The sequence below is a fragment of the Castanea sativa genome, chromosome 3 (genome assembly GCF_040712315.1).
Source record: "Castanea sativa cultivar Marrone di Chiusa Pesio chromosome 3, ASM4071231v1".
NCBI lineage: Eukaryota > Viridiplantae > Streptophyta > Magnoliopsida > Fagales > Fagaceae > Castanea > Castanea sativa.
In genome coordinates this window covers 51,084,150-51,156,238 of record NC_134015.1, presented here as the reverse complement: position 1 = coordinate 51,156,238, position 72,089 = coordinate 51,084,150, and the positions used below count along the sequence as shown (strand labels likewise).

At 35.7% G+C, this 72,089-nt stretch overlaps 2 protein-coding genes and 1 long non-coding RNA gene across 3 annotated transcripts; all 3 read left to right on the top strand.

Annotated features, from left to right (window-relative positions):
• The first annotated feature begins 7,240 nt into the window (after nucleotides 1-7,240).
• On the top strand, nucleotides 7,241-9,905 carry LOC142630059 (glycerol-3-phosphate acyltransferase RAM2-like). Its single transcript, XM_075804133.1, has 2 exons — nucleotides 7,241-7,885; nucleotides 8,911-9,905. Exons 1-2 carry the CDS (start codon nucleotides 7,274-7,276, stop codon nucleotides 9,808-9,810), a joined length of 1,512 nt encoding a protein of 503 aa, XP_075660248.1. The 5' UTR covers nucleotides 7,241-7,273; the 3' UTR covers nucleotides 9,811-9,905.
• A 33,331-nt stretch (nucleotides 9,906-43,236) lies between these two features.
• LOC142627455 (uncharacterized) lies at nucleotides 43,237-46,435 on the top strand. The gene is made up of 5 exons (XR_012842852.1): nucleotides 43,237-43,456; nucleotides 44,857-45,001; nucleotides 45,082-45,187; nucleotides 45,306-45,371; nucleotides 46,160-46,435. It is a non-coding gene; the product is annotated as an uncharacterized LOC142627455 (long non-coding RNA).
• A 13,244-nt stretch (nucleotides 46,436-59,679) lies between these two features.
• LOC142627251 (glycerol-3-phosphate acyltransferase RAM2-like) lies at nucleotides 59,680-62,697 on the top strand. Its single transcript, XM_075801068.1, has 2 exons — nucleotides 59,680-60,518; nucleotides 61,585-62,697. Exons 1-2 carry the CDS (start codon nucleotides 59,907-59,909, stop codon nucleotides 62,482-62,484), a joined length of 1,512 nt encoding a protein of 503 aa, XP_075657183.1. The 5' UTR covers nucleotides 59,680-59,906; the 3' UTR covers nucleotides 62,485-62,697.
• The last annotated feature ends 9,392 nt before the right edge of the window (nucleotides 62,698-72,089 follow it).

The window sequence follows — 72,089 nt, the reverse complement described above, 5'->3', positions numbered from 1 at the left end:
CCAAATTCGTAAGGACTTGACTCTTTATAGAATTACGAGGCATATACTTGATATCGAAAGCTCCTAGGATTGTCCCCCATTTTGCAATCCTCCTTATGTAATCAGCTTTTCGAAGCAGTGGTTGAAGAGGGAGTTGGGTTATAACCATAACAGTGTGAGCCTGGAAGTAATGTGGAAGCTTCCGTGTGGCATGCACTACTGCCAAGATGGCCTTCTCCATGGATAAATAACGAACCTCTGCCTCATGCAGTGATTTGCTCACATAGTAAACTAGTTTCTGTACCCCATCGTTAACCCGTATCAGCACCAGACTCACCTCATGTGAGGCTACAATAATGTAGGCAAATAGAACCTCGTCCTTCTCGGGTTTGGGCATAATAGGTGGCCGAGAAAGATATTTCTTTTCAGTTGCTGGAAGGCCAAGGAAAATTCCTCTGTCCATTCGAATCCAATCCACTTATGTAACAACTAGAAGAAGGGTCCACACCTGTCTGCTGACCGAGAAATGAATCGGTTCAAGGCGGCAATCATTCTTGTCAACTTTTGGACCTCTTTGGGATTCCGAGGGGCTACAGGTTGTTAATCACTTTAATATGATTAGGGTCAACTTCAATTCCGCTGTGGGTGACCATATAACCTAGTGTTAAGGACATATTTTATGTAGTTGGCTAATCCTTTGACAAAACGTACTTTACTTGTATTTGGGTAGCTCTAGGATGTGTTTAATACTTTAAAGAACATGTTGTTCAATTCTAGTATTAAAGTCATGAAGATTGGACCAAGAAACAAGTGAAGAAAAAGTGTTCACTAAAGCTAGACAGATAGCTGGACACCTGTGGACAGCTGCTCAACAGCTGATCGACACCTCTATCTATCAAGGTTTAATGAAGCTTGACAGCTTCTCGATCGATCGAGGTATCTATCGAGGTTACGGAAATTCAGATTTTCAGATCTAATTTTCGGCCCATTGCTTATGTATTTGTGTAGGGTTTCTTTTCTCATAACCCTTGACATATATAAGGCTTATTTTAGAGGTTGTCACATAAGAGAATACAAGGTAACATATGCAAAAGGTGACCGAAGCCTTATTCTCTCTGAAAGAAGCTATTGCGTCTTTGTGCCTTAGGATTTTGTAACCAAGTGCTTCTTGATCTTCATTGTTGATGAAGTGAAGAACTTTGCAGCCAACATTCTTCTTTCTCAAGTTGGTGAGTGAGTCACGTACTGGGATTCGTGCAAAGGAATTAGTGACGTACAGGGATTCGTGCAAATGAATTAGTGATGTACTGGGATTCGTGCATCAAAGGGTGGCATTTATATATTGAAGAGTTCAGAGGTTCTGAAACGGTAGAATGTTTTTACTGTGAGTTCATCTACGGAGATTGTAGAGTCTAGGGACAAAGGTTTTGTACTAGATCTGAAACTTCTCTTTACTATAGTGAATTGTTTTTCGTGAAGGTTTCCCCCCAGGTTTTTTACTGTGAAACTGGTTGGTTTCATTGGTTTTTCTAGGTCATCATATCTTGTCTTATTTACTTTTCCGAGGCATATGATTTTGACATGATATTGATGTTTATTTATTTTACCTAGTTTTATTCATAATAAATCTAATTAACAAGTTGGGTTTAAAACTTGTTAATTCTATCAATCGGGGTCTAAATTTCCCAACACCTAGAAACTTGCCAAATCCCACGCCAAAAGAACACTTAGCAGCAATAAGACGCAATTTGTGTTTCCTTAGTATCTCAAAAATATTCTCGAGGTCATCTATATGCCTAGGCTCTACTTTATTCTTCACCACCATATCATCTATATACACCTCAATATTTTTGCCCAATTGAAACTCAAACATCCTGGTCATCATCCTCTTGTAGGTAGACCCTGCATTCTTCAATTCAAAGGGCATCACTTTGTAGTGATAATTCCCTGTGGGTGTAAGAAAAGCAGTATTTTCTTGATCATCTAAAGCTAACGATATCTGATGATAGCCTTGGAAGGCATCCAAAAAGCTCATCTGAGGATGGCCTACAGTTGCGTCCACCAATTGATCTATCCGAGGCAGGGGGAAAGGGTCCTTCGCGCAAGCTTTGTTTAAATCCATAAAGTTTACACATACTCGCCACTTCCCAGTTTTCTTTTTTACCACTACTGTGTTGGCCAGCCACTCGGGGTAAAACACCTCCTTATGTCCCCAGCCTGCTTAAGCTTGAGTACCTCCCCCTTAACAGCGTCAGAATGTTCCCTAAATGAGCGTCAAGGTGGTTGCTTCTTGGGAATGACAGAGGGATTGACATTTAAACAATGGCAAATGAAATCCGAATCCACCCCAAGGGCTTTATAGGCATTCCATGCAAACACGTCAATATTTTTTCTGAGGAAATCTATCAGATCTTGCCTTTCCCGATGAGGTAGCTGATCTCCGACCTGAAAGAACTTCTTCTCATCATAGCCAATGATAACTCTTTCCAACTATTCACATTTTGCTCCCTTTTCCTCTACCTCTATGGACAGCACTGGCACCTTTGATTGTTATAAGTCTCGCCTCGTAGAGGCTGGGGACTCACCCCTGCTCTGATGTCTAATTGCGGCCACCATGCATTGCCTGGCCATAGATTGGCTCCCCACCAACTCCTCAACCCAATCCCCAGATGGATACTTCACCTTCAAATGCAAGGTGGAGGGTACGGCTCCCATGGCATGAAGCCATGGCCTTACCACAATAGCAATGTAGGGGGACTAGGCATTTACCATGATGAAATTCACCTCCACGACTTTTGTCCCTGTCTGAACGAGTTGTCGAATTTGGCCCTTTGGAAAGACAATCTACCCGTTAAACCCTATGAGAGAGGAATCATAGCAGGTCAGGTCCTCGGACCTCAACTTTAGTCCCTTATACAGGTCGGGGTATATGATCTTAGCACCGCTACCCTGATCTACCAGCACCCTCTTAAGTTTGTACCCTCCAATCTTGAGGGTAACCACCAGGGCATCGTTGTGTAGCTATAAGGTTCCAATTTTATCCTCATCGAAAAAGCTCAAAGCTGGTCCACCCTCCGATCTAACCCTTTTCAAATTGGGGGGCAAGTCCCCTGTAGATGGTCGAGCTACAAACATCACCCTGGATGGCTGAGAACCAGTCCTCTCTGGGGCAGCCAGGATGGCACTGATTGTACCTAAAGGTGGTCTTGTAGGAGTGTTTCCTTGAGCCCCTGACCCTTCCTGGCCACCCTACCCGCTGGGTTGGTACAAGAATTGCTTCAACTTTCCGTTTTGGACCAGCTGCTCTAGGTGATTCCACAAAGTCCTACAATCTTCTGTGGTATGTCCTCTGTCTTGGTGGTATTGGCAATGAAGGCTTTGGTTGCGCTTCGCGGGATCTCCTCCCATCTTATTTGGCCAGTGAAAGTATGGCTCATTCTTAATTTTCTCCAGGATTTGATGTATTGCCTCTCAGAACACCGTGTTGACCACCTGGGCAGTTGTAGAGGCAAATTGCCCGGCAAAATCTCTCCGAGGACGGTTATTGTTGTATCAGTCCAACCTAAAATCCCTCATGTCCTGAGGGATCACCTTGGCTTTCCCTTTTCCTTATTGTTGATCTTCCTTGACCCACTTGTATTTGTCAATACGATCCATGAACTGATGCACACTCTTAATAGGTTTCCCAGTCAAAGATTTCCTTAAACCGTGCTCAGCTGGTAGGCCGACCTTGAACATCCTTATAGCCACGTCGTCGAAATTCCCATCTATTTCGTTGAACATCTCGCAGTATCTGTCGGAGTACATTTTCAGGGTTTTCCCTTCTCGCATAGCCATGGACAACAGGGAGTCCAAAGGCCGAGGAACCCTACTACAAGTGACGAACCGAGATCTAAAGGCCCTTTTAAGCTCCTTAAAGGAGTTAATGGAACCTTCCCTCAGGCCCTCGAACCATCTCATTGCTACGGGCCCTAGACTTGATGGGAATACCTTGCACATCAAGGTCTCATTTTTCGAGTGAACAACCATTCTCTGGTTGAAGTGGCTAACATGCTCCACAGGGTCTATCTTGCCATTGTACATAGTGAACATCGGTTGAGTGAATCGCCAAGGAAGCCTTCCTACCTTAAACCTATGGGTGAAGGGTGACTTGGAGATTTGATTCAGTGCTCTTCTCATAGCATCATTGCTCAGGCCCTCGCAAGAAGAACTCCTCCCTCTCCGCCCATTACGGCGCTCATCGTCATAGGAAAAAGACTCACTAAGAAGAGTCCTCGATCTAGGCTGGTAGCTATTATCGTCACTATCATCAGAAGAATGGCCGAAACTCAAGGGAGTTCCTCTGCGTCGCTCGTAGTGTAACTTCATATGCAGACGGTCTATCCCCAGATGCAGGCTCTTAGTATTTTCCTCATGAGAGACGTGATTCCCGCCTCGAGACTGGCTATTACTTGTGCGTGTGGTGTGCATGCTAACCACTCAATCCCTTCTCTACTCAAGATTGATAAAACGATCTTGACGTTGGGAGCCAACAAATTCCTCATGGTCTGGCCCCGAACCTACCATGGCTAAACGTTGATCTTACTAAAGCTCCAGCCTCCCAATAGACGACGCCAATTGTAAGGGCAAGTCTTGGATCCTAAGCCCAAAAACCAACAGGACTAGGGCCCAGAGAGCTCAACACAATGAATTTGTAGAGAGTGGACTTATAGGCCGGGCTTCAATGGAAGGACCAATGTGCACAGTGGATTAAGGATTGTAGAAAAGTAAAGAAAATTAAGCTGGATAGGAAATAACTCACTCCTTGAAAAAAGCTGAATAGGATTGACGTGGCCTTACCCCCCGAGGGTGTGACCTCCTCAACATGATGATGGCCCTTTGGACCGCAGGCATGACACGTGGCGCAATTACCATTTTTTTTTTAAATTTTTGTATCCCACAATGATATTGAATATTGATTGTTTTAATCTTATTTTAATGTAGCACAAATGGATGACAATTTTGTTGTAAGTGAGACTCATCAACTTGTTCCAATGAATTACTTTGACTTAAATGAACTACCTCAAGAAGGTAATATAATTTTTTATTTGATTTGTAATCCATATTTCATTTAACATATAATATGATATTGGTTTTTTTGTTTTTAATTCTTGTTTTGATATAGCACAAATTGATGATGATGTAATTGCAAGTGAGATTCATGGAAGTGTTTCAAGGAATTGTGTTGAGTTAAATGAGTTTCCAAATGATGGAAAAAATAATAACACAAGTGGAGGGGAAATAATTGATTGGAATGAATGTCCAATAGATGAAACAGGGGTTATTGAAGAATATGAGGATAAATTCAATAGAAAATGAATTTGAGCCTTTTGTTGGTCAATGTTTTCTTAGTAAAGAAGAAGTTTTCATTTTCTATAAAAATTATGCAAATTGAAATGGTTTTACAATTCGAAAAGGTCGTTTGGAGAAAAAAAAAAAGAGAAATAGGAAGACGTAATTTCTTTGGTCATCAGGAAAGTAGACAACCACTAAAAATGGTGGATCCATCTAAGGAGCAACGAAATAGGAAGTCTTTAAAATGTGGATGCAAAGCTCGTCTAACTATTGTATTGCGAAAGTCAATAGACATTTTTCAAAAAGAATGGCATGTCATTATTTTTTGTTGTAGGTCACAATCATAAATTGTTGTCTCCTTCGAGAGTATGATTTCTTCTGGCCAATCAAGTTATCACTGAAGATGATAAAAATTGCATTCTCTTATACAAAGAAGCTGGACTTTCAATTAGAGAAATAATATGTGTTATGGAACTTAAGAACAATGTGAAACATGGACACCTTCCATTTTTTCAACGGGATATTCGTAATCTTTATGTGAAAATGAAAAAGATGCATGCTGTGAATGATGCCATGGATCTCTTACAATTTTGTAAAGTTGCTAAAGAAAGGAATTCGAAATTTCAATATGCATTCACAACCAATGAAGAGAAAATGCTCAAATGGAGAAAGAGGCTTGTACTTCCTCAAATGGTGCAAAAAAAAGGGAAACATGTACTTCAAGTGAAATGAGATTGAATCCAATATTTTGTTTAATATGTTAGGTAGAAGCTCTTGAAATTGTATAACAAAAATTGTGACAATATTATTTTTGTTATTTTTGACAATCTTATGCCATTGCTTCTTCCCCCACTATGACAATATTATGACATTGTTAATTGGTGCTTCTTTTGTCTTTTTTTTTTTTTTGGTGTTATATTTTCATTTTGACAATATTATGTCATTATAATTAAATGTTTTGGTTAGCTAAGTACTCTTATTAATTTTGACCAGTTGTGATCATGATATTTTAAATTATACTAATTATGATTAAATATTCTTGAAAAATGAAAGAACAACAACAATGAAAGAAACAAGGAAATTTTAATAAATAAGAACGTGTGTATGATAAAGTCACTATCTTCAAGGAATATTTGCCCTTGCACAAAATTGTCAAGGGGTTATAAAAAAAACATATTATAGGAGATAATGAAATTTTCTAGCTCTTAGTGTTCGTGGCTCGTATTTGGTTTTTAAATAACAAATGCCATTCATTATGTGAAATGTAAAATTACTTTTTAAGCTTTGATTCCTAGCTATCATACGCTACAAAATTTAAATTACATTGAATAAGTATAAGTCTACTCTTGATGATTTGACTTTTCCTATCCAAACTGACACACACCTAATATATATCAAACTTTTTTCAACTCCCTAAAAAAAAAAATGAATGGTTTATTCTCATTTTTATAACATTAACGGGTGCTGTACACGTTAACAGCACCCTTAATAAATTATAAAAATAAGTTATGTCCTTTAGCATTGCTCCAAACAAATTGAAGTTTCAAACAAATATGGTAATATTGACAAGCTTGATCGCGTGTCCCATGGTAGAGACTCGAGAGACATTTTCAAACCCAACTAAGAGACAAGACGTCGAGAAGTGGCGGAGAAAACAATACTAATTGACACTATTCAAGTACGTCCACCACATTGATTCCTTTCAAACAATACACGATAAGCTGTGCATCAATTCCTGCATAGACCTAGGACCTCGATTCCATCATTATCATTGTTTTCATAAACCAAAACCCTTTGTCTCTTTACGCACACTCAACAGTTAATACACACTGGTCTTCCTCATTCTTATTCTAAATTCTATATATAGCCAAAAAAGCATAGACAAAGGAACTTCAATAGCTATAGCTCCTTCCAAAGTTAGATAGATAGACCTGATTTCCTTTAGCTTTTGAACCAAACCATGGCCAAAACAACCTTCCCAACTGTGGACAAATGCACATCAATAGGCAGAGAACAACACGCAGTGGTTGCTGACATGGATGGAACCCTGCTTAGAGGCCGTAGCTCTTTCCCTTACTTTGCACTTGTGGCCTTTGAGGTTGGTGGGATTTTGAGGCTCCTTTTCTTGCTCCTTGTAACCCCACTAGCTGGACTTCTCTATTACTTTGTCTCAGAATCTGCAGGTATCCAAGTTCTGGTCTTTGCAACATTTTCTGGTATGAGAGTCTCAGATATTGAGTCGGTGGCTCAAGCTGTATTGCCAAAGTTTTATTCGAGCGATCTTCACCCAGAGACTTGGCGTGTGTTCTCTGCATGTGGGAAAAGGTGTGTGCTGACTGCAAATCCAATAATTATGGTGGAAGCGTTTTTGAAAGATGTGTTGGGAGCTGATATGGTTTTGGGTACTAAGATAGCAACTTATAAGGGCAGAGCGACTGGGTTGGTTTGTAAGCCTGGGGTACTTGTTGGGAAGAACAAAGCTGACGCTCTAGAAAAGGCCTTTGGAGAAACTCAGCCAGATATTGGTCTTGGTGATAGAGATACTGATACTCCCTTTATGTCACTGTGCAAGGTTTGCAATTCTAATTTCATAATCAAACAATTGGTTTTTGCAATTATAGATTGAAATCAAACACTTTTTACCAACAAGAGGGAAAAAAAAAAGAAAAAAAAAGAAAGAAGAGAGTTTGAAGGCAATTTTTTTATCCACTCATGTTTTTTACGATCCAAATGGGTGTGATTTACTAAAAAATTATTTTAAAATCATTCCAACTGTTCTAGAATAAAAATATATTACATCATCTAATAATTTTGTATTAAATTAATATTTTAAAGTTCTCATTTTCTAATTACACATTTCTTTGTTTGTTTTTATCACACATATAAAAATTTTATATTAACAATGTACAACAGTATATCCGTAAACATAAATCAATAGAGAGTTAAGTTACACCAATCACCAAATATATTATTTTAATACACAATTGTACTGAACTAACTCATGTATATAGTTGTATAGTTAATTAGTTATTCTCAATTATACTTTTAATTATTTGTTTTAATAGTATAGTGTATTTGAAAATTTATATACATAAAACTATTTATACATTATATTTAACAAGAAAATCAAGTAATTTATAAATAAACAAAAAAAATGAAATTCTTCAAAAATAAAAAATCAATATAAAATATTCTTAATAGTTGTAATTCAATCCAAATATATTTATTATTAGGATGTTTTAGATAAACAGATATTATGGAGGACAGGAATTCTATATTATTTAAGGTAAAATTAATTAATATGTTGTATTTGTAGATAAGAGGAGAGAGATTTTTCTACCAAATAAAGTTTGGTTTGACCACCAAATAAAGTTTGTAGGACAATTTTACCCTTAAAATTGGATTCACCAAATCAAATTTGTAGTACAATTTTACCCCTCAAAATTGGATTCACCAAATCTAGGGCATAAGGTTAGGCTCAGATGTGAATCAATAATAATTTAACAACTTAATGATTGTAAAATTTGTTATGAAAAATATTTTGTATATATCATTGATTAATTGCATTATTTATTGGATGGTGTAAAACACATGTAGGAGGCTTTCATTGTGCTACCCCAACCAGAAGTAAAGCCTGTGACAATGGACAAACTTCCCAAGCCAATTATCTTCCACGATGGTCGCCTTGTTCAAAAGCCAACACCTCTCGTGGCACTCCTCACCATTCTCTGGATCCCTATAGGCTTCCTTTTAGCTTGTCTTCGAATCACTGCGGGCGCCCTCCTCCCCATGTCACTAGTCTATTACGCTTTCATGGCACTAGGTGTTCGTGTCACTATCAAAGGCACCCCTCCTCCTCTGGCCAAAAAATCCATAGGCCAATCTGGTGTCCTCTTTATCTGCTCCCACAGAACCTTACTTGACCCTATTTTCCTTTCCACTGCCCTCGGACGTGCCATCCCTGCTGTGACCTACTCTGTCTCCCGCCTCTCTGAGATCATCTCGCCCATCAAGACCGTTCGCCTTAATCGTGACCGGGCTAGGGATGCATCCATGATCAAGAAACTATTAGAAGAAGGTGACTTAGCAATATGCCCTGAGGGTACAACTTGTAGGGAACCATTTCTTTTGAGGTTTTCAGCTTTGTTTGCTGAATTAACAGACCAACTTGTACCTGTGGCAATGGTGAATCGGATGAGTATGTTTCATGGAACCACAACTAGAGGGTGGAAAGGAATGGACCCATTTTATTTCTTCATGAACCCTAGCCCAGCTTATGAAGTAACTTTTTTGAACAAGTTGCCACTTGAGCTAACCTGCAGTTCTGGGAAGTCTAGCCATGAGGTTGCGAATTATATACAAAGGGTTATTGCGGCAACTCTTTTTTATGAGTGCACAAGCTTCACTAGGAAAGATAAGTATCGGGCACTTGCTGGTAATGATGGAACTGTGGTTGAGAAACCTTTGCTCAAGGCCAACAAAGTAATGGGATGTTGAATTATATATGCATGGTAATATGTGTTTACTAAAGAATATGAAAATAAACTAGAAAAAAAATCTAGTTAAAAGTTGCAAAAGAGATGAATTAACTGATGAAAATAAGATTGTTATTTCTTGTATCAAACTTCAAATTATGGTGATAAACGTTTGATGAAAATAAATAGAATATATACGAAACTCGTCCTAAGAGAAAGTACATGTGTTATGTTATTGTTTGCGGGATCTATTGGGAAAAAGTACCGCAAATTGAAACTAAAATAACTCATCATCAATATTAATGTCAAATTTTTCTGTACATAAGTACAAGTTTTAACTTGGTTATATAAATAGTATATTAAAGATGAAGCAAAGAGAAATTTTAATTGAATCCAATTTAATTTGAATCTAATTTTCTGTTATGTATCCCAATTTATTTCCTTAATTTTGGTGTCAAAGGTGGGGACCATAATAATAACACTTACATAAGTAAGATTAACTCATTATCACGTCATCAATCGCAAAACATATGTATTACAATACATCATTGATTCATTGTAAAAATTAGAAATATTCGTAGAAGTCAAGGAAAGGTAGTGTCCAAGAAAAAATGCTAGAACTAAATCTTTATTGGTGTCAGGAAATTTTTTTTTCAGTCACGTCTCATATCTAACCCCCTTCTTTTGAAATCTTAACAATGGGGTTTTATTGAATTGCCAATTTGGATGGAGGGGATGGAAGGAAAGTACAAAGTGAAAAAAAAAATAATGATAAGCTTTATAAAATGGTCAATTATCATGTTGCCTTCTTTGAGAAGGAAAATCCTTGTATGATCTCTTATCTCATATCTAACCCTCTTATTTTAAAACCTTAAAAATGAGGTTTTATCAAATTTAATAAGCCAAAAACGTATTGACCCCTTGTGATGAATTAACCAATTAATTAGCCAAGTGAATTAATTAGGGTCAATTATATGCAACAAGCATGGCAGCACAAGCAAGTCACTAAATAACTAAATATGCAGCGGAAATTAAATGACACGGTGATTTGTTTACGAATAGGGAAAACCTACACCACAAAAACCTCACCGGGTGATTTTAAAGTCACCACTCCCGAAAATCCACTATTATTAAAATAAGTGGTTATAAGTAAAGGAATCCTAGTACCTTATACCAACTTACAGTTGAACCCTTACCCCAATACCCAATTGGACTTATTCTGTAGTGACAATATCTCATTTTATTGCACGGCTCCCAGTATGTGACTAACTAATAGATGCGCGGATCATAGTACTCGACTTAATCACCAACTTAAGAGGGATGTTGGCTGCAAAATTCTTCTGCTCATCAACTGATGAAGATCACAAAGTTGCTTGGTCACAAAATCCTATGGTATACAAACACAGCAACTTCTTCAAGAACTAGGGCAAACTAGGTTTCTGGTCACACTTGTAGAATTATGCTCTTGTGCAATTGTGCTCTTGGCTGTGCAACCTAATACAGTCCTTAAAATAATCCTTATATATGTTTAGGGTTGTGAGAAAAGAAAGCCAAACATACATTCACGGATTGAATGAAAATCAAAACTGAAAATCTGAATTTCATAAACCTCGACAGATACCCTAGCTGTCGAGCAGCTATCGAGTCTCGGGCTTAAACAGCTCTTTTAAACCTCGATAGATGCTAGCTGTCGAGTTTTAATGAACAACACTTCTTCACTTGTTTCTTGGACAGACTTGCATGGCTTTAACACTTGAACTTGCAACCTTATTTCTTGAAGTATTAAATACATCCTAGATCTACCCAATCACAAGTAAAGTGCATTTTGTCAAAGGATTAGCCAATACATAAAAAAGTTGACATATGTTCCTAACATCCAATCACATATGTCCTAACAGAATTGTCAGTTTGGATGGAGGGGGGATGGAAGGAAAGTACAAACTGAAAAAATAAAATAAAATGAATAATGATAAGCGTTATAAAAGGGTGGATTATCATGTTGCCTTCTTTGAGAAGGAAGATCCTTGTATGATCTCTTATCTCATATCTAACCCTCTTCTTTTAAAACCTTAACAATGAGGTTTTATCAAATTGCTAGTTTAGATGGAGGGGGATGAAAGGAGAGTACAAAGTGAAAAAAAAAAGCCTTATAAAAGGGTGGATTATCATGCTACCTTCTTTGAGAAGGAAAATCATCTTGTATGATCTCTTATCTCATATCTAACCCTCTTCTTTCAAAACCATAACAATGATGTTTTATCAAATTACTAGTTTAGATGGAGGGGGATAGAAGGAGAGTACACAGTGAAATAAAAATAAGCCTTATAAAAGGGTGGATTATCATGTTACCTTCTCTGAAAAGGAAAATCCTTGCATGATCTCTTATCCATATGTTTACTTTCTTCATTTTTTTTCATAAATAAATTATATTTTTCTCAAATATATATATTTTCTCCTTTTTTAGAGAGTAGGAAAGTATATAAGAAATAGGTATTAAGAAAAAGATAAATATTTTCTATTCAGATGTAGCATTTTTAATCTTCCAAAAATTGAAATTACAAATGATGAAAATATCTTACATAAATGATTTAAAAAAACTTAATATTTCTAATTTATTAAATAAGAGAAAATTAATTTAATACAATGATATTATAGAAATTTAAAATAGGTCTCCACTTTTCTATCATATTCTAACCAAATACTTATATAATGAAAAATATTAATATCTTATTTCTTCTTCTTTTTTCATTATTTTTTGTATGTTCATTTCTGCTGTTTTCTTTTATAATTTTTTTTATTATAGTGATACTTCCTACCATGTCAGTCATGTGCTGGGAAAGGAACCACGTTATCTCACTCTTCATAACATCTGGTGTAGCTATTTTTCAATAAGTCTAATCAATAATCGCCCAACAAATTTCACAATTATTGATGTGATATATTGTAAACAGTGTATAACAAAGGTGATGTAAAGGTGGTCTCGTGGGAAAATAATTTTTTATTGATCACAATATGTCACCTCAACAAATTGTAAAAAAAATTCTAAATTTATTGTGCTTGTTTCATTTTTAAATTGGTAGTTTTTTGGTGGAATATAAGTTATCTAGAACAGTTATCCAATGAGTTCTTGGGTTGTTGGACTTACAAAGAAAATTCTCTAATACTACTTGACTACCAATCAAATATAGAAAGGGACAGGCATGCAAGAGTGTATTTTTTTTTTTTTAAGTTTACTTGGTGTGTAACCAACACAAGCTTAAATTCAAACAATATATGTACGGAATAATAAATATAAGCTATACCCAAACAAGTAAACTACTCTAAGCCATAATTTAATCACAACACAGTAGTAATTAAAAGCAAAGAGTAAGGGTTAGAGAGATGCAAACACAAGATAACACTGGCACATGTTATAGGAAACCGAAGAACTCGGTGAAAAACATCTCCGCCGCCCTCCAAGTAGTAAAATGATCCACTAGAAAATCAGTTGGGATACATGAATACCAAAAGACCCTCCAAGCCTAATCTACCTGATGCATCTAAGCCCTCCAAGTTTCTTGCTCCAACAAGTTTAAGTCTAACTGTGTCTTCTCTAGCTTTCCGGGTCCTGCAATAAGCCCATTGCATCAACCAAATGAATTGGTTCTCTTTGAACTGCTTTCCAAGCTCCAAATAACCTTCTCATTGATATGGGTATGGTGAGATAAGGATTTGGTTAAAGGTCCTCTCAAGGGTATGTCAATGGAGAGAGTGAAAGTAGAGGAATTTGAGAATTAAAGATATAAGATTGTGGATGAATTAATCTTGTTGTTCTCTAGGGTTTCTCTCTCAAAATTCTCTCTGGAAGCCCTCTACATTTCGTGGGTATAAGGGTATTTATAGTAAGGTATGTGAAGGAATATGAAAGGTCATTTTTCTGCGTAATAGGGGTTTTAGCGACTCACTCGCGACTGGGACATGTCGCGAGTTCAGTCGCCAAATGACTAAATGGCCAGACTGTACTTTTTGTAGTACTCCAGCTGTCATGACCCTTCAACTTCCTGCATGCTTTTTCACACGCATGGCAGTTCTGGCGAATCACCAGTCATAAGTCACTCACGAGATCCAGTCGCGAGAATCCTCTTGATTGCACACACACTTGAATTCTTCATAATCTCTTACACACAACCCTTATATGATTCCCACCTAAATACAAGTTATCTAATTTGATAGGCCAAAAATGTATTGACCCCTTGTGATGAATTAATTGATTAATTATCCAAGTTTATTAATTAATCAAATTCACATACAATATACGTGGTAGCACAAAAAAATCACCAATTAAAGTATAATGCAGCGGAAAATAAAGTTGACACGGTGATTTGTTTACGAATGGGGAAAACCTCCGAGGCAAAAACCCCACCAGGTGATTTTAAGGTCACTACTCCTGAGAATCCACTATTATCACAACAAACAGCTACAAGTAAAGAAATCTCAGTACCTCATACCAACCTATAGTTTAATCCTTACCCCAATACACAATTGGACTTGTTCTGTAGTGACAATCTCTCCTTTTAATGCACGGCTCCTAGTACGTGACTAACCAATTGATGCACGGATCCCAGTACGCGTCTTACTTCTTTGCACGAATCTCAGTATGTAACTCACTCACCGACTTGAGGAAGAAGAATGTTGGCTGCAAAGTTCTTCACTTCATCAATAATGAAGATCAAGAAGCACTTGGTTACAAAACCCTACGGTGTACTGATAGGCCAAAAACTTATTGACCTATTGTGATAGATTAATTGAATAATTAGCCAAGTTTAATTAATTAATCAATTTAACATGCAAACGCGTGGTAGCACAAACAAATCACCAATAAACTAAAGTGCAGTGGAAAATAAATTGACACAGTGATTTGTTTATGAATGGGGAAAACCTCCAAGGAAAAAACCCCACCGGGTGATTTTAAGGTCACCACTCTCGAGAATCTATTATTATCATAACAAGCGGTTATAAGTAAAGGAATCTCAGTACCTTCTACCAACTTACAGTTGAACATTTACCCCAATACTCAATTGGACTTGTTCTGTAGTGACAATCTCTCCTTTTCAATGCACGGCTCCCAGTACGTGACTAACCAATTGTGCCGATCCTAGTACGCGACTTCAATCACCAACTTGAGAAAGATGTTGGCTGCAAAATTCTTCAGTTCATCCTCACAATGAAGAACAAGAAAATGCTTGGTTACAAAACCCTACGGTGCAAAGACACAGCAGCTTCTTCAAAGAGATGAACTAAGGCAAACTTTGTCTCCGGTCACAAATTGTTTAAACAGACTTTGCTCAATGCTTGTGCAGCTTGTGCTTACTTTGACGACCCCTAAAATTATCATTTTATATGTCTAGGGTTATGAGAAAATAAGGCCCAAAGACATATCCACAAATTAGAATAAAAACAGTACTGAAAAACTGTTTTTCTTAAATCTCGACAGCTAGAGGTGTCGAAGTGCTATCGAGCCACGAGGGTGGAACAGCTTTTTAAAACTCGATAGATGCAGCTGTCGAGTTTTAATGAAGAGCACTTCTCAGCTTGTTTCTTGGACAGAATTGTATGGCTTTAACACTTGATCTTGAAACCTTATTTCTTGAAGTATTAAAAACATCCTAGATCTACCCAATTACAAGTAAAGTGCGTTCTGTCAAAGGATTAGCCAATTCCATAAAAGAATGACATATGTTCTTATAAAGTGAACCACATATATCCTAACAATCTCCCCCTTTGGCAATCCCTGACAAAACCACAACATACAAATGAACATATAAGAGAAGTCATAAATCACTCAACTCATACTCACTTGTTGAATACAATAAAATCTATCCTAACATAAACTCTTGAAAAACTTTACAAGAAGAAATTTCATGACAAATAGACTTTGACAACCTGTATTTCTAAAACACTAAACAAAACTCATCAAGGCATCTTAGTGTGAAACAACAATAAAAGATTGCATACAAATATAAGAATCATGTGTATAAAGAGAGAAAAGAAACAACACATGTAGAGATAGGTGAGTAAAACATACATCATATATATATATATATATATATATATATATATATATATATATATATATATATATATATATATCACTTGATAAACATCATGCATGTAAAAATGGTCACAAGACCTAGGTACAAGAACATTGTACCTCTAACAAGAAAGAAAAGAAAAGATACATGTAATCCTTACTACATCCCTCAAAAAGAAACAAACTCTCCCCCTAAGAATGACTACTTTCATATCCAAAACTACTCCCCCTTTTTGTCACGAGTGACAAAGGGTAAGAGTGTCAAGTAGACATCTCGTCAGAACTGGAAGAGCTAGCATCTTCATCCTCATCATCACCATCGCCAAAACCATCATCAGGTGTCTCAGATGCCTCGGGAGGAGGAGAGGGAGACTCCATAAAGCCACCAAGGCGAGCCTGCCGTCTAGCAATACGGCCAACACGGGTGTTCACCTGATACAACTCCGTAGAAAGTGTATCAAGACGAGCATCCATGCGTTGAAGCTGCGCCATGATCGCATCCAAAGTCACACCTCCCGCTGAAGAAGAATGAGCGGAGGTAGAAGGAGCCAAATGAGTGGGAGGAGCTGTCAAACCGGACTGCCTCGAACGAAACTGAGCCTCGCTCCATTTAACAGTAGTGTAGTCAATGGCACACATAAAGGAGAAGTGGTCAAAAGAGGGAAAAGGAACAGAGAAGTGGCGTAAGATCCACGTGATAGCAGAAGGAAAGATGAGCTTATTACGGGTAGTCGTATCCCTATAAACATCTATGATAGAAATGATGAAGTGAGAGCGAAAAACTATAGAAAGATCCTCAAGAAGGGACAATAAAAATCGAGCACGAGGCTCTGTGATAGAGTTGTAATGAGAGAGAGGATACAACACAAACGTCATCACCAAGTTCAAGAATCTAGGACCTTTAGCAAAAGGTCGACATGATGTAGACTGATGCTCACCCAAATCAGTTGGGCGCTCACAGAAAGTAGAGATCATCTCGTCTTTGGACACAGTCCGTAGACGCTCACAATCTTGGATAATGAAGCACATCAGATACCAACTCCGGTGTGACTACTATGCACATACCTCGAACGCGAGTATGAAAGAGACGTACTGAAGTATCAGTTCCATGCATGTTGGAGTAGAACTCCTGAATGAGCACAGAAGGACATGTGACCGGGACATCACACAGTGACTCCCATTCCCGTTTGTGAATGACATCGGGAAGGTCAGTGTCGGTGAAATTCGACAAAACAACTTGGCATTCCGAATAAACACTTTGTTTAGAGAAGTTCTCCAAGAAGTCCTTTTGGGCTTTCTCATCACGGAACCTAACAGAGGAAGGAGTAGGATTAGAAGATGAAGAGGCCTTAGAACACAGAGGGTTCTGGACCGGAGCAGACTTACGTTTTGGTGCCATTGACGCACTAACGTAAACTAGAAAGAGAGAAGGGAGGGAAGAAAGAAACACTCAGAAAAGTTCCAACACAGTTCAAATATAGCAAGTATATTGAAAGGAAAGAACGTATGCATGAAAAATGCATGAACATGTGACATGCCAAAAAAAACATCATGGGCTTCGCCTAATCCAATCCTACCAGCACACAATCAAATTGCACACATCTAAATGCATGATAATATAGTTATTATGCTTATGAGATGCAATGTATGAGATTTGAGACTCATCTAGGCAAAAACCCATCCCAAATTTTCACAAAAACTCAACACTTTTGAAAAACCCCAAAATTTTCCAAAACTCAAAAACCTAGGTTTCAAAACATGAAAAATGCATGTAGAATGAAAGATAAGAGGCCTACCAAGAGAAGAAAATCTTGAAAAAGCTTGAAGAAACCTTGAGGAGAGTATTTGAGTGAGAGAAAGTGAAAAAGGGAGGTGAGAAGATGACACTATCGAGAGAGAGATCGAGAGAAATAAAGTCCGGATAGCATAGAACCTATTTATAGAACCTCAGTAAATCTCAATAGATAAAGGTGTCGAGAGGTATCGAGCTAGGTGTCGAGAGGTATCGAGCTAGGTGTCGAGATAAGTGTCAAGAGCAAAGGTGTCTACAGATGCAGCTGTCGAGAAGGTGTCGAAGAACACAATATCAGACACATAAAAGAAGCTTGATCGATCCATTAGGTGTCGATAAGCTATCGAGAGGTCAGGAGGTTTCTCGATCGATCCCGAAGCTATCGAAAGGTCAGGAGGTTTCTGGATCGATCTAGAAGCTATCGAGAAGCTATTGAGATTGCGATAAGATGCAACAGAAGAGCTCAACAGATAAGCCATCAAGAAGGTATCAAGAAGGCTTAAAAATAGTTTTTCAAGTAGGGAAAAACATATATATGAATGCAATCAAACATGCAACTCAGCCAATGATCTAACCAACATTCTAACCTCTCAAAAACATCTCTCAATCAACAAAGAGTTAAGAATATAGATCCCAAAACACACACACACAAAACAAGTCTAACCAATTTTATATTTCAAAAACAAGTTAAGACAGTTTACTGAGCATACATCAACACATGTTAACCTTGTGATGGTCAAATCACATTGTACCTGCACATGTATCAAGGATAGCAAAAAGAATATAGCGTGTTGTGTGTGAAACATTGCAAGATTACATAAGTGTCTCAATGTTATGACGATTTGAGATATGAGAAAATCACTTTAACTCACACACAATCATAACTGTTTGATGGGGACTATCACCTTTGAGGTACATCCTATAACTCCCACATCTCCTAGAAAACACGCTTGCAATCATATTTAAAGCATTTTGTTCTTTTTGTTCTTTTTGCTTTTATTTCTTTGCATATTTTCTTTTATTAAGCAAACCATGCATGGGTATACAAGAGAGAGAAAAGAAATACCCAATTATGTTTAGCTTTTTGACATTGCACTTTTGCTATGCCGAAGCATACAGATGTCATATTATGATTGGTGGGTAACAGTGGTGAGATGGTTATTAATGCCTTTCTCTTAGGATTTTCTAGTCATTCCTGTCAAAAAGAGTGATACGAGTGTTAAGTACAAGAGATCACTTAACCTTACTCATCACAAACAAAGAGTCACAAAGCTCACTTGCTTAGTTGTGCATAAGAATACTCATCTAAGCTACAAGAGATACAAAGTTTAGAAAACTTTGTTTCAATGACCATTTTAAGGTTCACAAGAACCGATGTATACAAACACATTGTTTTTGTATTTTTCTGAATTTTTCTTTTTTTTTATTTTTGAAATAAAACAAAATAACTAAAACTGAAAAACTAATATCCAAAAACATGTAAGACAAAACAAAGCAATGCATAAAACTAGACTGACTCAAAACAAAAATGCAAAACACACAAGTAATGCAAAAACAAAAAACAGATGGAAAGAGAGAAAAAGTGAGTAAATCACTTGGAACCCTTTTCCTTCCACACCTTGGAAGAACCTTTCTTTTGAGCAAACCCTTGAACCGGCGGTGAGGGGGAAGAACTGATACCGTTTAAGTTCGAAAGGAACATGAGGGCTTTAGAAGATCTCCAAGAGGAGCAAACAAAGATGGAAACTGATTCTGGTTTCCCGATGCCAACATGTTGTTTCTATTATAAGTAGCTAACTACTTATAGAAATTTGGTCGAGTATGACTGGCTGCTCCACAGTGATGACAAAGATGCTGCTTCTTTTGTTTAGGCCTTTGAGAGTTAGCTTTCTTAGCCCTAGGGTTTTTAACTTCCTTTTTATCCTGCTTAGGGGGTGCTCCTAAGATAGATTTACCCTTGTCTATATTCTCACTAGCTAAATCAATTTTAACATTAGTATTCTCAATTTCAACATTATTGCTAGGAGGAACAAAAACAGTAGTACTAGAAGAAGAATTATTAGAGGAAGAGGAATCATACCCTAAACCTGTTCGATCTGAAGCAGATTTTTGAAGACTGAGCATCTCATTGAGCTTAGCGCTTGAAGACCTTTCCAGTTGAGCTCTAACTTGGAACAGTTTTGCCTCAAGCATCTTAGTCTTTTTAGCCAAGAAGTTATTTTCAAACCTCAGTACTACAATAGTTTGATTTGCTTCATCAAACTTTGTGGAAAGCTCTTCACGTTCAAGCTCCACATCACTAAGCTTCTTGGTGGTCAACCTATACAACTTCTCGTGCTTTTCTGAGACCTTATATAGTTTAGCATAGGTTGTGAATGTTATCTTGTTCATCCATCTTCTCAAACTTGGCTTCCACCAATTCCTCTTCTTCATCCACATCTTCAACAATCCCTTCAGTAGGATTAACTGTGGCAGTGAAGGCATTCAAGATTCCGTCATCCTCATTGTCGGAATCATATTCAGGCTCGGTGTCGCTTAGTGTAACAACTAGTACCTTGCTTTTCCCAATCGTCTTGAGATATGTTGGGTACTCCTGTTTCATATGTCCGAAGCCTTGGCACCCAAAGCACTTAGGTCCTGTAGGAACAGTGTACTGACTGCCATCCCTTGCATCCTTCTTCCCTTTGTCTTGGCCCTTGAACTAAGAAGAACTGGATTGCCTATGGTCCTTGTTGAAGCCTTTTCCATTGGCATTCTTCATAAACTTCTTGAATTGCCTGGTGATGTAGGACTTCATCTTAGAATCTTCATCGTCTGAAGACTCTTCCGTCTCATTGCTTTTGGCCTTTAGTGCCATACTTTTGCTCTTGCTCGTCTTTCCGATTCTAGACAAACCCAGCTCATAGGTCTGTAGATTTCCAACTAGCTCTGTCAAAGGAATTTTATCAATATCCTTTGATTCCTCAATCGCGGTGATCATGGCATGGAATCTTTCGGGCAAAGATCTGAGCACTTTTCTCACAATCTTGGGTTCTGGGATAGTTTCTCCAAGATTAAAGGCAGAGTTCACTATGTCTTTGAGTTTTGCATAGAACTCATCAAACGACTCATCCTCCTCCATTTTTATCTCTTCGAAGCTTGTAGTAAGCCTCTGAAGCTTCAAATCCTTGACAGCCTTTGTTCCCTCATAGGTTGTCTAGAGGATGGTCCATGCTTCCTTTGCAGTTTCAGTGGAGTATTTCTTCTTGAATTCCTCATTTGTGACTGCACTGAACAACGCATTCAATGCCCTGCTGTTGAAGTTTGCCGCCTTGATCTTTGCCTCATCCCAATCGGCCGGCGCTTCCTTTGGCTTGGTCCAGCCAATCTCTACAGCTTGCCATACTTTCTCATCTAGAGACTGCAAAAAAACTCTCATGCGTACTTTCCAGTATGCATAGTTAGTCCCATCAAATAAAAGAGGGATAATAAGAGATTGTCCTCTATCCATGACAAACAGGGGTCAATGGATCACACACAAGGATTAAACCCTAATCAGAGTGTGCTTGCTCTGATACCACTTGATATGCCAAAAACTTATTAACCCCTTGTGATGGATTAATTGATTAATTAGCCAAGTTTAATTAATTAATCAATTTAACATGCAAACGCGTGGTAGCACAAACAAATCACCAATAAACTAAAGTGCAATGGAAAATAAATTGACATGGTAGTTTGTTTACGAATGGGGAAAACCTCCAAGGCAAAAACCTTAACGGGTGATTTTAAGGTCACCACTCTCGAGAATCCACTATTATCACAACAAGTGGTTACAAGTAAAGGAATCCCAGTACCTTCTACCAACCTACAGTTGAACCCTTACCCCAATACCCAATTGGACTTATTCTGTAGTGACAATCTCTCATTTTCAATGCACGGCTCCTAGTACGTGACTAACCAATTGTGCGGATCCAAGTACGCGATTTCAATCACCAACTTGAGAAAGATGTTGGCTGCAAAGTTCTTCAGTTCATCCTTACAATGAAGAACAATAAGATGCTTTGTTACAAAATCCTACGGTGCAAAGACACAGCAGCTTCTTTAAAGAGATGAATTAGGGCAAACTTTGTCTCCATAAATTGCTTGAACAAACTTTGCTCAATGTTTGTGCAACTTGTGCTTACTTTGACGACCCTTAAAATAATCATTTTATATGTCTAAGGTTATGAGAAAAGAAGGTCCAAAGACATATCCATGGATTAGAATCAAAATAGTATTGAAAAACTGTTTTTCTTAAATCTCGATAGCTAGAGGTGTCGAGGTGTTGTCGAGCAGTTGTCAAGCCACGGGACTGGAACAGCTTCTTAAAGCTCGATAAATGCAGCTGTCGAGCCAGCTGTCGAGTTTTAATGAAGAGCACTTCTCAGCTTGTTTCTTGGACAGACTTGTATGGCTTTAACACTTTATCTTGAAACCTTGTTTCTTGAAGTATTAAAAGCATCCTAGATCTACCCAATTACAAATAAAGTGCGTTTTGTCAAAGGATTAGCCAATTACATAAAAGAATGACATATGTTCTTATCAAGTGAACCACATATGTCCTAACATGTACAAACACAGTAGCTTCTTCAAGAGAAAGAAGAATTAGGACAAATTCTGTCTCTGGTTATAATTTACATGAATAAGACTTTGCTCAATACTCGTGCAACCCTAGACGACCCTTAAAATAATCCTTATATATGTTTAGGGTTGTGAGAAAAGAAAGCCCAAACATACATTCACGAATTGGATGAAAATGAGTTCTGAAAAACTGAACTTTATAAATCTCAACAGATACCCTATCTATTGAGCAGCTGTTAAGCCTCTGGCTGAACAGCTCTTTTAAACCTCGATAGATACTAGCTGTCGAGCTTTAATGAACAACACTTCTTTACTTGATTCTTGGACAGATTTGCATGACTTTAACACTTGAACTTGAAACCTTGTTTCTTGAAGCATTAAACACATCCTAGATCTACCCAATTACAAGTAAAGTGCGTTTTGTCAAATGATTAGCCAATTACATAAAATGTTGAGATATGTTCTTAACATGAATCACATATGTCCTAACATAGTTGCTGAATTACAAGCAAATTTGGCACGGAATAAAACCAACAAATGGTTGAATAAATTCAACCTTACATTTTTAAATTAAACATGATTAGTTTGAAGAATGAAATCAAACATTTTATTAAACCTCATTGCGTAGCTCTCCAAGCATAGACTTTTGATAAGCTAATTCGCATTTTTTTGAAGAGTGAAACATGCTTAGTTTTGTTAATCCATGCATTAATTATTCTTGATTTCCACCAATGATACTGATAGTCACAATTTATTAGAAGCATTGCCTCATTAAAAACTTCAGCGTGGCATCAATCATATAAAAACAATCTTAGTTTTCAATTAGTTTGAAGAATGAAATTAAACATTATTAAACCTCATTGCTTTGCTCTCCAAGCATAGACTTTTGATAAGCTAATTCGCATTTTTTTTGAAGAGTGAAACATGCTTATATAGTTTTGTTAATCCATGCATTATTCTTGATTTTCCACCAATGATACTGATAATCACAATTTATTAGAAGTATTGTCTCATTAAAAACTTCAGCGTAGAATCAGTCATATAAAAACAATCTTAGTTTTCAATCTTTTTTTTTCATAAACTTCAGTTGCATGTTACTGTGTCACACAAGTTTGTTTAATAATAATAAAATTTTAAAATATTTTTTAGAATGTTTAGAAATATGGTCCATGCATGGGAGATAATCTTTTTATTATTTTTGAAGAGTGAAACATGCTTATATAGTTTTGTTAATCCATGCATTATTCTTGACTTTCCACCAATGATACTGATAATCACAATTTATTAGAAGCATTGTCTCATTAAAAACTTCAGCGTAGAATCAGTCATATAAAAACAATCTTAGTTTTCAATCTTTTTTTTTTCATAAACTTCAGTTGCATGTTACTGTGTCACACAAGTTTGTTTAATAATAATAAAATTTAAAATATTTTTTAGAATGTTTAGAAATATGGTCCATGCATGGGAGATAATCTTTTTATTTCAACTGAAGTTAAAAACTAGAGAAAAGTCATACAAGTGATTTTTTTTCAAATCTTATTTTTTTTAGTTGCTAAAAATTGGTTTAAATATGATTCTATCTATAAAAACTAAAGAGGAGAAAATTAAGGTAGACAGTCAGATTTTACAAAACCTACCATGGACGACTATACTAGGTTGATGGACAAAGAAGGGAAGCAACACGGCGAAATGTGTCGTGAGTGGACGGACCACCTGCAGTGGACGGACAAGGGAGTGGACGGATACAAGGTAGGACGGTGGCTTAACCACGTGGCACCCATATTGTTTAATTGCTTCTCAAGGAACTTCAAATGGAAATGTCTTGTGGTCCACGATTAACCCTAATCAACAAAATTTCTATATGGAAAGAATCCTGTAAAATACGTGCATTATGAGGATTTTCTCTACAAGGATATATTCCTCTTCGCCAAGAAATCAAAGTCGGTTCTACACTACTATAAAAGCCCAAAACTCTTAGAGATCAAGGTACGCATAATTCTCCCCAGCTCTAGCACTCTAGGGTTATAAAAGTTCTTTGACTTAACCTTTGAAGGGTATTTGGCCGGTACTACACCGGTACTCTTTGTAGGGATTTCTTCTTCTTTGTGTTGTTTAGGTGTTGTCTTGAGCACGAAAGGACAGTATGACTTATTGACGATTTTCGGATTCATCAAAAAATAAAAATAAAGACTTTAAAAAAGTGTACATAAGTAAATAAACTAAAAAATTAAAAGAAAAATCACTTGCCAGACAAACACTAAATTATTTAAATGTTCTTGTAAATGAACAAAATGATTTTTATTGGACAGTCAATTTTTCATATTCTAAGAGATTCAAACAGTGACGAGAGTAATGGAAACTTTTTATCTAACGTTAATGCAAATGAAGAAATGGATGGAGTAGAAAGTCAAAATTTTCATAATGTCCAATACACAAATAAATGGAGTGGAAAGTCAAATTTTTCATAGTATAAGAGATTAAGAGGGTGTTTGGTATATGCACTTAAAAATATGTGTAAAAATACTTGTTGGTGAAAAAACGTATGAAAATACGTGTTATATTGTTTAAAAACTGAAAATTATTGTTTGAAATGGTGTACCAAACACTCCCTAAAAGTCAAGGCGGTTCGTTTTCCAAAATGCATTTTTTTTAATAGGAGATTATGTAGAGAGGGGTTATTATCATGGGACGACCATTATCATTGCAAAAGATAGTTGATTTATAAGCTGAAGACTTCAAATTCCAATCTTCACAAAAGTTTTAAGAAAGCAATACATGTTTAATCATTTTGTAGAATCAAGTACACAAAAGTTTAAAAAGTAGTCGTGGAAGTTCATGCCAGAGGAATTGGATTCTATTGGGTCTTGTAAGAACGATCAAGAAGATCAGAATTCACAACAATATGTTTTCCAAAGCTTAAAAAAAAAAAAAAAAAAAACAAGACAAATTTTGGTCAAAAGTGCACAGACCCAGAAAAAGAAAAAAAGTTAAGCCAACCAAACGCGGATTTATTAGACTTGAAAGTTGGAACATGTAAATATATGAAAGGTAAAGGCATCTGCCGCCAGAGCCTAACTTGTCACCCCCACATGCGTAGATCTTTCGAGGATTTGGTCTTTTTTTTTCTTTTTTCTTTTTTACAATTCTATTATATCACCAACAAAATTTATGTATAGTTGTGTTTTTGATACCGTAAATTTCAATCTTCTAACGTTCATTTTATGATAATTGCTCTTACTATTAGGCTAGACAAAACATTAGTTGAGTTTTGGTGTAAACGGAGTTTAATTCTTTCTTTTTAAATCTTTTAATTGACGACAAAAAACTTAAATAGTTGAACTAATTGGAACTCGCTATATATAGTTTCTTAGTTCTTGTAACTTAAATTCTTCAATTGAATTTAATTATGTAGTACTTCTATTGACCAATAAATTCTGTAATTGAATTTAAATGTTTCTAAGAAAAATAACATATTTTTTAATTAAATTTAATTGAAGAATTTAATGTACAATATTTTAAAGACTTAAGTTTTGTCTTTACATTACTGTCACTTTGATTTTTTAATTTCACAAGCAACCTCCAAAGTCCACACTCTGACTAGATCAAAAGAACTTAGTTGCTTTATTACATGGTAGAGAAGATATGGTAATTAATTAATACTAATTAATCAACCATCCTATAGCTTTGGCATTATATAGAGATTTCTAAGTAGTCTGACAAATTCAACTATTTTCCTTATCAGATCAAAAGTTCTTATGATCTTATCTTAAGCTCTTTGGAGTTCACTATACAAGGTTTGTGAAACACGGTTTTCTTTTCTATTTGTTTTTATTAATATAAATCAATCCACTAGAAGATAACACTAATTAAAGTCTGTAAAGTTGTGATTTCCAACTAGCTTGTGTTGGCTTTAATTCTGTGCCATATTTGATTGTAATTTCTACAATCATTTTCCTTGTATGTATGTGGATTTATTTGTAAGGGATGAGTGTAAGAGATTGGTGAAGAATCAAGTTTCAAAAGGTGAATTAGTGAAAGTCGCAACTAGCTCGGGAGTAGCTCATGAGAAGCAACCTGCGAAAAGGCCATGTGTGAAGCACATGACTGGAAACTGAAGAGTCACGACAAGCTGTCAAGTTCGCAAGTGTTTTGCGAGAAGGGCCATTTTGCAAAGTACCCGCGGAACTTTTTGTTTGGCAAAAAGTTATGTTACTTTACCAAATTATTTACCCACATTATAAATACCTGCATTATCCACGAATTGTAAGGAGTGCATTTCAGAGAGTTAGAGATTGTTATACCCATAATCATGTACACAGTTCCTTGTGGTTTTCCTCAACTCCTACCTCTCCATCTCTAGATCCTTGAGAGGTTGTTAGCTCAAACACTTACCACACTCATTTTGAGTGTCAAGTGTGATTTTGGTGCTGTTGGGAAGTATTGAAAGGAGTCATTCTTTGGCGGATGCAATCGGGCTGAATTGTGGGATCCGGAAAGCTAGAGAAGGTAAGACTTCGAGAGTCTGTTGATAGCAGGAGCTTGGAGGGCTCAAGTACATGAAGTAGACTACACTTTGAGGGTCTTTTGTTATTTGTGTACTTCAACTTTATTCTCTAGTGGATCGATTTCAACTTGGAGGGTTACAGAGAGGCTTTTCGTTGAGTTCTTTGGTTTCCTCTTCGATAACACATTTTAATATTATCTTGTGTTTGCTTCTCTCTTCCTACTCTTTAAGCTTTCATTTTAGTGCTAGTGATGGATGGGCTTAGAGTAGTGTTATCGATTTCATTGCGCTTATTTACTTTTGTTCCGCACTTTTTTTAAGTTAGAGTAAAAGTAATCTAGCCATAATTTTTAATTTGGGGTCTGAACAAGCTCTTGTGTTTTAGCACAAATCCGAGCTTTCATGTAGTATCAGAACGGGTATACTTGTATTGGTTTAATTACCTAAGTGTGATCCTTGACCCTTTGTATTTATTTCCATGGATAGTGTTTTGTATGCTTCTATGGCTGTTTTAGATGATGTTGAGTGCAACATGCCATGTGTTTGTGAAAATGTCTCTATCAGTGTTTATCCTCATACTTGTGATGACATGTTACATGAATCTTTGGGTGTTGTTAAAATTCCAAATGTCAAAGTCTTGAAGAAAAATGCTAAAAAGTTTCATGAGAATTTGAGCAAATTCATTTGTGAAAAGGATGATTTGATTGCTAAGCTCAATGAATCTAACAAATTGGTTGAGAAATATAAGAAACTTATTGACCATTCTCTTGAAAAACTAAAGCTGTTTGAATGTGGACATGGATGCTAAACCTGTTTTGTTTAACAAACTTGTTGATGATCTTAAATGTGAAAATGAATCTCTTAAGATGCATGCCAAGTATATGATTGCTGAACCTATTGCTAAGAGGGGCGAAAATCTTTGTTGCAATCATGTTGTGTTGCCCAATTTTGTGCTGAGTTCTACCTCTAAAGACAAATCGATGTACATTCCTCCATACAAAAGAAACCAAAAAGTAGAGAGAAAGGCTCTTAAGCCTAAGTCTTCATTTAGGTCTCATCCTAGGGATTTGAACGAATCTAAATTTTTTCCTACTTGCCACCATTGTAATGTGATCAGTCTCATAAGACCTCAATATTCCATGTTGAAGAGAGAACAAAACCATGTTGCTAGATCCCTCCCTAAAAAGCCTAATGGACCTAAACCTATTATTTGTCACCATTGTGGTGCCTTTGGTCATCTTAGACCTCATTGCTCTAAGTTTCAAGCTCTTAAAAGAATTAAAAGAAAAGAGAAACTTGAGTTTCTTAGAAGTTGTGGTTTGCAAGCTAAACCGGATTTGGTTGAAAGTGGTAAGTTGTTGAAGCATGTGGTTAATGCTCTTACCTCCTTGTCTAGGTGCATCTCTGGTTCTCATTCTTTCAACCCTTGTCTCACTTTTCGTGAGACACTCATTCCAAACAATCGTTCCGTTTGGATGAGGAAAGGTTCCTATTGTTGAGCTTTTTCTCTTTTCGTCCTTGATTTAATTCTTTCAATCTTTGTAGGAATCTTCATGCATTAGATGTTTCATTATCATGCATTTGTGCATCTTGCATTTCTTTATATGCATTGTTTTTGCATTTGATCTTACTTTTATGCTTTTGTTTTGTGTGAGTAAAAATCCAAAAACACATTAAAAAGTGGAAAATTCAAAAAGTTTGATTGTATATATGTTTGAGCCCATTTCACATGTGAGTTTAGCCTAGTACCTTTGTACTAATGGCGTGTGCATTTACGAGCTTAACTTGTTATTTATGCACATTTTTTAAGTGTGAGCGACATCTAGAAACCTACTTTTGATTGTTGTAAATAGATTTTCAAGCTTTTCATGAATGATTAGTCAATAGTCTCGGTTGATCTTGATACTGTGAGCGACTACGCCCTTAACCCTTTTTTGGATGTTGGGCTAAACCTACGTGAATGGGTGGAGTCATGTTATTGCCTTTTAAAATGGAGGTTCGACTGATTATATTTACCCCTTTAGATTAAGGATTTTACAATGGAGTTATTTAATTATTGGAAAAAATAAGAAAACCAAAATTAAAAAAATTCTTCATTTTATTAATTTGAAATTGAATTTACATTAATCATAGGAAATTACATGGTTTTGGTCCTAGATACAATCTAAGATAAAGTACATGACTTTATTTCCTAATTACAATCTAGAAATTGAAAATTACATGGATAAGAATTTGATCTACTAACCCTTAATCTAAGCTGGGAGGCTATGTTACAAATAGAATTTGATCTACTTTTGATTGTTGTAAATAGATTTTCAAGCTTTTCATAAATGATTAGTCAATAGTCTCGGTTGATCTTGATACTGTGAGCGACTACGCCCTTAACCCTTTTTTGGATGTTGGGCTAAACCCACGTGAATGGGTGGAGTCGTGTTATTGCCTTTTAAAATAGAGGTTCGACTAATTATATTTACCCCTTTAGATTAAGGGTTTTACAATGGAGTTATTTAATTATTGGAAAAAATAAGAAAACCAAAATTAAAAAAATTCTTCATTTTATTAATTTGAAATTGAATTTACATTAATCATAGGAAATTACATGGTTTTGGTCCTAGATACAATCTAAGATAAAGTACATGGCTTTGTTTCCTAATTACAATCTAGAAATTGAAAATTACATGGATAAGAATTTGATCTACTAACCCTTAATCTAAGCTGGAAGGCTATGTTACAAGTTGGGAAAGTGTTAAGCACCCACTTTGCCTAGTGAAACCGGTCTTCTAGACTATGGTGGCAAACATTCATATCATATCATACAATATGTCAATCAATTTGCATGTTGATTTTAATGTGTGTGCATGTGATAAACTCTAATTCAATTTATTAATTATTTCATTTGGATTGAAAAATAAATTCTAGTGAATGTATGTGGATGGTGATATCCTAGATTCAAGGATTTGGAAGAATTATGAAACAAACACCTTTTTCATATTTTTGATGTGGATTTAAGATCAAAACTAGTATTATGCATGAACATGTGGTGAATAACCAAGAACATATGAAGAACACATAAGAATATTTAAGAACATTCAAACATATACAAGGGAATTTAAATAATTACTATCATGCATTAATCTTAAATTCTCATCATGACAACATAAGAAACCAGTTAGGGAAAGGGATTATGCCTTCTTGAAAGATTCATATGGTGGGAGAGGAGATTCTTGGTGGAGGTCCTAAGGGTGGAGGAAAAGAAGAGATAGGAGAGGGAGAGGGAGAGGGAGAGGGAGAGGGAGAGTGAGTCTCACTCAATACCTTGAGTTTCAAGAAGATCAAGATATGACAAGACTACTCAACTTCACTAGAACTCAAGAGAGGAGAAGAAAGGGTAGTGGTGGAGAAAATATGAATGGAAGGTCATTTAATGACGGTTGACAAAGAATATGAACCTAAACCTTATTTTAGCCTTTGGGGAAATCAAGTGCATTAAATGTAGAGATTGGTGGGAGTGAGGGGCAAGCAAAATTCAGTTTTCTTGTAGTTACTGTAACAGCTTGTAAAGCCAAATTCAAAAATCATGTCTTACTCAATTCTGATCGGAATTGTCTTGTTCTTGTGTTTAAATTGAAGCCCTGGATGTCTAATTTTTGGGAAAATTAACCCCATTTACAGATTCAAAATATTCTAAGAGATATCAATGAAATGGTGAGCAGAGGTCATTTGTTTGAAAACAATTTCAGCACAATTAACATTAATAGGTCCCAAATTAGTTTCTAATTTGTAAGGTTGAATTTATTCAATCATGTGTTAGCTTTATTCCATGCCAAATTTACTTGTAATTTAGCAATTAGATACCATGTATTTAGGTGAGAATTTTGTAAGGGTAGTGTGTGAAAGAGTGTGAAGAAAACTCAAATGTGTGCACTCAAGAAGAGCCTCGCGACTAGCTCGCGACTGGCAAGTTGCCAGAATGGCACACGTGTGAAGCATGCAGGGGGAGCTGAAGGGTCACGACAACTGGAGCACTATAGGACAAAACTTCCAGTCTGGCCAAGTAGTTAGCTTGCGACTCAAACTCATGACTCGTTCCAGTCGCGAGGTTGAGTCGCCAAAATGCCCTATTTGGATGAAAACTAACGTTTCACATTCCTCATACACTATACTATAAATACCCTTATACCTACGAAATGTAGAGAGCTTCTAGAGAGAATTTTGAGAGAGAAACCCTAGAGAAAAACAAGATTGACTTATCCACAATCTTCATCCCTTGATTCTCCAAATTCCTCTACTCTCACCCTCTCGATTGACATATCCTTGAGAGGTACATTTGTCAAATCCTTATCTCAATATACCCATATCAGTAAGGAGGTATTTTGGTGTTTGGGAAGCAATTCAAAGAGGACCAATTCATTTGATTGATGCAATGAGCTTATTGCGGGATCCAATAAGCTAGAAAAGACAAGGTTCGGCATAATCTTGTTGGAGCAAGAAGCTTGGAGGGCTTAAGTGCACTGGGTAGATTAGGCTTGGAGGGTCTTCTGGTATTCATGTATCCCAACTTCATTCTCTAGTGGATTATTGACCTCTTAGAGGGCGGCAGAGAGGTTTTTCACCGAGTTCTTCGATTTCCTCTTCAATAACACATCGACGTGTTATCTTTGTGTTTGCATCTTTCTTCCCATTTTCTTTACCTTTTAATTTCTACTGTGATTGTAATTAATTATGGTTTAGAGTGTGTTACCAATTTGGGTTTAGCTTATATTCATCATTTCACACATATATTGTTTGTGTATAAGCTAGTGTAGGTAATTTTTTATTGTGTGGGTCTAAACATTCATTAGTGTTTTACACGCTATTTGAACTTTTACAATTAACATTAATAGGCTCCAATCACTCTCATTTCACACTTAATTAGTTCCAAATTTACCCTAATTAAAAGATAATTGCACAAATTACTCATTGAATAATTAATGTTTAACTATCTAATTAATTAAGTATGTGCAACCTTACCATAAAATGTAATCCTAGCCAATCAAATTATGACACATCATTAATCTAAAATTGATTATAATTATAACCAATTGGAATCAATTATTCATAATCACATATAGTCGGACTCAATTTGTGATAGTGCATTTCGGCCATTAAAACTTAATTTGATGATAACTTTAAATCTGATGATCCGATTAGGGCTTATGACCAGTCAATTTGATCGTTACAATATCAAGATCATTTTGATGAAATGAGATTAAGGATCTAATGACCAAAATCAAGGTGCATATTCCATGGTGAAATTACCCTTTTACCCTCCATGTGAGGTTAAATGCGGGTTGCAAAATAGGGTGTCAACAGATACATGTGTAGACTTGTGCCTATATATCTCCTCACATTTATTTTTATGTCAAAGAGCTCTACGAACATCAATCTCTAAAAAGAGAAAGAGCTGAAAAAGCCTTGTTTCGAAAACTAGTTTGATTAGGAAAATGTGAAATGAAAATGTATTAGAATGTATGGTGCAAAAGCCAAAGGCTTATTCATCAAAGATATATCAAAAAGTTCATGGCATTGCTTCTCAAAAATTTATTTGTATAGTTCAAAAAGTATGAAAAATGGAAGCCAAATGAAAATTTTTCAATCAATTGTAAACACTTTGGTGGGGGGTCATATATGTTCATATCTACTAATGGATAGGTCACTTGACTTCGTGCTAGTTGTGTGTGACTTGATTGAATTGATCATTGAAGCTTTATATTAGACTATGGACTAGTTCATACTTGATTCACACACACAACACACAAGACTAATGTTCAATGAATGCCTATTTCATTTATGTGATTGTACATGTTCAAATGTGATGTGAGTGTGCTCAACCATATGTGGGTCAAACCAAAGAGATTTTTTATCATTTTATTTGTATTTGAAAGTGTTTTTCATCACTTTTTGTTGTTAAGTTTTGTACTTAATTTGTTTTTCAATGTCTTAAGCTTGTTTTTGTGTTTAAAAACAGGGGTTAGAGTCTTTCGCGAGTCATTCCCAAGTAGTTCACAACTTGGCTGCGAGTCACGAAGCTAAAAAATGCATTTTTGGTCATCAGATAGAGAGTTTCGCAAGTAGTTCGCAAGTATCTCAAAAGTAACTCATGAGTAGGCTATCCAACGAAATTCCCAGATCAACTATTACATGGGTATTTCGTGAGTTTTTGGTCCAAAACTCCTCATATGACTCTTTTATGACTCCATCCTCTCCAAACCCTCTTTTTCAAAGCTTTTACATCAAAACCCAAATAATTTCAATTGTTTTACACTCCATAAACATCTCTAAGATAAACTTTAACACTTTTAATTGATTTTAATCCTTAGGTTATATTTTTGGGGGTTTTATGTTCATAGTTGAGATTTTCTCAAATGGGAATTGGAAAACTTAATTTTTGTCAATCTTTTTTATTTGGTTTTGTTTTAAATGTCTATTTGCTTTGGATGTAAATAACATGTAGTTAGGCAAAATTTTCATATGTTCATGCATTGTTTAACATACATGTGTAGTGTGTGCACTCAATGTTTAATAAAATGCCTCTATGATATTTTTTTTTCACTGTTTTGGACTTTGATGAGTACCAATTTTTGGAGATCCCCATAATTATTCATGTTTATCATGTTTTGATCATTGGTTGTGTGTTTTACACACTTTGTCCCATGAGTGCTTTGTCATGCATTGCTTATGCATCTCATACGCACACTAGATGCACATTTAATGCACACACTCTAACATTTGACATGTTTTTTATTCACTTATGCTAGTTAATTCTTTTTAAACCTTTTATCACATATAACATGTTCTTGTGTCTATGTCATGCCTTGGTCTATATCTTGTTCCATCATCCTTAGCAAGTCATGTTTTCTTTATGCATTGTAGCATTTTGCTTTTAAGATGTTTTATCTTTTATTTGAGCTTCATTTTCTCATTCATCTTGCACCCCTCATGCATCATTACCCTTGTTCATATCTTCTTTTCTTTCCCTCCTTCCTCTTAATCCATTTTTCTATTCATGACAAAAAGGGGGGAGTATACAAGGGAGTATACCGAAGTGTATCGTCATTTTTATACGACTCTTGTGCACATTCTCAGGAGGAGAAATTCTATCTCGTGCACATTCGTAGGGGGAGAAATTCCATAGGGGAGATGCATATACCAAGGGGGAGAAGACATCACTTTTCAAGAAAACCTTGCTTTGTTTGTTTTTCTCTTTGTTTGTTTTCTTGTTTTGCGATATGGTACTTTGAGTTACATTTAGTAGCTATGCTTTGTTGCTCTCATCGCATTGTGCTTATGTGTTGGACATGCATACATCCTTATGCCATTGTGTGTAATGGTTGCATGTTCAGATGATCATTTGCTTTGCTATGTGATCATTGTAGTCATTTCCATATGACTGTTTAGTTTTTGATCAAGTTGCTCATATATTTCACATCTTGTTTACTTGATCGCATTTTACTTGTTACATTTTACTTGTTCTTTTATTGCTTGCTTTACCTTGATGGTCTAATGCGTTTTGTGCAAGTGTTTTAGGATATCGGTATTGTGTTCCAAGTTCATCATAGGTTTTAGATTTAGGTGTGAGTGAGTTTTGACATTGTTCCCAAACTCACGTTTAAGTCTAGAGTCTGTTATAGAATGTTTTCTCATAGAATAGCCAAAGGGGGAGATTGTAAAGTTGTAATTTACAACTATGTTTTATGTTGACTTTATTCCATAATAAAAAGTGTTGTAATTGCATTATTTCTGTTCCTTGTATTTTGTGGGATTTTATTGTATTGGATTTAGTATTAAGTTGGTGAAGAATCAAGCATGAAATGAAGATTAGTACAGTTTCACGACTAGCTCGCAAGAAGTTCGCCTTGCAAGAAGTTTGCAAGAAAGGTTTCCGCGAAAAGGGCACTTGAGAAGCATATGTTAGAAGCTAAAGAGTCAAGTGTCAGTCTGCATTTCGCAAGTATTTCACGAGACAAGCCATCTTGCGAGGATGCATACTCATACTCAAGTATACGCATGCATGTTTTCGAACATGCTACACATGGTTAAGTATGCGTATGCACTTGGAACCCATATTTGAGAAAATTTCTTGTTTTATTTAATTAATCTTTCTTTGCATGTTACTTGACTTTGTTTGGCTTTGTTTATGTCATTTAATTGGGTTTATTTGTTTTCCATGTTTATTTTAGCATTTTTTTTCCATGTTTGGTTTATTTGATATGATAGGCCAAAAATGTATTGATCCCTTGTGATGAATTAACCAATTAATTAACCAAGTGAATTGATCAGGTCTAATTACATGCAATGAGCGTGGTAGCACAAACAAATCATCAAATAACTAAATGCAGCTGAAATTAAATTTGACACGGTGATTTGTTTACGAATGGAGAAAACCTACACGGCAAAAACCCCACCGGGTGATTTTAAGGTCACCACTCCTGAGAATCCACTATTATCAAAACAAGCATTTACAAGTAAAGGTATCCCAGTACCTTATACCAACCTACAGTTGAACCCTTACCCCAATACCCAATTAGACTTGTTCTGTAGTAATAATCTCTCATTGTATTGCACGGCTCCCAGTACGTGACTAACCAAAAGATGCGCGGATTCCAGTACGCGACTTGATCACCAACTTAAGAAGAAGGTTGGCTGCAAAGTTCTTATGTTCTTCAACACATGAAGACCACAAAGTTGCTCGATCACAAAATCCTACGGTGTACAAACACAGCAGATTTTTCAAGAACTAGGGCAAACTAGATTTCTGGTCACACTTGTGGAATTATGCAATTGTGCTCTTGGCTGTGCAACCTGATACGACCCTCAAAATAATCCTTATATATGTTTAGGGTTGTGAGAAAAGAAAGTCCAAACACATACTCACAGATTGGATGAAAAATAGTCCAGAAAAACTGACTTTCATAAACCTTGATAGATAGCTATCTATCGAGCTAATTGTCGAACCACGGGCTTCAGCGGCTTTTAAACCTTGATAGATACTAGCTATCGAGTTTTAAAATCCAGCACTTCATTACTTGATTATTGGACAGACTTGCATGGCTTCAATACTTGGACTTGAGCTCTTGTTCCTTGAGGTATTAAACACATTCTAGATCTACCCAATTACAAGTAAAGTATGTTTTGTCAAAGGATTAACCAATATATAAAATGTTGATATATGTTCCTAACATTCAATCACATATGTCCCAACATGATATATTTCCCTTGTGCGTTTATTTTATTTTTCCTTTCCATGTTTAATATAATTGGTTTGATTGTGTTTTATTTGTTTCCTTTAATATTGTTGTGTGATTTTTAACATGTTTTTTGTGTTATTTTATTTAAGTGCGTGATGTATGTTTAGGTTAAGGATTAGAGCTCTTTTAATAAATTATTTATTTAAACATAGTCTAGCAACACATAATGGAGGCTGGCAAACAAGTCGGACGGTCTTGGGTGCATGCCTAACACTTTCTTAAGCCATACCCAAGTTTTGGATCCATAATCTGGTATGCAAACCTATGCATGTAAGTGAGTAGCTCGATATGATTTCTAGACCTAATCTAGGTAGCAACTCCATTTTTCACCCTTCACCTGGTCCACTCCAAGGTCGAGGCATATTTCCCATGAGGAAACCTACTCGTTCACATGCGCTTGCACCCACAGTCACAAATGCTAATATTTTGGATGAAAATTTTCCCTCCATATTATTTGCAAGGGACAATTCAAAATCTCTTGCAAAAGTGTATTATTTATGACTGTTCAAAAATGTCCACTAATATTAAATTATTTGCAAGGGTCAAGACCAACCTTCACAAACAATCCTTAAAATATCAAAATTTTTGGAGAAAAATGTTCCCAACAAATTATTTTCATCAACATATAGCTTGTTACCATGCGTGTGTTTGTAGACACCACACTTTGTACCCCTTACGACTCAGGCCCCTGTTCCCCAATAATGGTAAAATTCTAAACCACAAAGTTGGTTTAGGGCCCGATCAGATTTAAATTGACTTGAGGAAGGTTTTTATGGAAAATATAACACTTTTATGAGCTGAATAAAACTATTTTTTGTAAAATAAAAGGCACAGAAACCCTAGGACATGCGTACGAAGACACGTGTATGCATACGCATGCCCCAGACCTACGTACACAAGCTTCATGCATGTGTACGAATGCTAGGATTCTTGAAACTATGAAAGACAAGTTTTTGCATTAAAGTTGAGGTTTGGAATGAATCTCATATAGTTTGTGTGCTGTATCAAACCCTCATTTTCTCAATATAAAAAGCCATACATAGTACCTTTTCAAAAGACACAGAAAATCCTATGGAAAAACTTAAAATTCACTAGAAATAGTGAATCAAAGAGGGAGCCATACCAAACCCCCCACTTTATTAGTATAAAAAGCCATACATGGTACATTTTCAAAAAATATTGAAAATCCTAAGGGAAAACTTAAAATTCACTAGAAATAGTGAATTAAAGAGGGAGTTTTCCGCAAAATATCATCAAGTCAATTTTCTTCTGATTGAAACATCTTTTGGTCTTGATCTTCAACTTTTGAAGTTTACTAATCATTTTTTTTTTTTTTTTTACTGAAGGAAACAGTCAAAATCAAGTCAAAGAGATTTTGTTTTTGAGGTATAAGTTCTAAACTTTCTTTTTCATTTCTTTGTTTTTTCTTGTTTTAATCTTTCTGTTTTCTTTGTTTTTCTTGTTTAATTATGTTGTAATATGTCTGCTTAGCTTAGGTTTTCTTTATTTTATCGTTTGAAGCATGTTAAGTTGTTAGATTCTTTGTTTTAAGCTTCTGCTCTGTTTTTTGTTCTTACTGTTTCTGGGTTAGGGGTTTTGGCGTGTATGCGTTCGCAAGCTTCTTGAATGCATATGCATACAACTGGGCCGCGTACACACGCCCTATGTATGCATATGCGTACCCAAGCCCAGAACCCTAATTCAACATTTTCTTCTTCTGTTCCTTCATTTTGTTTATGCAATATGCTTCTATCTTGCGCTATTTTGTGCTTCTTAATTCTCTACTTCTCTATTTAAAGTGTTTGTTTGTTCTTCACGTGCTAGACTAGGGTTTCCTTTCAATTAAATCTTTGATTCACCATGAACACGAATTCACATAATCATGCATTGATGTATAGGTGCTGTGATATAATGAGGTAAGTTATGCATTCACATGAACATGTCTGTTTGATTTGCTGCCATGACCATGTTTCTGCCCTTGGGAGTATGTAATGTCTTAATAGGAATATGCTAGGGTTTGTGATGTGATGATATGCATGATAGATGTATGCTAGGCTTGATGTGAGTTGCCATGATAGATATATGCTAGGGTTTTTTGGGATGATTGATGTCATGTTGTATGCTAGCGCGTATGTGAGTTTAAGATGCAACGTTAAACATGTAATAAGATTAAGACGTAAGACACAATAAGTAGAAGTCGACCCACGAGTCGGGTGGGGTTGGATGTCTAACACCTTCTCGACCTCATACCTAAACTCCTAACCCATACTTTGGAAGTAAGATCAATCCTTCTATATAAGGGCGATATATATATATATATGTGTGTGTGTGTGTGTGTGTGTGTGTGTGTGTGGTTCTTAGAACTAAACTAGGTGGTGACTCCGTTTGCTTTTCCCCGCTTTAATCCACTCGGCCAAGGCGTACTCCCCTCCAAAGGCGCGTTACACCCACCCTGTAGCTACTTCTTTCTCTATATTACTTAATGTGCGGCACTCGAGGTATATTTATATTAGCATATATAGGTAGGCTATAACTACAAGTCCTAAACCAATAAAGACAACTCCCAAGTCCTTAGTGTTCAAGGATTCTAGAACCAAGTAGAACTTGAATTCCACCTGACTTTGGCAATCCAAAGTCAAGCAACGCACAACAATAATTAAATTAAATAATTTGATAAAATCTAACACCGTATATATCGATGTATCTAGCTGCCTTGTCCGAAAAAAGATCCCGAAAGACTTTGCGTTCCATTAAAGATGACAACGGACACATGGTTAATGGGGAAACTAGCATCAAGGCTGCTGCATTTTCTCATTTCCAATACATCTCGGGACATATCAGATCTTGTAATGTAAACAGCAAGTAGTGAGAAACAACATTTTTCCACATATGCTAGTGAGAAACTTTCTCATCACTAAGCCAAACTAATAATCTTCCTTATTCATCTTCTTATATTAGCAAAATCTGTTGGGGTGCACTGCACCTTGTGGTCGGTCAGGTTTTTGAAAAGTCAGACTTCTGTTATAAAAAAGAAGTGTAGTGTGGTGTGTGTTTGAAATAAGCTACATGCACGGAAAAGAGCATTTTGAATTGGTGAGAGAGCAGTCCAAAAATTGAGACTGCAAGCTCAAGAAGAGTTAACAATAAAAACGGAATTTTTCTTTGTTCAAGCTACACGAGCACAAGCAAATTTGTTTTAAAAAAGTTTTTACTGGGAAGAAATTTTGAGTACTACAACTATAGAGAGTTAAAGTATTTAGTGGTGAGATTGTATTTATTCGTGGTGAGGTATTATTGTCGAAGTTGACCTATAGTTTTTCATTCTACACTAGAATGGTTTCCATGTAAATTAGGAAGAATATGACTATGACAAACACTTTGGTTAAACTTCTGGTATTGAATTTTTCAACTTGGAAGTTGATGATGGAGGGAATCCTTTATTTTAAGGACTTTCATGACCCTATTAGGGCTGATAGTGCTAAGCCAAGAAATATGCCAAACAAAAAGTGGGAGAAGATGCATAGAAAAACCATTGGTGGATTAGACTATGTATCAATGTTAGTGTTTTTTATCATGTATCTCAAGAGACTAGTTCAAAATTTTTTTAGGAAAAATTGAATAGCATCTTTGAGAGAAAGGTGACTCAAAGTAAAACTTTTGCAATTATTAAAAAGCTTATAAGTTTTAAGCTTAATGAAGGAATATCAATTGCAGAGAACCTGAGTGAGTTATAAGACTTGGTAAATCAAACAGTTACAATTTAAAGTTATTGGTAGATGTTGAACAGTATGCTTTATTACTTGAGTTCCTTAACATTTGAGAAACTTTTTTGATATCACTCAGTACCTCTGCTTTGAATACTTTGTTAATAATTTGATCAATGAAGAAACAAGAAGCTAGACACTGGAAAGGATAATTTAAAAGCTCTTGTCACAAAGAATAAAAAGAGAAGTAAGAGTAGAAGTTCCAAGGGACTAGGTAAATTCAATCATTAGAATAAAAAGGAAATTTCAAGTGGCTCTATTGCGACGAAAAGATCACATAAAGAGAACAGTAAGGCATGGAAAAATAAACAAAAGAGGAAAAAAATCATAATAAAGCTGATACCACTGTTGTTGAAAATATGAAATTTTCAACCAAAAAAAATTAATAAGAAAATAAAAAGTTGTTACATTAAAAAAAAATAATGGAAAGGGGTAAAGCTCAAAGAAAAAAGATGCTAAAAAGTTTTACCCAAAAAAAAAAATGATGCTAAAAAGTGGGATGTGTGTTTTGTCAAGAAAAATAGTGGGACGTGTGGATGAGTAAAAAATGGCCTCCCACCACACGCATCAGTCACTCGCAAAAAAAAAAAATTTGACATCAATGGGGCTACTGGTTGGCTACAACACATCACATAATGATAAAAAATAAATAAATAAAACAAATATCAAAAGTGAAAACGTGAAGACATGAAAGATTGTCCCGGTTTAAATCTCCACTTGGGGAAGTAACCCTTCTTCCCAAATGCCTATAAATTAAAGTGATCAGAACAAATAAAGGGTTCAGCAAGTTTAAGAGAGGTCTCAGCAAGTTGAAGACAGAAGAGTTTAAAGCAAGCTTTAGCAAAATTTCAAAGAGCTTCAGCAACGATCAACAATAGAGCATCTATGGAGTGGAAAGCAGGTCCAATCAGAAGTTGCTTCAACGAGGAGGATGCTGATGTCATCGTAAGCATCCCATTAAGCTTGCTTCGCTCCAAAGACAGGATGATATGGGCGGTCACTCCAAGTGGAAAATTCACGGTGAAAAGTGCGTATAGACTAGCTCTTGATGAAAACAGGGAAGGCGGTAGTACGGATTGTCCAAACCCAACGACGAGGAAAAATGTTTGGAGGGGTCTCTGGAGAATGAACCTTCCCAAGAAAGTAATACATTTCACGTGGAAGGCGGCCAAGGACATGCTGGCTTCTAAGGCTTTAAGACAGAGACATATCGTGGTGGAAGATGGTTGTGCTCTGTGTGGAGCGCCGACGGAAAACATCCTTCACATTTTATGGTTCTGTGCTCATGCCAAGGAAGTGTGGAGCTCGAGTAAGTTCTCTCTTCCTTTCGAAGTTGGTCCCAACTGGAGCTTCTTGGACATTATGGTGAAGCTTCAAAGTTTTGAGGAGTTGCGGCCTGGCCTGATGGAGCGTTTTGTGTCTGTGTGTTGGGGAATTTGGAAAGAAAGGAATGTCATTCGCACCGGGGGAAGGTGCAAACCTGGAAGAATCACGCTGAAGAACGCTATCGGATTAATGGATGAGTACCAGATGACCAATGAGGGGCCGGCGCGGCCAGCCAGGGTGGACCCAGAAATGGTAAGGTGGTTACCACCGGTGCAAGGTCAATACAAGGTAAATACAGATGGGGCTGTATTTTCAAAACAGAGGAAGGTGGGTCTGGGTGTTTTAATCTGTGATAGTGCTGGCAACGTGATTGCTACCATGAGCTGGCCTTTGGTGGGCCCCCTTGGTGCACTCGAGACGGAAGCTAAAGCCGTGGAGATTGGAATGCGTTTTGCTCTTGATGTGGGCATCCGAGATGCAGTGTTTGAGTCGGATGCACTGGAGATCGTCAATGCAATCCAGGGGATTGTGGCACCATGTTCCTCGATCTTGCTCATTGTGGAGGGCATTCATCAGCTCGCTTGCCTGTTTAGATCTTGTTGTTTCTCCCACACTAAAAGACAGGGAAATATCCCTGCTCATATGTTAGCTCAGTTCTCAAGCTCTCTAGTCAGCTACGTTGCATGGCTTGAAACATGCCCAAGCCATATTGAACAAGCTTGTTTTCAAGATATCTCTGTAGCTCCTATTTCCTAATGCTTGAATAATATTTCAGTGTTTCCCATCAAAAAAAAAAAAAAAACAATAGAGCAAGTCTCAAAAGTGTGAGAGAGTAGCACTTTTCCAATACTATATATATATATATATATATATATATATATACACACACACTCAATTGGATAACAATGAATTTTTTTTAATGTATTTATCTGTATATATTAAGAGGATTCAGAAAGTTAGTTATTACTTTTTTTTCCTGTAAAAAATACCCCTAAATTAATTAACCAACAACTAGTCTCATCACACGCGCTTCGCGCGTGCGATAAAACTTTTCTTTTTTAGTGGTCCTATTTTGTAGAAAAAAACAATATTTAATTATTTAATATATATATATATGTGATTTTTATTTTAAAAATCTAATTTATAAGTGAACAAATCAATTTAAAAATTAATAAGAGAGTGGTCCTATTTTTTAGGCAATATTTTAATGGGAGTTGGAGTTGCATTTTTACCGGATTGTTCTTTAGTTTTGTCTTTACTTAAACATAAGACTGTAGTGGTATCTTTGAACTAAAAAAATGAGTTTTTACCGAATTGTCCTTTAGTTTTGTCTCTATTTAAACATAGGACTGTAGGGGCATTTTTGAACTAAAAAAATATGAATCCAAACAGGGGAAGCCCCTTAAATAGTAGTATAGATTTAAAAATGTGGTTAAAATAGTAAATTGGCAAAAGAAAGTTAGTTATGGCTTTTTTTGTCAAAAATACCCCTATCTAAAACTTAAAAATGGGGTTAAAATGGTAAATTGACAAAAATAATAAATTCATACATGTACGTTGAAATGTCTTCCTGCTTATAATAAACTCCTATTTTTACGTTGATTTAAATTCCTACATCTATTCACTAACTCCCTACAAAATAGGACCACTCTTTTGTTAGTTTTAAAACTCTTCCAATCTACAAAACTCATCCCACGTATTCATCATACCCTTAGTTTTTTTTTTTTTTTTTTTGTGATTGAAAAAAGGAGATATTCCAAATTATAATAAATGTAAATTATTAATCTTTACCCAAAAAATAAAAGAGTCTCTCCGTACGGACGTGAGCGCGTACTCAAAGGCTAGTATAAACTTAAGAGCATACGCATCCATTCTACTAAAATTTTCCGTTTATCTATATATATATATATATAACCGAAGCTTTGCTCTCTCCACAATTTTTCACATCAGCATTAATTAAATTTAAAAAATAATAATAATAAGCCGCCCAAAAATTTCTCCACTCTCCACAATTTTCCACATTAAAAAAAAATAAAACCCTAAATACCGTAACTATTTCTAGCCCAATAACTATTTCTCCCCAAAACAAATCCAATAAAATTTACTCTCTTCAACTCCTAAACAAAACCCGATACAAAAACCCATTTCTCAATCTCTGTCTCTCCTTCAAACGCAAACTCAGCCCAACAAACACTGCAAGACCAATACGCAGGAACCCAAAAACGGAAAAGCTAGACGCAGATCTTTCTCTCTTCCCCTGCGACGGTAAGCCATAAACGCTTCACCCCACAACCACCCTAACATTAGACTGCTGGAACGGCTACAGGTAAAATCTTTTATGTTTATTTGAATTAAATCTTCAGATGATACAGTATTGAAAAAAAAAAAAAAAAAACTGTCTTCTCAAATTTCTTAAATGCAAGACCATATCCATCAAACTCTTTATCTTTCAAACGCAAAAACTCTCTAAGATCCCATGCCCCACTTTTCTCAGCTTCTCTGTTTATCAAGTTCCAAAATCAACCAAACCCTCAACTTTGAACATGCCCATTTGCAATTTTCTAAGAAGATCGTCACCGCCCCTCCACCCAAATCAGTGTAGGCAAATTTTGTGGTAATTTTATTAAAAAAATTTATGTTTTCAGGCACAACCACTTTAATACTAATTGTTTTCCTAGCCCCATCACGTTTTGTATTCCAATCACACTTAGATTTAGAAATAGTTTTGTATTATAAATATTATTTTTATAATATTTATTGGCTATTCTTGGCTTTGTATTATAAAAATTGTTTTTTTTTTTTGGTTATTTGTTGTGTTTGCTATTGTTGTTGTGTTGTGTTAGAACTGAGTATTGTTTTCTATGGTTATGTATATTATGGTTGCTTTGTAGATAAAATAGAGAGAGTTATTTAGTACACACTGAATCTAGATTACGGGAACTATATTATTATTTAATTTATTTGTAATTTAGGACTTTTGATTTATATAAGTCATTATTATTTAAAATTTCATCAATTATTACTACACATTGAATCACCGGATATTTTTTGCGCGGTCTTCTGCCTCCAATAATTTTGTCTCAACAACTTCAGGTTGTATTAGTGATATTGGCTTATAGCATCGTTTTATCTAATTCATTGTTCTCATAGTTTGAATTTTTGCTGACCCTTTTTTGTATTTTACTAATCCCAAGAGAAGAAATTGATGCAGAACATCCAACAATATCAAGTCCCGCTGCAAAAATACATTGCCTTGATGGAGCTTCAAGTAGGACTTAGGAGTTTCACCGTCATTGAATTTAGTTTTGATGATGATTGTTGTACATTGTTTGCATATGGTCACCACGTGCAGACAAATTGTCTGATAATATTTTGAATAGTATTGAAAATGATTGTCTTGTGCATAATGACATTTGGACTGATTGTGTATTTTCAAGTTTGGGATCATCTTGAGATGTTGAGACATTGTAGGACTATAGTTTGTTTAATTATGATGCCTTAACATTTTTATTGTTTCTTTATTTCCTTCATCTTTCTATTGTTGGTATAATTAAACCCCTTTCTTTAATGAGGCTTTCTTGGAATGCATGTTTGTTTGGTTAGAATTTTGTGGAAAGACAAATGGATTTATCCTTATGTGATGAATGAAGTCCTATTGAAATTTTGAAAGAGGGGTAATACAGATTTTTTTTTTTTTATAAATTTTTTATGTTTTATTTTTTACAGGAGAAAAATGAAAGGCTGTTCTACAAACTTCTCATTGATAATGTTGAGGAATTGCTCCCAGTTGTCTATACTCCAACTGTGGGTGAGGCTTGCCATAAGTATGGGAGAATTTTCAAGCGCCCTCAGGGTCTTTACATAAAGAAAAGTATGAATTTCTGTTTCTGCTGTAACTATGTGCAACTTAGAGCTACTTTAGTAATATGAAGGAGTGCTTGGATTTTGCAGGGGCAAGATTCTTGAGGTGTTGAAGAACTGGCCTGAGAGGACTATTCAAGCAATTGTTGTGACAAATGGTAAGCGAATTTCGGGGCTTGGGGATCTTGGCTGTCAGGTAGTTATGTTGTCAATCATCGTTTTTAAATTCTGTACTTATTAAACAGGGTTCTATGTAAATTATTGGGCTGTAAAAGTGAACTAGCCTTCACATGATGGTGTTGGATATGTTTTAGGGGATGGGGATTCCTGTGGGGAAATTGTCTTTGTAAGCAGCACTCGGAGGTCTTCGTCCTTCTGCAGTAAGTTTATTCAAATAAAACTTGTGGTTCTTGCTTCATTTTGCTACATTGTAAATTTTTGGTCACATGATGTACTTTGTTTTAAACCTTAGGGAACATTTCTAAATGCCAAGAAAAACCAAGTTTAAAATAAAAGCCTTGGTTGTAATCACATAATATCCCTTATTCTGATCATTACCAAAATATAATTGATTGAATGCTCTACATCATATCATCAAGAATATATAGCATTTACTTTTTTTCACTTGAGCTGGATTAATACATAATATTGCATACTAAAAGAAATTAAACAACTTTAACACCACCAAAATAAATAAGGACAATGAATTGCTCTATCATAGCATGGGCAAACGTACCTTTCAGATTGGAGAAGAAACATTAGGCACATATCTTTTTTTTTTTTTGGGTTTTCTTTTAGGTTGAAGATTTAAATACTGAAGTTCCTATTTGCATGGGAAAAATTTTGGCAGTTCCACTGGCTGCTGAAATCACTGTCTTTTTTGGACAGACATGCAATATGTTTGATAAATCCCAAAGTTCAAATACTTAGAGATCATTGAAAATATCAATATGGCCTGGCCCTTTAGCTGCCCAATAATTATCAGGATGTCTATTTGATAGCATGGCATGATAGGATAATACGGTCATTTTAACAATGCCTTCAATATTGTATCTGATTTCTCTCAAGATGCTAATTAAATTATATTAAGGACTGAAAGGATGAAGTTCTTCTTTTTCTCATTTGTTACTATTAGCAACAACATCACCAGGCTGCATTTCTGTTCCAGGTTTTTTAGACGAATCAATATAGGAACCAGAGGTTGGATGACCCAGAGTTCATGCTTGCTTTTGAGGAGAGTCATGCAACAATTAATCAATTACCAGAGCTAATGTTTTTGAGGATATTTGTTTGTGAATTTTAGTTTTAAAACTGCAATGACTATTCTTCTTATGCTTCTTGTGGATGTGATGTGGCTATTTGCTTCACTTTGCTTAAGTTGTTTACTTATGGGACCATGTTTCCAAAATGAAATGGTGATGCTTTAGGTTATTGTTGAAAAAAATTTGGTTCTTCTCCCCCCCCTGCCCTCCCAAAAAGAAGGATGCTTGAATAGGAAGTGGAGATTTCTTATGATACAGATTTATGTAATAATCAATCAAGGAGTTCCACTTCCTTTTTTTTTTTCTTTTTTTCTTTTTTGCAAAATCTGTCTTTGTTGAGAAAAATATACTTAATTATATGTAGCTCAATCTCCAATTTTCCAATTTATGATGGCACTTGGAGAGCCTCTAAAATGGGAAAATCTTAGTGAGTGTAATATAAGATTTTAGCAGCATAATAGTGCTCAATACATAAATTTATTGCTTTCCACATTTTCATCTTTTCACATCTTAAGCAAAATCTTCACATGGAGCTCACTGTTATTACTTGGAAGAAGATATTATCTCTATTGACGCAAGATTTTGATGTTTGACACAAGATTTTGTTATTACCAAAAGAAGATTTAAATTGTTGTCTTAAATTATAGGAAAGAGGCATTAATTTTCATATTGTGTGGGTGTGTGTGTGTATTTTCATATTGTTTTTAATCTTTAAGGGTGTTTTTAAAAAAAAATTATTACTTAAATTTTAGGCCTGCTACATTTCAACATGATTTGTTTTAGTGTCTGATTCCTCAAGGTGAGAACCTTAAAAAGTTTTTCCATGTATTTCATTGGTTATTCATATGTAATTCTGGCTTTCATGTTGCTTTAAATGTTGCTTTAAACGTGTTAAGGATTGTGAGAAGGTTTTCTCGGAGGTAGCAACTGAGAGAGCTCTCGCTGAGATGATGACCACTGAGCTCCACTATTTGCTGTTTATGAAGAAACATTTAAGGCAATGTCATACTCAATTTGATTGATTTTACTGTTATTATTATTTATTTTTTTAATAAATATTTGTAATTTTTGTTTAATTATCCCGGGCATCACACAGATTAATGACTAATTTTACAATAAGAGCCTGCTTTTTTATATTTTACACATTCATTTTTTCAAAATAACCACCACATCAGATTATCTATTATCAACTTTAATTTATTTAAATAATACTTTTTATTATTATTATTTTATTAATATCTCTATCTTTAATTAATACATTTTTTTTATTAATATCCCTATTATATCTCAACCGTTTTTCTCTCTCCCAATTCTTCTGCCTCTGGTTCGTTGTACCAGATTTCTTCCTCTCTCAAAGCAACGCATCTGGTACAACGATACTCCCATGAATTCTCTTCGTCTCTCATATCTCAAACTCAACACTCACACACGGCAGAGGATCTGGCAGTGGCAACAAGGGAAATCCGGCCGCAGCAGCAAGGGAGAGTCGGCGGCAGATCTAGGGGGTTTGTGGGTTTGTGTTGATTTTGGTTTGGGTTTGTGTGGGTTTGTGCGGCAGATCATGTGGGTTTATGTTGATTTTTGGTTGGCTTGATTTTAGTTTGGGTTTGGGATGATTTTTGTTTGGCTTGATTGTGGTGGATTATAAACGGTTGAAATGGTTGCGTTAGCGATGGTTGGAGGTTTGTCTTCTTCTTCTTTGCTAGGTTATTTGTTCTCTATTGGGAAAGAGAGAAACATGAACTCTGAGAGAGAAAAAACAATAAATTATTGTTATGCACAGTTATCGTGCATATTGCACAATTATTGTAACAAGTGTGCAAATATACAGATTTTTACACCTATTGATGTCAGCAATTTTGGAGTAAAATTGTGCAAATTTTAACACATTTTGTATTTTGCAAACTTTTGCAATCACTGAGATGGTTGCTCTTAGAGCATTCACGTTAACACGGATAAAAAAAAAGCATTCACATTATTTTTCATAAATTTTTTTTTTTTATTTTACATAATTATTTTTCAAAATATCTCATATTAGAGTATTTACTTTAGACTATATCTATCTATACTACTATTTAAGTGGTTGTCCCTGTTTGGACCAGGTTTTTTTTGTTCCAAAATACCCCTATATCCCTAGGTTTAAGTAAAGACCGAACCAAATGATAGTTTGGTAAAAATCATGTCTAACTTGTATTAAAATATTGCCTACAAAATAGGAACACTCCTCCACCAACCCACTTTTTCAAAACAACTATACGTTTATTTTTTTAAAATATAAAAATAAGTTAAACACCTCACGTTTATCCAAAAACAAATCTAAATATCTATACTACTATTTAAGCGGCTGCACCTGTTTGGACCGGATATTTTTTTGTTCCAAAATACCCCTACACTCCTAATTTAAGTAGAGACAAGTATAGTTTGATAAAAATACATGTCTAACTTGCACTAAAATATTGCTTACAAAATAGGACACTCTTCCACTAATCTACTTCTTCAAAATAACTATACGTTTATTGTTTTTTTTTTTAAATAAAAAAATAAGTTAAACACCCCACGTTTATCCAAAAACAAATCTAAATATATTTAAAAAAAACTAAAGGACAATCCAGATTTTTTTTATTCTAAAATACCCTTACATTCTTATGTTTACGTAGAAACAAAACTAAATAACATTCCTGTAAAAATAAAACCCTAACTTCCACTAAAACATTGCCTAAAAACTAGGGTCACTTTTCTATTGATTTTCAAATTTATTTATCCACTTATAAATTATATTCTCAAAATAAAAATTATATATATAATAAAAAACATAGATTTTTTTTTTCCTACTACCACTAAAAATAAAAAAATAAAAAAAAGCCTCATCTCACGCACGAAGCGCGTGGGATGAGGCTAGTTACTTTAAAGGATTTACTAATTTATGCGTTTAGGGTATATGTTAGTAAACCATTTTAGGAATTTTTTTTGTAAGAAAGCGAAAAAGTAATTAATTTTTTAGAAACTTTTTCAATTTCCTATAAAAAATTTCCTTAAATGGATGACTAAAGTGTGTGTAGTTCGCACGTGGGATGAGACTAGTTACTTTAAAGGATTTACTAATTTATGCGTTTAGGGTATATGTTAGTAAACCATTTTAGGAATTTTTTTTTGTAAGAAAGCGAAAAAGTAATTAATTTTTTTAGAAAATTTTTCAATTTCCTATAAAAAATTTCCTTAAATGGATGACTAAAGTGTGTGTAGGAGGAAGAAAAAAAAAAAAAAAATATATATATATATATATATATATATATATATATATATATATATCAAACCAATTACAAAATGCCACATCAAAAATTTAGTGACAAGGAAACCGCAAAGAATCATCAAAGACCACGTTGGCTAGGAAACCGATTTCTTCTTAAGGTTATCTTCTAATGGAAAGGGAATTCTTCTTCACCTTGGACTAGGAAAAAGAAACGTGGCTTCTTGCACGGTGGAGTCTTGCATGTATTATATGGGTGGATTCTTGCATGCGTTAGAACTCTTCTAAGTCTTGATATACCTCGGCCAATGGATTTGAACGTGGCTACTATTACATTAGACAATCTCTACTTGGGCCGTGAAACAACAGTGGGATCATTGTGAATTGTGATACATACATAAAAATAAAAAAATAAAAAAGGTATGTATATATGAAAGGTGCTGAAATTAATTGCATCAAAGAATGAAATTTGTCGAGACTTGATCACTTTCCGCACTTAAAATCGTGGACATAATCAAATCTCGAGGAGGCATTTGTAGGAGGGAAAAAAAAATTGTCAAACCAACTACAAAATGCCACATAAAAAATTTAGTGACAAATTCTAGATTAATAAGTCATTAAATTAACTGAATCAAATGATGACATGTGTTATCTAAATTGATATTACATTGGCATATTAAAATTTGCCACATGTCACTTGGCCCGCAAGATAAAGATAAATCCACTATTCAAAGTTTGTGGATGATTATTTTTATTAAAACAAATAAAATAAAGATAAATTTTCTATTCAAAATTGATGAACAATTATCTTTATTAAAATACAGAAATTAAATAGAGATAACTATTTATCTTTGTTGATTATTATCTTTATCAATATGTGATATTTATTAAAATAGATAAATTGAAATAATTATCTCTAAGCAAAATTTGGTCCAATCAAGAGCCTACTACATATTTTCAAGCATATCAATTCAAAGGGAAGCTTATCCTTTGAAATCACTATAAATAGAGGACATCCTCTCTCATTTTAGGGGAATTTTTCTAAAACGTCAAAGTTTTGGAGAAATTCTATCTCAAGAACACACGAAAAACATTCAAAGAAGTTCTTTGAAGTTCTATTGGAATTAAGCTACAAAATGCCTCCATAAACTTCAACAAACCCCAAATCTTTGAAGCCTCCATAAAATTCAACAAACCCCAAATCTTTGAAGCTCAACGGATCAAGCCTCTAAAGCCCCAAAGAACTTCAACCTAAAAGCCTTCACATTCGAAGACTTGAAGAACAATAAATTTCTAATACGCTCAAAGCTAGAGATTTGTTGTGGAGACCGTTCAATCCATCTTCCAACTAAAGTCAAGAAGATTTCTTGTTCGAGTCAAGTTCAATGAAGATAGAATCAGAGGGTATTCTTTTGTAAAAGAATTAAAATAAATATTGTATTCATTATTCATCAATACAATTTATATTTACGAACCATATTTCTTTTCAATTGTTTGATTTTCCGTAGTTAGGAAATTTTGTGTTTACAGTGTGCTCTAAGGATATACATTAATTGGACCCTTACATTAAAATATCAAATTTACCTGATTTTTTTAATTCTTTCTCTTTCTTCACACACAATAACCGTCGTGCACCCTCTTCCTTCTACTTTGAGATACATAAAAAAAGAATTTAAAAAGTGAATAGTGTCAAGTTTGCAAATTTACACATTTTTAGCTTGACTGATGTAGATGATTTTGAGAGTTGAATGTGTAAAATTGATACATTTTTTCTATTTTGCATTGATTGAAGCAAATACTAACTTGGAGCTCTCGATTCCTTGGTGCGGCTCAACAAAACAACCGCGCTATCCTACCTATTTAAAGTTTGAAAATAAGTTAAGGGCGTTGTGCTCCGATGTCACGAGGCAATGCAACCTGCACATGAGCATGCCACCATGCCCACGAGCCCCATATAGCATGCCCATGATAGCTTAGCATGTAGGCTAGCTTAGCCCAACGTGGACATGTAGCCAAACAATGGCATGCCCACATAGTCTTCATAAACCAAAACAAATGAAAGTAAAATAAAATATTTTAAAAAGTGGTGGTCAAATGAAAATTCAAAATGTGGAAATCTATCAATATCTTTATATTTAGAAATTTTTTTGAGTTGGGTGAGATTTAAGTTCAAAAAACTTTGATGATAAATCTTTATTTTTATTTAAATTAAGTTGTTAAATGTTATCCCTTAATTTGATACATAATATATTATAACAAATAATATAAAACTAATTTACTAATTAGTTTTTATTAAAATGTCGATAATAGACTTTAGTTGGAGTAGAAGTCAAAAAGTTTTTTTTTTTTAAGAAAGAAAACATGAGCTATTGTTTGGGATTTAAGTTTAGAATTTTTTTTATAATAGAATTTTAGTTTGAAATATTTAAGTTTAGAAAATTTTATAATAGACTTTTAGTTTCAATATAATTTAAATTTGTTGAAGTTTAAATGTATAAATTAATTTACTAATTAGTTGTTCTTATTATACTGATAACAAAACATGGGTTTTTTTATTAAAGAAAGAAAATGTAGATTGTTGTTTGGGATTTAAGTTTAGAATTTTTTATAATAGACTTTCACTTTGAATAGAATTTAAATTTTTTAAAATTTAAATGATAAAGTTCTACCTAAATTAAACAGTTTTTAAATATTATCCATTAATTTGAGGAAATACATCCGAAAAAATAATATAAAATTAATTTACTAATCAGTGAGAGTAGCTGTTTGGCTCAATCACAACTTCTAAGACTAACTTTTATTATATAGTATATGGTATTAGTTTTACCGAAGCAGTAAGTTTGTATATGGGATTTACAAGTCTTCTTGTTCTTTCTCTTCTTTTTTTCAAAATGATATTTTATTTGCTAAAACAAACTGGATCATATTTCACAAGGAGTTCCTAACTCCATACATAGAATTTGGAGTCTCTAAGTACCCCAAAAAAAGTATATGGATACTAATTCAAAATTACCAAAATAAAATTCTTAGAAATTTCTATTAAATGACTTCTCAAGTCAATTAAATGTAGTCATTGACTCCAAAAATTCAAACAATTTAACTCAATGGAGACCCTAACCCCACCAATTAAACAATTCAATGGAGTCCTTGACTCCAAAAGAAACTGATCATGAAATTTATTTCAAAGGAAATTTATAATTCCTCAATCAAATTTGGAGTTTTTAATTCCAAAAACAAAAATCATGGAATTTGTATGAAAGAAATTTCCAATACCCCAATTTCAAAAAATGATAATAAAAAGAATTGCTTCAAAGGAATTTCAATTCCTCAATTAATTTTGGGAACTCCAATTCCTAAAAATCAAAATATCATTATTTGTTGAAGTTTCTACAAAGAAGCAAATAGAGAAAATAATTTTGTTTGGACATCTAATCTTAACAAAAAAGAAAAAAATGCTCAATTTCTATAAAAAAGACATGGGTCCTTGACTAATCCTTGAGATTAAATAGATTATCTCACCCAAAAATAAAATTAAGTAAAAAATTAGTCAAATACCAAGTTCTTGACTTAAATGTTCATCATTTAATTAAAAGTCCTTAGTAGTGAACCCCAAAAAAAGAAAAAACAATTAAGGAAGGACTTCAATTAAATCCAAATTAACAAAACCTTAAATTAAAAATTACGAATTGACTTGATCCCCACTGTTGACACCTCATTTTGCAACCCACATTTAACCTCACTTGGAGGGTAAAAGGGTAATTTTGCTTTGAAAATATGCATCTTGATTCTGGTCATTAATCTCATTTCACCAAAATGATCTTAATGTTATAATGATCAAATTGACTGGTCATTAGCTTTAATCAGACCATCAGATTGAAAGTTATCATCAAATCAAGTTTTAATGGCCGAGATGCACTGTCACAAATTGAGTCCGACTATATGTGATTATGAAAAATTGATTCCAATTGGTTATATTATAATCAATTTGAAATTAATGATGTGTCATAATTTGATTGATTAGGACTACATTTTATGGTAAGGTTGTACACACCTAATTAATTAGATAGTTAAACATTAATAATTCAATGAATAATTTATGCAATTATCTTTTAATTAGAGTAAATTTGGAATCAATTAAGTCTGAAATGAGAGTAATTGGAGCCATTTAATGTTAATTGGGAGCTAATTTGGAACTTATTAATGTTAATTGTGCTGAAATCATTTTCTAACAAATGACCTCTGCTCACCATTTCATCGATATCTCTCAGAATAGTTTGAATCTGTGAATGAGATTAATTTTCTCAAAAACTAGACATCCGGGGCTTCAATTTGAGCACAAGAATGAGACAATTCCAATTAGAATTGAGTCATATATGACTTTTCGAAGTTGGCTTTATAGGCTGTTACAACAGTTACGGAAAAACCGAATTTTGGCTTGCTCCTCACTCCCACCAATCTCTACATTTAATACACCAGATTTCCCCAAAGGCTAAAATGAGGTCTAGGTTCATGATTCTTTGTCAACCCTCATCAAATGGTCTTTCATTCATATTTCCTCAACCACTACTATATAAACCCCCCTCTCCTACATTCTAAGAGACACAAAAACCCCCTCTCTTGAGTTCTAGGAAGTTGAGTAATCTTGTCATATCTCGGTCTTCTTGAGACTCAAGGTATTGAGTAAGACTCACTCTTCCTCTCCTAACTATTCTTTTCCTCCACCTTTAGGACCTCCCTCAAGAGTCTCCTCATCCACCATATGGATCTTGCATAAATGTATAATCTCTTTCCTTAATTGTTTTTTTGTGTTGTCATGTTGAGAGTTTAAGATTAAAGCATGATAATAATCATTTAAATTCCTTTGAATGTATTTGAATGTTCTAAATTGTTCTTATATGTTCTTCACATGTTCTTGGTTGTTCATCACATGTTCATGCATAACACTAGTTTTGATCTTAAATCCACATAAAAAATATAAAAAATATGTTTGTTTAATAATTCTTTTAAATTCTTGAATCTAGGATATCACCATCCACACACATTCACTAGAATTTATTTTTCAATCCAAATGAAATGCTTAATAAATTGAATTAGGGTTTATCACATGCACACACTTTAAATTTGTAAAGTTGTGATTTACAACTATTTTGTGTTGGCTTTAATTCCGTACCAAATTTGATTGTAATTTTGTTCAATCTTTTATACCCTGTACTTTATGTGGGATTTTATTGTAAGGGGTGTGTGATAGAGAGAGAAAGTGTGAAGACTCAAGCTTTTGAAGGCAGAAGATTTCTCGCGGGTAGCTCGTAACTAAGCATCCCACGAAGTGATGCATGTGCCCTGCACGTGACTGGAATGCGTAAAGTCATGACAAATGGTGACAGCTAGTTTTTGCAAGTGTCTCGCTAGTAAGGCCTTCCCGCGAGATACCCGCGAAACAGTCTGTTTTTCTATTTTGTCTTATCTGCTCCACTACATTCTCAATCACACTATATATACCATCATTACCCACATATTGAGTAGAGAGCTTTTCAGAAGAGAAAACCCTAGCCTCAACCCTTGAGAGTGTGAGATTGTCATACTCATAATTCTACACACAATCTATTATGGTTTTCCTCTACTCTTTCCTCTCCATTTATATATCCTTGAGAGGTTGATAGCACAAACACTTACCACACTCATACTGAGTGTCCAGTGTGTTTTGGTGCTGTTGGGAAGTATCGGAAGAAGCCAAGTTTTGGCGGATGCAATCGGACGCATTGTGGGATCTGGAAAGTTAGACAAGACACGGTTCCGGGAAGCCTTATTGGAGTAGGAGCTTGAAGGGCTTAGGTGCATTGGGTAGACTAGGCTTGGAGGGTCTTTTGCTATTCGTGTATCCCAACTTATTGTCTAGTGGATCGATTTACCGCTTGGAGGGCAACGGAGAGGTTTTTCGCCGAGTTCTTCGGTTTCCTCTTCGATAACACATCGGGGTGTTATCTCGTGTTTGCATCTCTCTTCCCTACTCTTTTAACTTTCTTTTTACTGCTGTGTTTTGTTGAATATGGCTTAGAGTAATTGTTTTGTTTGTTCGCTCACATTTACTCTATCCCGCACTTAGTATAAGTTAGAGTAAAATCAACCGAGCCGTAATTTTTGTTTTTGGGGTCTAAACAGCTCGTGTTTTTAACACAATTCCGAGCTTCCAAATTCAACATGCAAATTGATTAATAACGTATTGGATGAAGTAATATGAATGTTGGCCACCATAGTCTAGAAGACCAGTTTCACCGGGCAAGGTGGGTGCCTAACACCTTCCCACCTTGTAACATAACCTCCGAACTTAGATCAATGGTTGATAGACCAACTTTTATCCTTGTAATTTTTAATTTTTAGATTGTAACTAGGAAACAAAGTTAGGTACTTTATCTTAGATTGTATCTAGGACCAAAGCCATGTAATTTTCCTATAATCAATGTAAATTCAATTGAAAATTAATAAAATGAGAAATTTTTCAATTTTGGTTTTCTTATTTATCCCAATAATTATATAAGTGGCGACTCCATTGTAAAACCCTTAATTTAAAGGGGAAAATATAACTAGTCGAACCTCCATTTTGAGAGGCAATAACATGACTCCACCCATTCACGTGGGTTTGGCCCAACACCCTATAAAATAGGCCGGGGGCGCAGTCTCTCACACCCACCAAGGGTACATAGGCAACTTTTTATAAATAAAAAAATGCATTATTTAGGTGCAGTCACAAATAAAAATAAAAACTCATATTTTCTCCTAGATAAAAATCAAATTATGTACAAAGATATCATGGTTGGAATCAAACGGTCTTCCCTTTCTTGAAACAAAGGATTGAGTGTAAAAATTTGTAGGGTGTAGGGGGCAAGGGCCGAGGTTCAAGTACCTAGGAGAGAGTTTCACACACATTTTCACTTAGATTAGGCTAAAGTAGTAGAATTCTATCTTGTATAAAAAAATAAAAAATAAAAAAAGGATTGAGTGTAATTAAGAGATACATCATATTGAATGGCTACTACTCACTTCAATAAAAACATATACGTCTAAAAATGCATATGGAGTCATACATTTCGGCTATCAAGAAGAATGCATGAATCTAGTAGTAGTAGTACCATACATGGATCTAAAAGAGAACCAAAAAGAAGTATATATTATTTCTAGTGTTATGTTGAAATGACAATGGCAAATAACTAATTGTCAGTGCTACTGTCAATTTAGCACCTAGTTTAATTATAAAAAAACTCTAAGGCCCTTTTTTCTTTTTTAATAATTAAAACTCTAAGGCTTAAGCATGCACAGTAAGTGAGAAGGACAAAATTGGAGAATAGTTAAAGGACTAGCTATATTTGTATGTAGGTACATTGTAATTGACATTTTATGATTCAATTAACCAAACTGTGCTTCTAGTTTTTTAAATGAACCAATGGGCCAAGTTGATTAGCTTTTCCTTATAGTGAACTATTGGGTAATATATGTTAAATAGATGTAGCTATCAATCTTGGGTGTGAATTCAAAAAGAAGTAAACACTTCCAATATGAATGTAAACCATCTTATAACACCATGCAAGCCACCCGCTTGCTCAAACTCAACAATCCACCCCAACACAATTATTAACATTTCAAGTACAAAGTTTTAAGCAAAAATTACTTACTATGCTCAAGCCAAGCAATCATCTTTCTAAAAAAAATCCAAACATATCACAATAAATGAGTACTTAACCTGCAAAATAAAAGAGGACAATTAATTGATGTGGAAGGCAAATAAAGGTGCCATTGTATAAAAATTTTATGAGTTAGGACTTGGAACAATTAGGCAAAAAAATTAAGAACCACTTTGTAGAAAATATTTGAAGTTTAATTGTATCCAAACTTTGTCATTTGGTACACATAAGGAAGCTTACCCATTATGCATAAATATCTCAACTGAAAAAGGTACTCCAAATCATCCAAATTTTGCATATGAGAATGCTATTGCAGAAAATTTAATGAGTCATGGTGCATGAAAATTTAGTAACAATATATATATAATGAGTCAATAGTTTCAACACATTAAAAATAATGCAAGACTTCAGAAGTCAATAAAATTGCATGTCTTTGGTTTTGTTGATCAAGTCAAACTTTCTAACATATGCATGCATTTATTGCCAAGCATGCATTTATTGTTCCTTACTTTTTGACTACTCATGAATGCCAATGGAGTCCTACATTTTGGCTATAAAGAAGAATGCATGAATCTAGTAGTAGTAGTAGTACCATACATGGATCTAAAAGGGAACCAAAAAGAAGTATATATTATTTCTAGTATTATGTTGAAATGGCAATGGCAAATAACTAATTGGCAGTGCTACTATCAATTTAGCACCTATTTTAATTATTAAAAAAAAACTATAAGGCCCTTTTTTCTTTTTCTTTTTTAATAATTAAGACTCTAAGGCTTAGGCATGCATAGTAAATGAGAAGGACAAAATTGAAGAATAGTTAAAGGAGGCTATATTTGCATGTAGGTACATTGTAATTGACATCTTATGATTCAATTAACCAAACTGTGCTTCTAGTTTTTTAAATGAACCAATGGGCCAAGTTGATTAGTTTTTCCTTATAGTGGACTATTGGGTAATATATGTTAGATAGATGTAGCTATCAATCTTGGGTGTGAATTCAAAACCCCAAGAAACAATGTGAAAATTCGTTGAGTCCATGTCAGAGCTTGGTTTATTTAATAATTTTTACCTTATATTATAGTGGTTTGGATAAGCATTATTATTAGCTTAGGTGTTTAAACTTTTTTAGGAGAGAACATGGATGAGAGCAAAGACAATGATAAACAAATACTTACAATGATTCAAATACTTAAAATGATTCAGCCCTTAAAATACTTACAATGATTCAAATACTTCAAATTAATCTCAAGCTAGCTAAACAAATACTTACAATGATTCAGCCCTTGATCCTCAAGTCCTTTTGCCCAAGAAGCCAAATCTGAATGAGAGCTTTCGAGCTTTCTCTACCAATTTCTAACCAAAATAGAAAAAGAGCAAAAATTAGTATAAAACTCCATGACCCATTAAAGAAAAACCAAATCAAAGCAAACCCATAAGCCAAAAACAAATACTTACACTCTAAAGAAACTTGAACAACAAAAACTTTCCAACCAAAACTGAAAAATAGAAAAAATTAGAACAAAAGCTCCCCATTAAAGAAAAATCACACAAAGCAAACCCATAAGCCAAGAATAAAGATTTACACTCTAAAGAAATTTGAACAACAAAAAAGAGGGAAAAGAGTATGGTGGTGGCAGTGGGTCTTAGTGGAGGTTGACGACGGCGGCGATGGCAGTGGGTGGAAGGGAAAAGATGTGTAGTGGTGTTGAAGTAGGTCACAAAGAAAAGAGACAACAAACAAAAAAAAGAAGAAAGGGACAATGAATAGTGAAGTTAGGAAAAGAAAAGAACAAAGAAGTGGGACACAAATAAAAGAAAAGAAAGAAAAAATAAAGTGTAGGAAAAAAAAAGAGGGAAAAAAGTGTGGGACCGAAAATAATGGCGGAAAGGGGGAAACATATAGCATGTGATAAATGTTAAAATGTTTCATATTGTTATATTAAATGAGTGATTAACTTGGCTGCTTTTTGTCGTGTCACCTTAAAAATGTGTACTTCATACAAAGTGGAAAACATTAATTGATAGAGTGAAGATGGTGATGATAGCTATGCTAACATTATGGGAATTGGTAATATTTGTGTTCAGGCAAATACGGATACACTCTAACAATGAAGGACATGAGATTCATATAAAGTGGAAAACGTTGATAGAGTGAAGATGGTGATAATAGCTCTGCTACCATTATGGGAATTGGTAATATTGGTGTTCAGGCAAATACGGATACACTCTAACCATGAAGGACATGAGGCATGTTCCAAATATGCCCCTAAATCTAATCTCCACACATGTTCTTGATAAAGAATATTATGACAACTATTTTGTTAGCATTGCTCAAAACAAAATGAAGTTTCAAACAAATATAGTAATATTGACAAGCTCGATCGCGTGTCCCGTGGTAGAGACTCGAGAGACAATTTCAAACTCAACTAAGAGACAAGGCGTCGAGAGTGGCGGAGAAAACAATACTAATTGACAATATACGATAAGCTGTGCATCAATTCCTCAATAGACCTAGCTAGGACCTCGATTCCATCATTATCATTGTTTTCATAAACCAAAACCCTTTGTCCCTTTACGCACACTCAACAGTTAATACAGACGGGTCTTCCTCATTCTCATTCTAAATTCTATATATAGCCAAAAAAGCATAGACAAAGAAACTTCAATAGCTATAGCTCCTTCTAAAGTTAGATAGATAGGCTTAATTTCCTTTAGCTTTTGAACCAAACCATGGCCAAAACAACCTTCCCAACTGTGGACAAATGCACATCAATAGGCAGAGAACAACACGCAGTGGTTGCTGACATGGATGGAACCTTGCTTAGAGGCCGCAGCTCTTTCCCTTACTTTGCACTTGTGGCCTTTGAGGCTGGTGGGATTCTGAGGCTCCTTTTCTTGCTCCTTGCAACCCCACTAGCTGGACTTCTCTATTACTTTGTCTCAGAATCTGCAGGTATCCAAGTTCTGGTTTTTGCAACATTTTCTGGTATGAGAGTCTCAGATATTGAGTCGGTGGCTCGAGCCGTATTGCCAAAGTTTTATTCGAGCGATCTTCACCCAGAGACTTGGCGTGTGTTCTCTGCATGTGGGAAAAGGTGTGTGCTGACTGCAAATCCAACAATTATGGTGGAAGCGTTTTTGAAAGATGTGTTGGGAGCTGATATGGTTTTGGGTACTAAGATTGCAACTTATAAGGGCAGAGCAACTGGGTTGGTTTGTAAGCCTGGGGTACTTGTTGGGAAGAACAAAGCTGATGCTCTTGAAAAGGCCTTCCGAGAAACTCAGCCAGATATTGGTCTTGGTGATAGAGATACTGATACTCCCTTTATGTCAATGTGCAAGGTTTGCAATTCTAATTTCATAATCAAACAATTGGTTTTTGCATGCAATTATAGATTGAAATCAAACACTTTTTACCAACAAGAGGAAAAAAAAAAGAGAGAGAGAGTTTGAAGGCAATTTTTTTATCCACTCGTGTTTTTTACGATCCAAATGGGTGTGATTTACTAAAAAAATATTTTAAAATCATACCAACTGTTCTAGAATAAAAATATATTACATTACCTAATAATTTTGTATCCAATTAATATTTTGAAGTTCTCATCGTCGAATTACACGTTATTTTGTTTGTTTTACCACACATATAAAATTTTATATTAACATTAATGTACAACAGTACATCCATAAACATAAATCAATAGAAAGTTAAGTTACACCAATCACCAAATATATTATTTTAATACACAATTACTTGATTTTCTTGTTAAATATAATATATAAATATTTATATATATATAAATATTTATATATATATATAAATTTTCAAATACACTATACTATTAAAACAAATATTAAAAAGTATAATTGAGAATAACTAATTAACTATATATAACTATAATATTTGTTTTAATAGTATAGTGTATTTGAAAATTTATATATATATATATATATATATATATAACTATTTATATATTATATTTAACAAGAAAATCAAGTAATTTATAATAAAAAAATGAAATTCTTTAAAAAAAATCAATATAAAATATTATTAATAGTTGTAATTCAATCCAAATATATTTATTCTTAGGATGTTTTAGATAAACATATATTATGGAGGACAGGAATTCTATATCATTTAAGATAAAAAATTAATTAATATGTTGCATTTGTAGATAAGAGAAGAGAGATTTTTCTACCGAATAAAGTTTGGTTTGACCACCAAATAAAGTTTGTAGTACAATTTTACCCCTTAAAATTGAATTCACCAAATCTAAAGCCTAAGTTTAGGCTCAAATATGAATCAATAATAATTTAACAACTTAACAAATGTGAAATTTGGTATGAAAAACATTATGTATAAATCATTGATCAATTGCATTATTTATTGGATGGTGCAAAACACATGTAGGAGGCTTTCATTGTGCTACCCCAACTAGAAGTAAAGCCTGTGACAATGGACAAACTCCCCATTCCAATTATCTTCCACGATGGCCGCCTTGTTCAAAAGCCAACACCTCTCATGGCACTCCTCACCATTCTCTGGATCCCCATAGGTTTCCTCTTAGCCTGTCTTCGAATCACCGCGGGTGCCCTCCTCCCCATGCCACTAGTCTATTACGCTTTCATGGCACTAGGTGTTCGTGTCACTATCAAAGGCACCCCTCCTCCTCTGGCCAAAAAATCCATAGGCCAATCTGGTGTCCTCTTTATTTGCTCCCACAGAACCTTACTTGACCCTATTTTCCTTTCCACCGCGCTCGGCCGTGCCATCCCTGCTGTGACCTACTCTATCTCCCGCCTCTCCGAGATCATCTCGCCCATAAAGACCATTCGCCTTAATCGTGACCGGGCTAGGGATGCATCCATGATCAAGAAACTATTAGAAGAAGGTGACTTAGCAATATGCCCTGAGGGTACAACTTGTAGGGAACCATTTCTTTTGAGGTTTTCGGCTTTGTTTGCTGAATTAACAGACCAACTTGTGCCTGTGGCAATGGTGAATCGGATGAGTATGTTTCATGGAACCACAGCTAGAGGGTGGAAAGGAATGGACCCATTTTATTTCTTCATGAACCCTAGCCCAGCTTATGAAGTAACTTTTTTGAACAAGTTGCCACTTGAGATAACCTGCAGTTCTGGGAAGTCTAGCCATGAGGTTGCGAATTATATACAAAGGGTTATTGCGGCAAGTCTTTCTTATGAGTGCACAAGCTTCACTAGGAAAGATAAGTATCGAGCGCTTGCTGGTAATGATGGAACTGTGGTTGAGAAACCTTTGCTCAAGGCCAACAAAGTAATAGGATGTTGAATATATATGCATGGTAATATGTGTTTACTAAAGAATATGAAAATAAAGTAGAAAAAAAAAATCTAGTTGAAAGTTGCAAAAGAGATGAATTAACTGATTTTCAGTAATTGTATGGGAGAAATATGATTGTTATTTCTTGTATCAAACTTCAAATTATGATGATAAACGTTTGATGAAAATAAATAGAATATATATATTTGAAATTTGTCGAAAGAGAAAGGACATGTGTTATGTTATTGTTTGCGTGATCTGTTGGGAAAAAGTACCGCAAATTGAAATTAAAATCATATATATTATATTAAAACCAAAGCATAATTAAAAATAACTCATCATCAATATTAATGTCAAATTTTTCTGTACATAAGTACAAATTTTAACTTGATTATATAAGTAGTATATTAAAGATCAAGCCAAGAGAAAATTTAATTGAATCCAATTTAATTTTAATCTAATTTTGTGTTATGTATCTCAATTTATTTTTTTAATTTCGGCGCCAAAGGTGGAGACCAAAATAATAACACTTACCTCAATATTAAGGTACGAACCTTGGGCAACACATTGAGGGTCCATACCTTGTTCCACGTTGTACGATGAAACTGAGCAGACGAGTGTTCTACTCGACTTTGGTTATGAAACCTTAGTGCCACTTGGTAAACTGTCAGAACTGAAAAACGCCGAGCTTTGTTTCCTTCCAAAGCAAGGTATCAGGTGAGTTGAGATTTGACAGCGGAGTTGATGGTATCTCATCCCGTTTCCTTGGAGCGAAAGTAGCAGAGATTTTACCCCTGTCCCACTGTCTAAAGTTGCTATCAATGAGATCACAGACATGCAAGCCAAGTTGAGCCCCATTCAAAAAGGTTGGTGAGTGAGATAGCCAAGGGTGTGTGGATACGCCTATGGTTGTTCCATCCCCAACCTTCCAAGATGACCCTTCCACAATAACGTCCCTAGCAGCTAAAAGACTCCACCACACAAAAGATGGGTTATTCCCCAACTCCACCATCACGAAAGAGCAGTTCGGGAAATATCTAGCCTTATTTTTGGCCTACCTTTATCAGAATAAACTGAAAACGAAACTCTTATTTTGCTATTTCTGCTATTTTGTTGAGTAATAGTTCAAGTAAGTTTGAAAGAACCCCTAGTAAGTTAATGCAAATAAAAGAATTTTTATTCTGCACTCTAAGCTATATATTCTTATTTAATCATGGTCATTGAATAAATAAAAATCATATATCATATCATATCAATATATAAAATTGCGACTTGAGAGAAAGTTCAATTGAGATTTCAAACTAGATATTAAATGAACTCCAATTTCGTGTCAAGTATCCATTTAATTTCCCACTAATTTGAAGTTAAGTATCTTTATATTTTTTTTATATACAAAATAGAATTTCTACTCTAGCCTAATTTAAGTGTATATATGTGTGAAGCTCTTGAAAACTTAAACCACCTGCCCTTGCCCCCCATAGCCCACAAGCACTTATACTTATAGAATAACCACCGCATCAAGAGTGCGCGGTCATTTTATGTCATTTTAAAGGGGCTTCAAGTTGTGTCATTTTGTGTCAAGTGTCTTTATAAGATACAAGACTATAAACTTAAAAAATATGAAAAGATTCAGTTACAAATTATTAATACTTCTATGTAAAACTTTGAATGTGTAATACACTAATACTACCAACTTATTAAAACTATTTTAAGTCCATTTAAAACTACTTCTAGCAAATTCCATTTAGATCCCATTTGAAATCGCTTCTAATTTAATAAAACTAATCCATATTTCCTACAAAAACTTATTATTAGTTCAAATATAAATTTGAATGAAAAAGTATACCATATTCTAAAAATTGGTTGGTCATATCTTATTTAAAAATTCACACATCAAAAAAATTTATTAGATAACAATAACAATAACTAAATTAAAAAGTACCAAATTTTTTTCTAAAAATAAAATAAATAAGAATGAATAATTTGCATGTTCTACTGAATAATATTCTTATAAGACTTTTTTAAGTATTGACAAAATAAAATAATGATCATCAATATTATTTAATTTATGTACAAATGTTAAATACATCTAATTATGTTCATTTTTAAGTGTACTAATACATATGCATGAGTTACAAGTTAATTGGAATTTAATTGCACTCCAATTTTGTTCCCAGTGTTCTTCTAATTTCTTTATAATTTGATGCCAAGTGACCTTATATTTTACATGCACTCTAATTTCATGCCAAATCTTATTCCAACTATACTTTAATTTTATAAATAGTTATATTTATATGCAAATTCATGCACGTAAATTTAGAAAATATACACACACAAAAAAAATCAATTCTAATATATTATGATTCTATTTAATATTTTGAATGTTTACGATCAACTTATAAAAAAAATAATTAATGTGTATCTTCTAATATTACTTATTAAGCAAAAACATAATGAGTGAGTGCGTGTGGTTATTTTTAATTTTACGTGTATAATAGTTATAAGCTAGTGATTATATACTTTATCATATGAATTTTAAATTATACTCCATGAATGGAAAATCATATGGATAAATTTAAATAATAAAAGTAGCAACTCATACTTCATTATTTGTAAATCTCTTTTGAATTAAATATATATATATATATATATATATTTTCTAATATAAACATAACCATGGACTATTCATATATAAAAGTACTCCTATGTTCAGTTCATTTGAACACATACTTTTAAAAGAAAAATACATTTTTAGTCATTATATTTTGTGATATTTCATTTTGGTTCTCATGTTTTAGGAACTTTCAATTTGATCCTTGAATTTTTAAACTTATTGTCATTTTGGTCCCTTTTGTTATCTTAGGGACAAAAAAAAATCTATGTAGAAAATAGAATGCACAGCTAGCCTAGCACACATGGTAAATAAAACAATAAAAAAAATTAATTACTATTTAAAAATGCCACATCATCTTATCAAAAGAAAACCACATAAGAAAAAGAACGAAAAATAGAATGATTTTGTTAAAGAAAAATAAATTAAATGAAATTAAAAAACAAACCTGGGATACTTTAGAACCATGTCAGTAATTAAAATGAATTAAAAGTGAAACCTTGTATTATTTGGCTCATTAATTATGTCAACAATTGGCTTTGTGTTTAACTCTTGATTCATTGATAATCTGTAACAAAACTTGGGAAAGAAGAAGGCCCTTATAGTTGTATTGATTTTTCTCGATACAACCTAATCAGTCTTCAAGGATAGCTCCTCATAAACATCGAAAATCTCCCATTCAATTTAAGAACCTATAATAAAGGTCGTTGGTGTTTCAACTAGTTACGCAATCAGCTAAATAATAAGCATGACATAGTCGGTTACAATGACTCAAAAAGTTGGATTATCAAGGTATATCTATCATTTGCTATTTGATCCATCATTGGAATCATTTAAATGTATATAAAAATGTGAATTGTAGAACTATACATATGCCACAAGGTCATGGTTTTGAGCAAAATTTCAAAAGGAGGTATTAATACCCCAACACATGTCTCTTCAATAAAAAGCAAAAGAGTCAAAATTTTGATGGGATATTTGCTTAATTATTTGATAGAGCACAAATTCTATTATGCTCATGTTGTCAAATTAATATAGGTTACATTTGTTGCCCTTTTTATTTGGTTGTTATGCGAAACTATGTATATCTTAACATATGTTTATAAATATTTTTTTACTGTCATCTATTCATTCCTTTTTATAATCACTATTGATAGGGGATAAAACCAACATGACGGTATCACCACATATGGTTAAAAGCGTTACGATAGGGTGACGGGTGATATGACTAAGGAGGACGGATGCTGAGTGGACGGATAGGTAGAATGGATGCACATAATTTCTCCCGTCCTTCTCCGGGCCACCTCAACTCACACTATATGATTAGGGCTGACGTGGCCTTGATTATAATTCACGCCAACGTATATATGAAGAATTCTTGCGCTATACGTTAAGCCTTGATTGACAATTCATATAAGGAAAAAAACTCTAAGAGATACAGAATTCCACGAGTCACTCTCCTAGAAGGAAAGGATTTCTTCACTAAGGCGAGAATCTCGGCCCTACGCTACTATATATGCTCCACAACCCTCACAAAGCAAGGTACGCACATTTGACTCAACTCTGGCATTCTAGGGTTGTAAAGAAATTCTAACTTGACCTTCGGAGGGTTTTTGGCCGGCACCACACCGGTGCTCTCTTTTAGGTCTCTTTGTTTTCTCTTTGCAGGTATTGATTCGACTCGGATAGTGCTTGCAACTCACTGGTGATTTTTTCGGCATCATCAGTTGGCGCCGTCTGTGGGAATAGAAAATCTTTCGATTACTTCAGCCTCGCTCTATTCCTGAGAAAAAGAGTTGCATGGTACTCACTCGGTCGATGGCAACAAACAACAATCAAGGCAACGAACCGCACGCCACAGCTCTAGAGAGGCAGGTCCAAACGCTTGCGGCGGCGGTTGAGCGCCTCACCAAGCAGAATCATGATTTGGAAGAACAATTGCGACAAAGGACCGCACACCCAAGTGCGCCAGAGGAAGTACAGAAGCTACGAGAAGCAAACTTCATAAGGGAGGTGTATTACCCTGATTCGCTGGCCAACGTGGTAATGGTCAAGAAATCAAACGGGAAGTGGAGAATGTGTGTTGACTTCATGGATCTGAACAGAGCATGCCCTAAAGACAGTTACCCACTCCCGCGCATTGACACCTTAGTGGACTCCACCGCGAGACATGAATTGTTGAGCTTCATGGACGCCTTCTCGGGGTATAATCAAATTAAATTGGATAAAGCTGATCAAGAGAAAACATCATTTGTGACAAGCCAGGGGCTTTTTTGCTACAAGGTGATGACGTTCGGGCTCAAGAACGCGGGAGCCACGTATCAGTGATTAATGAACAAAATGTTCGCGCACCAAATTGGCAGAAACGTCCAGGTCTACGTGGATGATATGTTGGTGAAAAGTGCAAAGGTGTCCGATCATCTGAGGGACCTCCAGGAGACATTCGACACTCTTCGGACGTATAGAATGAAGCTGAATCCAAGCAAATGCGCATTCGGAGTTACTGCTGGAAAATTCTTAGGATTCATGGTGTCCCAGCGGGGCATTGAAGTCAGCCCAGAGAAATTGAAAGCGATTATGGAGCTATCTCCTCCGAGGACGGTAAAGGAAGTGCAAAGCCTGACAGGGAAGATCTCCTCCGGTAACGGACAAGTGTCTCCCTTTCTTCAGAACGCTAAGGAGATCTTTCGAGTGGACGGACGAATGCCAAAGGGCATTTGAAGAGTTGAAGGCATATCTCTCTGCCCCACCATTGCTTAGCCCGTCCATGCCGGGGGAGGAATTGTTCCTGTACCTTGCCGTCTCATCGGCAGCGGTAAGTGCGGCTCTCATCAGAGAGGAAGGGAAGATACAAAAGCCAGTATACTTCATCAGCCGGGCGCTAAGAGGCGCACAGGAGAGATACCCACGGATGGAGAAACTCGCTTTCGCTCTTGTAACTGCAGCTCGAAAACTCAAGCCCTATTTTCAAGCACATACCATAAAAGTCCTGACAGATCAGCCGTTGCGGAGAGCAATGAACAATCCTGAAACTGCTGGACGGATGGCTTTATGGGCTATCGAGCTGAGTGAGTACGATATCCAATACCAGCCACGAACGGCTGTGAAAGGACAAGTACTAGCAGACTTCATCGCGGAATTCACTACACCTGAGGAGCGGGGGGCAAAAGAAATGCCCACATGGAGAATTCACATAGACGGATCCTCCAATAAGCATGCGGGAGGAGTCGGAGTTGTACTCCACACCCCGGAAGGAGATAAGATTGAATGCATGATCCGTCTGAAGTTCCCCACTACAAATAACGAAGCGGAGTATGAGGCCCTGGTGGCAGGATTGGAGCTTGCAATAGCGGCTGGGGCCAGGAAGGCAGTAGTCCACTCCAATTCCCAAATCGTAGCCAGCCAAGTTAATGGGAGCTATGATTGTAGGAATGAACGAATGAGAAGATACCTCGGAGAAGTGAAGGGTCGAACGAGTGACCTCCAGTTCACGATAGCTCAGATCCCAAGAGAACAGAATCAAGAGGCGGATCGACTCGCAAAGGCTGCTTCGGCAGAACCTATGATCGTCCCAGAACAGGTATTGTCCTTCGTCCAACATTCATCGCTACTAGATAACGTTCGAATGCAGGAATTAAGCACTAAAGACGATTGGACGGTTCCAATTGTGGCGTACCTCAAAGACGGCAAGCTGCCAGACAGGAAGGAAGACGCAAGGAAATTGAAGGTTAGGGCTGCCCGATTCATACTGATTAAAGACGTCCTCTACAAAAGAGGATTCTCCCGACCATATCTGAGATGCCTTGGCCATGACGAAGTAGACTACGTGATGAGGAAAGTTCATGAAGGAATTTGTGGAAACCACTCCGGATCAAGGTCTCTGGTGCACAAGCTACTCCGAGCAGGGTACTACTGGCCGACAATGCAAAAGGATGCCCATATGTACGTTAGAGCCTGCGATAAGTGTCAACGGTTTGGCAATCTTATTAGACAGCCAACGGAGGAACTCACACCCATGACGGCCCCATGGCCGTTCGCACAATGGGGGTTAGACATCATGGGTCCATTTCCAATAGCGGCAAGACAATTGAAGTTCTTGGTGGTTGGTATCGACTACTTCACCAAGTGGGTGGAAGCAGAAGCTCTTGCTACTATCACGGAGAAAAACATTCGCAACTTTGTATGGAGAAGTATTATTTGCCGATATGGGATCCCGAGAGCGCTCGTTTCAGACAATGGGAAGCAATTCGACAACACTGCATTCCAAGAGTTTTGTTCTCAGCTGGGAATCAAGAATCACTACTCGTCACCCGCCCACCCACAGGCCAACGGACAAGTTGAAGTCACGAACCGGTCCTTGTTAAAGATTATCAAGACCCGGCTCGAGGGGGCAAAGGGCATGTGGCTAGACGAACTACCAAGTGTACTATGGGCGTACAGAACAACGGCAAGAATGCCAACAGGAGAGACACCGTTTCGATTGGCGTTTGGTGCTGAGGCCCTCATACCGGCAGAAGTGGGATTGACGAGCTACCATGTGGAAAGCAATGACGAGAGCAAGAATATTGAAGCATTACGTCTAGAGCTTGACCTTGTAGATGAAGTCAGAGCAGCAGCAACCCAGAGACTAGCACGGTACCAAGACATGATGGCAAAACACTACAACTCCAAGGTCCGGCATCGAGACTTCAAGGTTGGAGATCTAGTGTTACGAAAAGTGATTGGCGCTACGAAGGATGCATCCCTAGGAAAGCTGGGTCCTAACTGGGAAGGCCCGTACAGAATCATCTCATGGCACAGGAAAGGAACGTACTACTTGGAGACATTAGACGAAAGGAAGTTGGGCCATCCCTGGAACACGGAGCACCTGAAGAAGTACTACCAGTAGTGCAGCAGTCATAAGACGATACCTACTGCCTTATTTTCAGTTTAATTTTAGACAGTCATAGCTTTTACTTTTTAGAACTCAAGTTTTCTTTTCCATTGACAATTTGGTTTGTTGAACTTATGAGATGAATTTTTATTTAGAAAATACGAAATGCATGCTATGAGAAATTCTACGAGTCCACAAAGTGGACGAATCATCCAAAGGATGAAAAAACCTACGAGTCCACAAAGTGGACGGATCATCCAAAGGATGAAAAACCTACGAGTCCACAAAGTGGACGGATCATCCAAAGGATGAAAAAACCTATGAGTCCACAAAGTGGATGGACGGATCATCCAAAGGATGAAAAACCTACGAGTCCACAAAGTGGACAGGTCATCCAAAGGATGAAAAAACCTACGAGTCCACAAAGTGGACGGGTCATCCAAAGGATGAAAAACCTACGAGTCCACAAAGTGGACGGATCATCCAAAGGATGAAAAACCTACGAGTCCACAAAGTGGACGGATCATCCCAAAGGATGAAATTTCGGAGTCTACAAAGCGCACGGACCCTTTTGCCCATACAGTGAACGGGTCATACAGAAGGACAAAAACCTTATGTCCATACAGTGGACGGATCCAACGAAGAGCTAAATAAATAAGCAAAATAAAAAGCAAAGTTCAATCAAAGTGAACGGATAGTCCAAGACATACTGAAGAGATCATGCAAAGCATAAAACGACGGGTCAAAGTATGAACGGATTACCCAAGAAGTATCAATAATACAGTGCAGTTCAATAACAAAAAGCCCAAAAGAGTTGAACAAAATACAGAAAGTGAAATTGTTCCCTATCGCTACAAATTACATTAGTCTTTAATTGTGACGGGTTCCTCAGGGCCTTCAGGCAACGGCTGGAAAGAATCAATGACGGTCGTTTCTTCTGTAGCTTTAGCGACCCCGTCATCACCTGGAACCTCGCCAAAGAGTTCCTCCGTCCCTTCAGAGTCGACGGGGTGAGCAGGGGTTCGGGCCTCAGCATCTATGGTTATGTGAGCTAAGTCCAAGTCAGGGAATGACGCCTTCACCTGACGGATGCAGTCATCGAACCTGTCGCTAAAGGAGGAACCAAGCTCCGTCAGAAGTGCGTCGGAGTCTCGGTACTCTCTGACGGCATCAATTTTCGCTTGAAGGATATTGTCGTCATGGGCTTTCACCGTCTTCCTGAGCAGCTCCACCTCCTTCTCTAAGTTCTCGCAAGCCTGCTCGGATAGCGTCAGCTTCTTCTCATGACGGACCCTCCATAGCTTCAACTCGTCCAGTTCTTCCACCGTCGCCTTTGCCTTAGCACATACTCGTTCAAGGGCTCTTTCCTGGGCCAGGCAACGGTCTGACAAGCCCTTGGCCATTAACACACCCTGCAACGGTTCGGATGGAAATAAATTTAGGACGGAAAAGAATGAAACGAAGTCAAAATGACGGAATGGACATATGACGGAAGCTAACCTGGGCTAAGCTGTATAGACATGTCTCCCCCATGGCCTCGGTGGCATGGTTCCCCAGGTCTTCATAGTCTTCATCAGTTATGATGGAACCAATACGACGGAGAGCGTATTGGGGGTCTTCACGAAGCAGGACGGGGGGCTTCTCCTTCACGGGGTCCGGGTTGGTCATCAAACCCGTACCCTTGCCAATTCCAAGCTTGGGAACTGATTTTGCCATGCCGGACCCCTGACTGGCAGGTAGACCCGTCACAAGTTTCTGCTTCTTGGAGTGACGGTCCCACCTCTCAAAAGATGGCCTTTTAGGAGACGTCTGTGACGGATCCACCTTTGAAGCGTCGCCCCCTTGCTTCTTTTTTGCAGCTTGCTGTTTAATGATAGCCCGTCTCCTGGCGTCATCCATTTCTACAAAAGAAGACGGTCAACAAAGGAATTGCATAAAGCCAGATTAGTGACAGAAGGATTCCAGAACTTACGTTTGCGTACACCTACGTCGTATCATCGGGCGATGGGTGTAGGTTCAGGACTGTCACAATACCAATGTAACGTATCCAATGTGACGAGCTTCGACCATATCCGTTCAGACAACTTTGTCTTTTGGAAAATTTTCTCCAGAAAGCTGAACTGTTCGGTT

Excerpts from the sequence above, each read along its gene's own strand:
- LOC142630059 (XM_075804133.1), top strand. The coding sequence starts at position 7,274 with ATGGCCAAAACAACCTTCCCAACTGTGGACAAATGCACATCAATAGGC. Across the intron at positions 7,886-8,910 it reads CCTTTATGTCACTGTGCAAG|GAGGCTTTCATTGTGCTACC; the intron begins GTTTGCAATTCT and ends AAACACATGTAG.
- LOC142627251 (XM_075801068.1), top strand. The coding sequence starts at position 59,907 with ATGGCCAAAACAACCTTCCCAACTGTGGACAAATGCACATCAATAGGC. Across the intron at positions 60,519-61,584 it reads CCTTTATGTCAATGTGCAAG|GAGGCTTTCATTGTGCTACC; the intron begins GTTTGCAATTCT and ends AAACACATGTAG.